Source organism: Miscanthus floridulus, chromosome 5 (genome assembly GCF_019320115.1).
Source record: "Miscanthus floridulus cultivar M001 chromosome 5, ASM1932011v1, whole genome shotgun sequence".
NCBI lineage: Eukaryota > Viridiplantae > Streptophyta > Magnoliopsida > Poales > Poaceae > Miscanthus > Miscanthus floridulus.
In genome coordinates, this window is record NC_089584.1 from 126,610,778 (window position 1) to 126,666,764 (window position 55,987).

Here is a 55,987-nt window from a genome sequence, read left to right on the forward strand (position 1 = left end):
CATCATTTGGTGTAAAGTACTCAAACTTCTTCTTATCTCTAATCAAGGTAACTACGGTCTCATTTCTTGGTGAGTAGGCTTCCAACATAACCTTCACCACTTTGTGATCATCAAGCTCATCACATCCATAGCCTCTAATCTTGCCCACCAAGGTCATTAATCTATCAAACATCTCTTGTAGCCCCTCTCCATCAACAATCATGAACCTATTGAGCTTAGCCATCAACAAATCAATCTTTGCTTTCCTCACTTTATCAACACATTCATGTGCTAGATGCAAAGTGTCCCAAATCTGTTTTGCAACATTGACATTCATCACTCGGTTGTACTCATTTCCATCCAAGGCACTAAGAAGAATGCTTATGGCTTGGCCATCGAGATGGACAGCAGCTAGCTCCTCATTTGTTGGCGCTTTAGGATCTTCTGGTGGCTGCAATCCATTCACCACAATCTCCCAAAGACCGGGGTGAAGACCTACAAAATAGGCACTCATCAAGTGCTTCCACTTGGCAAAGTTTGTCCCATCAAAATGAGGCAACTTGCCCATGGGTACATTGATAAAGGACCTTTTGTTATGGTTAGACAAATAAGAATAATTAAAGGATACGGAGGCATATTTGTTCTTGTTGTTGTTGCTGCCCTTGTCATCGCTATCCTTCTTCTTGTCCTTGCTCTTCACCTTCTTGCTATCTTTTGAAGAATGGTATGACACATCATCATCTCCATCATCTAAGCTACTAGAGAGCTCACTAGATGATGCATCATACTCATTCTTCTCTTGCTCTTGAGCTCTTGCTGCCCTTCTCTTGGCTCTTGCCTCTCTTGTAATTCTTCTAGCTTCTTTTCTATTCTTCATGTCTTTGAGCCGCTGCTCTTCCTTCTTCTTTTCTCTAGCTTCTCTTATTCTGATCTTGGCGGCTTTTCTTTCTTTTCTTACCTTTCTTCTTTCGGCATCGGTTGTAACACCTCTGGTGTTTTGACCTAGCACTAAAATTTGACATGTCATCATATGCATTGCAAAGCATTCATATAGTATAAAGTTTGGAATACATTCACTAAATAAGGTTTATTTCAGAATGTTGTTATTTCATGTGATGTGATTCAAAACCCTAAATAAAGATCATGGCTACAATGGTCAAAATTCATGTGATCATGTGAGGTCATGTGTCTTTTGACTCAAATAACCCTAATGGGCCATGTTACTGGTCAAAAATAAAAATTTAAGTAAAAGAAAGACAAATCAAATTTGAATTCAAATTCAAATCACAAAAGTCCTTTTTGCCCCTTTTGACTAATTCAAAATCCATGTGGAATTTGGGGCTGAGGCAAAAAGCAAAGTAAGAGATTATTTTATGTAGACCGACTTTGGTATTTAAAGTTTTTCAAGTTTACATATAAAATTTGGAGTAATTTTGAAATGATTCAAATGCTCAAATGCACCCCAAATTCAAATTTCAACATGGAGGCAGAATTTGAAAATGTTCCTAGAAGCAAAGTTGTAGAGTTTGAAAAATTGAACAACTTTCATTTTTGGAGATTTTCAACTTCTGTAGAAAGTTTGAGGGTAATTTGCAAAAGAAACTCAGTGGCAATTCTGTAAATACTTCAAAATTCAAAATCCAACCGGAACAGGACGCTACCGCCACCGAGCTACTTGCCGCCGACCTTCTTCGCCGCTTTCACGCGTGGTGACACGCTGCCATCTTCGTGGCAAGCTCATTCGTGTGCTGTCGACGCCAGACGCCTTCTTCCTTTCTATAAATAGGAGCACGCCGTCGTCATTCCTCAATTTTTCGTCGACTGCTCGCCGCCGGTGCCATTGCCGCGCTCGTAAAATTCATCCTCGTCGGACCACCTCAGGCCAATTGCGTTGGCCAGCAGCTCTGCCTCACCCTGCCGCTCATTCTCGACCTGCTCGCCTCGCTTCTAGCCGATCAGCGCCACCGCGCGATGTCGTCTTCTTCGGAGCCGGTCGAAGCTCCGCCGTGACCCACCTCACCGTGGCCAGGGCAATTCAGTATGTCTCCGCCTGCACCAAGTACACCCTCGTGATCACGGTGAGCTCCTGAGCAATATGCTCACTCTTCTTTTGACTCTACTGCACCGTAGCCATAGCTACATCGACCGCCGTCGAGTCTGAGTCGCCATGGCCGGCGTAGAGTTCCATCTGGTGTGCCTGTTGCTGTTCTGAGGGTTGGGTTAGATTCGCGACATGGTGTAGATCATGTTGGTGCAGTCCGTCTCACCGGAGCGTCACCGTCGGCGCATTTTGAGGTCGGCCAGTGAGGGCAGCGCCGCTGTGACTTCTTTGAGTCACTAACAGTGGGGCCTGGCTGTCAGTGTGAGTGAGGAAGAAGAACAGTGAAAATTTTTATTTTCTGAATTTGTGAATAGTGCTAAAACTTTAGGAATTTGTAGGAAATTCATGATAGCTCCAAAAATTCTAAAATTTTGTGTGTAGCTTCTGTACATGTTCTAGTATGATTTAAAAATTAGAAACTTGAAATTTGAATAAATTTTTAATGTTCAAATATTCAGTCCATTAATTGAAAAATGCAATTTCCATGATTTTTGTAGGTCACTGTATAATTCCAAAAATTATGAAATTTGTTTTGGTACACTAATTTGTCATGAGGAAGCGTACATAAAATTTTCAGGTCATTTGGAACAAGTTCATTTTTGGGCTTAATTCCAGATTAATTCAAAAAAAATAAAGACAAACCCTAAGTGTTTGATTAGGGTTGGATCTTGTTTTGGTCATGTTTTGTGACTAGTAGGGTTTCGAGATCCATTTGGTCAAGTCACATGTGTGGTTCTTGATGGTAGGATTGCAAGTTGGTTTTGTTGGCTTGCAACTGTACCGTGAAATAAAAACATTTGCGGGGTGTTTTTACATTTCATGTACCATGAAAGCATCATGTTTACATTATCATCATGTTAAGGCATATGTTATCGTTTTGTGTAGAACCCGAGAGTGAAACGATTCTAGTTGAGCAAGTTCTGGAAGAATCCCCGGTTGTCACGGGATTCGATAATCATGGTACTGATCCGAAACCTAAGGTCGTCAACGAAGGCAAGCCCCGGTTTATGCATTAAACCATTACCTTGTTTACTTTGAAAAGTTTATCACCTATGTTACCTATTGCATTAAGTTGATTCTTTCAAATGTTACCTACTTGATGCATTGCCTACCTTGTTAATTGTTTACCATCCTTGAAGATGTTTTCATTTACAAAGGCGTAGAATGCTTAGTATGCTTTATGGTAGGCTTTCAAAGTAAAAGTTTTGATACAATCAAAGATGGCATACTGGCCAAAGAAAGAAAGAAGATAGAATGAACTAGAGACTAGTCGGGTGACTTATCTTGAATTTTGGGTAATGTTGCCGACTATGTCGCTTAAAGGCCACTCATTGTGAATCTTCTGAACGAGACACTTTGTAGTACTGGTCACATACTCCGGTAAGCCTACTTTGGCTAATCCGATACTAAGACGAATGCCCATGCACTAGGAGTGGAGAGATGGCGGGAGTAGCGTGTACCCTCGTGGCTGGAATGTGGCCGGATTTGAGGTGTGCTGTGCTCTTGGGTGGCGTGGAGACGGCTTAGTATAGGAGGATCCGGTAGCGAGGTTGATATATGCAAGATTAAGTTCTACATATGTCGTGTGATAAGGAATCCCCAGCTGGAACTTGAATCAATTCGAATTGCCGGTGCTCTACAGATATGGAGACTCGATTCATTACAGAAGCAATGCAGGACTGGTGAATTACTAAAACATGAGAAAAGAATGAAATGAGAAGGAATGGAATATGGGAAAAGTACAATTAGTTTGAGATAATGAACTAAAGGTCTTAAGGGTAAAATTTGAAAATAGGATAAGAATAGTAAGCTTTTGGCAAAGGACTTTGAATTTTGCTACATCCGTACCTTGTCCCAGACCCCTGCATCTTTAAAAGTCTTACACCCCATTACATCGGGTTAGTCTTGTTGAGTACCTTTGTACTCAGGGTTTGTTAACCCTTGTTGCAGGTGAGTCCCATGCGCAGGCTTATTTTGGTCCCTGCTGCATGTCTGTGTTTGAAGTCAACGACGATGAGGAATAATGAATGGCCTTTGGACAATGCACTAGTTTGTATGATAAATAAAGTTAATGTAATATTATTCTGCTACTATAGTTGTATGACACTTATGGTATTGTAAGTTTGAAAACAACTGGTTTGTAACTATGTTATCTTAAGACTTCCGCTATCTTATGCTCTGGTATATATGTTTGAATAAAACTATTGTAATCTACAATGACTATGATTGGGATCCTATTTGAAAAGAGAATCGTGGATGATTCGGGTCTCCCGAGGACACCCGACAGACCTGTTGAGTTGTTGGGAACTCATATACGCTATCCGAGGTCTGTTAAGACAACGATAGGTGCACATGGGCCCGATTCCTTAGGAGGTTCTGCCACAGCTGGTATCAGAGCGTTCCCAACTAAGATCATTGTAGGTTACTTTGGAAAACCTTCAAAATGATTTGGATCAAGGAAAGTAAACATGATATTTCGAAAGTTCAATTTCTTTCTTCTTACCTTTGATCTAGACTCAATCCTGTCTTAATTGAAAGTTTGTGGCAGATAATATGATTAGGTTTGTCCTATGTATTAAAAATCTAGTACTTATGATTATATAAATCTTTTGTACTTAGATTCGTAAGATCGATTCATGCATCATGCTTAAGCACATTGCATAATAAATCCCCTTAATAGTGGTTGGGTAAGTAATGTCAATCCCATTCTTGCTAACCTCCATTATCCTCAAGCTATTCTTATAGTCCTACCTTAAATCCTTCAGGCTATGGCAAAGACCAAGAAAACCGCACGCAAGTCCACCGGACCTCATGGAATCCCTCGTCATCAGTTGGCACCAAGAAACCACGAGCTTGGTGAAGGTAGTGCTAAGACCCTAGGAGATGAAGGATCTTCAAGCAACCCCACCAACATCGAGAACCTTAACAAGGAGCTCAACACTCTTCATCGAGCTCATGCCAAAGATCAAGAGGAGTTGGCGGAAATGCAAAGGGGCATCACCATGACCATGGAGCTGCGGAATGAAGCCTGGACACGAGAGGATGCGGCCAATGAACGCGTCCATGAGTTGGAGTTCTACGTGGAAGACCTGGAGATGGACAATGCCATTCTTCATGAGAATGTCCACCTGTTGTACGCTCAACTTCATCCTCCTCATGGGGATGGTGAAGTTACCGATGAAGAAATGATTGTAGCTCCAGGAGAAGTCGAGAATGAAGAAGAGGAGGAGGATCCTGAGGAGTTAGTGTACTTCTCAGATGAAGATGAGGTTTCGTCCGATATGGGCACGGATGCCGAAGACTGAGAGCTTAGAGTAGAAATAGTTCCTTTACTACTTTCCTAGAAAACCAGGGTTGTCTTGTGGGATACAAGACATGTAATATAAATAAGGACCCTTTGTAGTATGAAACCTTTTAAATGCTTTCAATAAAGAATAATGTAAGTAAATGTGTTCTCTAACAGATGCCTCGTCCTATCACCCGAACTGGTGCTAGTGGCTCGCATGATGATAATGAGTGCCCAAATCCTCCACCAATGCCCTTGACTATGGCAGATGCCATAGCCGCACTCGTCAACGCAACGGCAGAGAATGCTAGGCTGTTAAGGGAATTGGCGCAGAACCAGCAGGCACCATACCCTAATTGTGGCCGTCGTAATGGAAATGACGAGTCAACCTATGTGGATTTTACTGACACACGTCCACCTGTGTTCTCTAAGGCAGATGAACCTTTAGAAGCTGATGATTGGCTTAGGACAATAGAGCAAAAGTTTGAGCTGATTCACTGTACTGAGGTTTAGAAACCAAGGTTTGCGGCACAGCAACTCCGAGGAGCTGCTGGTGCCTGGTGGGCAAATTTAGTGGCAGTGCAGCCTGCTAGTCACCAAATCAACTAGAGGGAGTTCAAGGATGCCTTCAGGGCACACTATATTCCAGACGGTGTGATGACCATGAAGTTAGAAGAGTTCTTGGCTCTTAAGCAAGGAGAGCACCTAGTGATGCATTATGTTGGGCGTTTCAATCACCTGTCGCAGTATGCTATTGAGTATGTGAATACGGACAGGAAGAAAAAGAATCATTTTCTTAGAGGCCTGAACACTAAACTTCAGACCATGATGGCAACTTGTGGTAACACAACTTACCATGAGACAATCAACATTGCTATCGCTTCGAAGGAGAATTACCGCTGACACAAGGAGGCGAAGAAAAAGAAAATATTTGCTTTCGGATCATCAAGTGGCAAGCGTCAGAAGATAGTATACCATCCTCAGAATCATGGCCGTGCACCATTCCGCCCACAACAAGGCCAAAGCAGGCAACAGATCTTGATTTGCCCTACAACTAATACGCCTTATACTCATCAAGCACCGCAGCAGCGCAAAACAATACAAATAATGCAAACCGCAATGCTACTCCCCAGAATCACAATTTTCCATGTTATAATTGTGGTAAACCCAAACACTTTTCCCAAGAATGTCCGTATCCTAGGAAGAACAATCCTAATGCACCCAAAGCCCCTGTTAATCAAGCTCAGAATTAGTACAAGGGAAATGCTCAGAACAATTAGAAGGGTCAGGCTGAGAAGAAAACTAGAAGGGTCTTCTATACTCAAGTGGAATCTATTTCAGAAGGAGAACCAGTAATGATGGTATGTTTCCCATTGCTAAGCATCCTGCAATTACCTTATTTGATTCTGGTGCATCCCATACATTCATCAATCATACATTTGTTGTGAAGCATGGAATAGCTATTGGGGAAACAAAAGAACCCTATCATATACAGTCGCCCAGGGGACGAATCTATACAAGGGAGGTAGTTCAGCATGTACCTATTGATTTGGGAGGTTATGAGTTCCCTACCAATATGCTGATATTAAAGGATCAAGATATAGATGTGATCCTTGGTATGAACTGGTTAACTCAACACAGGGCTATCATAGATGTCCTGCGTAGAACCATAAGGATAAATGCACCTAGCAGCAAAACCCAACTTCTCATCCAACTTTCCTTTCCTAAGAGTATAGTGGAAATAGTCTGTGAAACTATTATTGAAGGAGTCGAGAAAATTTCAGTGGTATGTGAGTTTACGGATGTCTTTCCCGATGATCTGCCTGGTCTGCCACTAGACCAAGATGTAGAGTTTAGAATTGATCTGAAACCAGGGACATCACCAGTGTCCAAAAGAGCATATAGTATGCCACCCAAAGAACTAGCAGAACTAAAAATGCAACTACAAGAGTTGTTAGACAATGGTTTTATTCAACCCAGTTTATCACCTTGGGGATGCCCTGCAATCTTCGTGAAGAAGAAGGACCAAACCTTAAGGTTATGTGTTGACTATCGGCCATTAAATGAAGTCACCATAAAAAACAAATACCCCTTACCCCGAATTGATTTGCTTTTTGATCAACTTGTAGGAGCTATGGTATTCTCGAAGATAGATTTGAGATCGGGCTATCACCAGATTAAGATAAGACGTGAAGATGTGCCGAAGACAGCATTTACTACCTGATATGGTCTATATGAGTATTTAGTCATGTCTTTTGGGCTGACCAATGCCCTGGCTCATTTCATATACCTGATGAACTCAGTTTTCATGCCTGAGTTGGATAAGTTTGTCGTGGTGTTTATTGATGACATTCTTATCTACTCTAAGAGCAAAGAGGAACATGCAGAACATCTCCGTATTATTCTACAAAGATTAAGAGATCACCAATTATATGCCAAATTCAGCAAATGTGCATTTTGGTTGGAGGAAGTACAATTTCTGGGTCATGTACTATCTGCTGAAGGTATAGCTGTTGATCCGAGCAAGGTAGAAGAAGTCCTTAATTGGAAAGCACCTACAACTGTTCATCAAGTTCGTAGTTTCCTGGGGTTGGCAGGGTATTACCATCGGTTTATCCCTGACTTCTCCAGAATTGCGAAGCCAATTACTGGACTATTGAAAAATCAAACTAAGTTTATATGGTCAATAGAATGTGAAGAGGCCTTTCAGACATTGAAGAAGTTGACAACTGCACCAGTTTTAGCACAACCTGATATCGAGAGGCCATTTGATATCTATTGTGATGCATATGGAATTGGTATTGGCTGTGTTCTAATGCAAGAAGGTAGAGTCATAGCATACGCTTCTAGACAACTCAAGAAGCATGAAGAACATTATCCCACCCATGATCTTGAATTAGCTGCTATTGTCCATTCACTCAAGATTTGGTGGCATTATTTATTGGGCAATATATGTCATATCTATATGGATCACAAAAGTTTGAAATACATCTTCACTCAGTCAGAGTTGAATATGAGGCAAAGAAGATGGTTGGAACTTATTAAAGATTATGATTTAGAAGTGCACTATCATCCGGGCAAGGCTAATGTGGTTGCCGATGCCCTGAGTCGCAAGAGTCATTGTCATTGCCTAATTGTAGAACCTATGCAGCAAACATTGTGTCAAGAGATGGAGCATCTAGATTTACAAATCATAGAACAAGGTTCCCTATCCAATATTGTAGTTGAGTCCACTATCAAAAATCAAATCATTGCTGCTCAATAGAAAAGTAAGGGCATAGCCCATATCAAGGACAAAGTCAGATCTAGAAAACCAACATGTTTCAAGATTGATGAATCGGGTGTCGTATGGTTCAAGGATAGATTGGTAATACCCAAAAATCTGGAGCTACAAAAGCAGATTCTTGATGAAGCTCATTCTACAAGATACTCCATTCATCCGGGTAGCAACAAAATGTATCATGATCTGAGAAAGAGATATTGGTGGACCAAAATGAAAATGGAAATAGCTCAATATATAGCCAAGTGTGATATTTGTCAGAGAGTCAAAGCAGTTCATATGAAGACTACAGGTCCATTACATTCGTTGCCAGTTCCATCTTGGAAGTGGGAAGATATTTGTATGGACTTCATCGTGGGATTGCCTAGGACATCTGTAGGCTACAATTCAATATGGGTTATTATTGATCGGCTAACCAAGATAGCTCATTTCTTACCCGTTAGAGATAAATATCGAGCGGAAGCAGTATGCAAAGCTTTATCTTGATAGAATCTTCAGTCTGCATGGGGCACCCAAGACCATTATCTTTGACAGAGGGTCATTGTTCATATCCAAGTTTTGGAAAAGTCTACATGAGTCTTTAGGAACTAAACTTATCCGTAGTTCTGCTTATCATCCACAAACAGATGGACAGACTGAAAGGGTAAATCAAATTCTTGAAGATATGTTGAGAGCATGTGTCCTTTCCTTTGGTGCTAAATGGGATGAATGCCTTCCCTTAGCTGAATTCTCATATAACAATAGCCATCAAAAGAGCATTAAAATGGCACCATTCGAAGCACTGTACGGCCGTAGATGCCAAACACCTTTAAATTGGTCAGAAGCTGGAGAACGTTGGTTCTTTGGACCGGATGTGGTCAAGGAAGCTGAAGAGAAAGTTAAACTCATACAAGCCAATATGAAGGTAGCTCAATCCCGACAGAAAAGCTATGCTGATAAGAGGAGACGACCGCTAGAATTCAAAGTGGGAGATTATGTCTACCTCAAGGTATCACCAATTAAAGGAGTTCATTGTTTTGAGATTCGGGGAAAGTTGGCGCCCCGTTATGTCAGTCCTTTTTAGATCCAACAACGATGTGGACCAGTCGCCTATCGCGTCAAGCTACCAGATCACATGTCAGCGGTGCATGATATCTTTCATGTATCTCAGTTAAAGAAGTGTCTTCAAGTACCTAACCAAGAGATCGACTTTGGTGATGTAGAACTAGAGCCTGATTTGACTTATGCCGAGTACCCCATTAGAGTCTTAGATCAGAAAGATCGAGTCACTCACAGACGTACAATCAAGTTCTACAAAGTACAATGGAATCAACACACGGAAGATGAAGCTACTTGGGAGTCCGAGGATTACTTAGAAGAGAATTTTCCTGACTTCTTCACTTCTATCTAGTTGCAATACCTTGTTTATATTGTAACTTGTCTTGTTGTTACCAGAATGGAAAACCCCCTCACTAGCCTTTTGAATAAAGTTATGATGTGTTAGCTTGACACATTTCCTTTTCCATTACTTAGCCTTAAGTTTTAAATCTCGGGACGAGATTTCTTTAAGGGAGAAGGGTTGTAACACCTCTGGTGTTTTGACCTAGCACTAAAATTTGACATGTCATCATATGCATTACAAAGCATTCATATAGTATAAAGTTTAGAATGCATTCACTAAATAAGGTTTATTTCAGAATGTTGTTATTTCATGTGATGTGATTCAAAACCCTAAATAAAGATCATGGCTACAATGGTCAAAATTCATGTGATCATGTGAGGTCATGTGTCTTTTGACTCAAATAACCCTAATGGGCCATGTTACTGGCCAAAATTCAAAATTTAAGTAAAAGGAAGATAAATCAAATTTGAATTCAAATTCAAATCACAAAAGTCCTTTTTGCCCCTTTTGACTAATTCAAAATCCATGTGGAATTTGGGGTTGAGGCAAAAAGCAAAGTTGGAGATTATTTTATGTAGACCAACTTTGGTATTTAAAGTTTTTCAAGTTTACATATAAAATTTGGAGTAATTTTGAAATGATTCAAATGCTCAAATGCACCCCAAATTCAAATTTCAACATGGAGGCAGAATTTGAAAATGTTCCTAGAAGCAAAGTTGTAGAGTTTGAAAAATTGAACAACTTTCATTTTTGGAGATTTTCAACTTCTGTAGAAAGTTTGAGAGTAATTTGCAAAAGAAACTCAGTGGCAATTCTGTAAATACTTCAAAATTTAAAATCCAATCGGAACAGGACGCCACCGCCACCGAGCTACTTGCCGCCGACCTTCTTCGTCGCTTTCACGCGTGGTGACATGCTGCCATCTCCGTGGCAAGCTCATTCGTGTGCTGTCGACGCTAGACGCCTTCTTCCTTTCTATAAATAGGAGCACGCCGTCGTCATTCCTCAATTTTCCGTCGACTGCTTGCCGCCGGTGCCATTGCCGCGCTCGTAAAATTCATCCTCGTCGGACCACCTCAGGCCAAATGCGTTGGCCAGCAGCTCCGCCTCACCCTGCCGCTCATTCCCAACCTGCTCGCCTCGCTTCTAGCCGATCAGTGCCACCGCGCGACGTCGTCTTCTTCAGAGCCGGCCAAAGCTCCGCCGCGACCCACCTCACCGTGGCTAGGGTGATTCAGTACGTCTCTACCTGCACCAAGTACACCCTCATGATCACGGTGAGCTCCTGAGCGTGATGCTCGCTCTTCTTTTGACTCTACTGCACCATAGCCATAGCTACGTCGACCGCCATCAAGTCCGAGTCGCCATGGCCGGCGTAGAGTTCCATCTGGTGTGCCTATTGCTGTTCTGAGGGTTGGGTTAGATTCGCGACATGGTGTAGATCATGTTGGTGCAGTCCGTCTCAACGAAGCGTCACCGTCGGCGCATTTTGAGGCCGGCCAGTGAGGGCAGCGCCGCCGTGACTTCTTTGAGTCACTGATAGTGGGGCCTGGCTGTCAGTGCGAGTGAGGAAGAAGAACAGTGAAAATTTTTATTTTCTGAATTTGTGAATAGTGCTGAAATTTTGGGAATTTGTAGGAAATTCATGATAGCTCCAAAAATTCTAAAATTTTGTGTGTAGCTTCTGTACATGTTCTAGTATGATTTAAAAATTAGAAACTTGAAATTTGAATAAATTTTTAATGTTCAAATATTCAGTCCATTAATTGAAAAATGCAATTTCCATGATTTTTGTAGGTCTCTGTATAATTCCAAAAATTATGAAATTTGTTTTGGTACACTAATTTGTCATGAGGAAGCGTACATAAAATTTTCAGGTCATTTGGAACAAGTTCATTTTTGGGCTTAATTCTAGATTAATTCAAAAAAAATAAAGACAAACCCTAAGTGTTTGATTAGGGTTGGATCTTGTTTTGGTCATGTTTTGTGACTAGTAGGGTTTCAAGATCCATTTGGTCAAGTCACATGTGTGGTTCTTGATGGTAGGATTGCAAGTTGGTTTTGTTGGCTTGCAACTGTACCGTGAAATAAAATCATTTGCGGGGTGTTTTTACATTTCATGTACCATGAAAGCATCATGTTTAAATTATCATCATGTTAAGGCATATGTTATCATTTCGTGTAGAACCTGAGAGTGAAACGATTCTAGTTGAGCAAGTTCTGGAAGAATCCCCGGTTGTCACGGGATTCGATAATCATGGTACTGATCCGGAATCTGAGGTCATCAACGAAGGCAAGCCCCGGTTTATGCATTAAACCATTACCTTGTTTACTTTGAAAAGTTTATCACCTATGTTACCTATTGCATTAAGTTGATTCTTTCAAATGTTACCTACTTGATGCATTGCCTACCTTGTTAATTGTTTACCATCCTTGAAGGTGTTTTCATTTACAAAGGCGTAGAATGCTTAGTATGCTTTATGGTAGGCTTTCAAAGTAAAAGTTTTGATACAATCAAAGATGGCATACTGGCCAAAGAAAGAAAGAAGATAGAATGAACTAGAGACTAGTCGGGTGACTTATCTTGAATTTTGGGTAATGTTGCCGACTATGTCGCTTAAAGGCCACTCATTGTGAATCTTCTGAACGAGACACTTTGTAGTACTGGTCACATACTCTAGTAAGCCTACTTCGGCTAATCTGATACTAAGATGAATGCCCATGCACTGGGAGTGGAGAGATGGCAGGAGTAGCGTGTACCCTCGTGGCTGGAATGTGGCCAGATTTGAGGTGTGCTATGCTCTCGGGTGGCGTGGAGATGGCTTAGTATAGGAGGATCCGGTAGCGAGGTTGATATATGCAAGATTAAGTTCTACATATGTCGTGTGATAAGGAATCCCTAGCTAGGACTTGAATCAATTCGAATTACCGATGCTCCGCGGATATGGAGACTCGATTCATTACAGAAGCAATGCAGGACTGGTGAATTACTAAAACATGAGAAAAGAATGAAATGAGAAGGAATGGAATATGGGAAAAGTACAATTAGTTTGAGATAATGAACTAAAGGTCTTAAGGGTAAAATTTGAAAATAGGATAAGAATAGTAAGCTTTTGGCAAAGGACTTTGAATTTTGCTACATCCGTACCTTGTCCCAGACCCCTGCATCTTTAAAAGTCTTACACCCCGTTATGTCGGGTTAGTCTTGTTGAGTACCTTTGTACTCAGGGTTTGTTAACCCTTGTTGCAGGTGAGTCCCATGCGCAGGCTTATTTTGGTCCCTGCTACATATCTGTGTTTGAAGTCAACGACGATGAGGAGTAATGAATGGCCTTTGGACAAGGCACTAGTTTATATGATAAATAAAGTTAATGTAATATTATTCCGCTACTATAGTTGTATGACACTTATGGTATTGTAAGTTTGAAAACAACTGGTTTGTAACTATGTTATCTTAAGACTTCCGCTATCTTATACTCTGGTATATATGTTTGAATAAAATTGTTGTAATCTACAATGACTGTGATTGGGATCCTGTTTGAAAAGAGAATCGTGGATGATTCGGGTCTCCCGAGGACACCCTACAGACCTGTTGAGTTGTTGGGAACTCGTGTACGCTATCCGAGGTCTGTTAAGACAACGATAGGTGCATGTGGGCCTAATTCCTTAGGAGGTTCTGCCACATCGGTGGTCTTAGGTTCTTTGATGGTGGCATCACTTGCTGTCGACATGGATAGCTCGCTGCTGTTGCCGACATCCTCAATGTGCACACCACTTGCATCCGCATCGCGAACGGTCCTCAAACCTCCTCCTTCTTCCATACTTCATGCGGTGAAGCGTATACGAAGCAACCTCGCTCTGATACCACTTGTAGGATCTCCAGGAAGATAAAGGAGGCCTAGAGGGGGGTGAATAGGCCTATAAAAATTCAACTCAAAACTCTGTCAGAACAGAGAGCGGTACTGCCGCTCTATGAAAATAAATCTAACACGACTGAGATTTTATAGAGATAAACTTGACCCTTTAGCTGCTTAATCCTACAATAGAAAGATAAGATCCAGTTCGAAGACTGAATATCACAGAACCTCCACACAAGAGTGGATCGAGCAACCAAACCCTAACACCAGCTAGTAATGAGCTAAACCAGCAAGTAAACAAGATGAGGCATACGAGACACAAGATTTATCTTGTGGTTTAGCTCACCACAAAGGTTTGCCTAAGTCCATGTTGTTGAGGAAGCCACAAAAGGCTTGGGCTTGCCACAAAGGCTTGCCTTACCCTCATTCTCAAATCAAGAGGATGAACTCTTGAAGTGAGGTGTGATTTCTTAGCTCTAAGAATGAGGTTACAAACCTTCCAAGGCTGCCACACGAGTTGTCAAGCTCAAGGGCAACGCCTAGCCAGCTAGGAGCAAGCTCCAAGAGTAACAAACCCTAGAACCATCGGCCAAACATGAACCAAATGCTCTTAGACTTTGGGAATCAGTGGATCTGCTCTCTAATCGAGTTTTGCTGCCTTTTCTCTCAAGTTTTGATGGTTGGAATAAAAGATTTGCTTGAGGGATGGAGGAGTAACAATGGAGGAGAGAGGGTGAGCTTTGGTTCTGTTCTATTTCGAGCAGAATGAGTGAGTTAAGAAGATGACCATTGTGGGCTGGGCCTGAAGGGTATAAATACCCCTTGGGTCCAACGGTCAGTTAAGGGCGGCACTGCCACTCTTAACAGGGCGGCACCGTCGTCCTAGCCAAAATAGGTAAGTTGAAGTGAAATTTGGCTGGCTATTTTGACTAGGTGAGAGGATGTAAATCTGAGAATTTGAGCATCTGGTTCAACAGTTGACCAACTGTCCTAAAATCCCTCTTAATAGTATGGCTTTCCCTAAACTCAATTTCAAAACATAAAAGAATTTAAACCTCCTTTGAGCTAGGTCTAGCCATCTTTTGTAATTAGGACACCTGCAACCTATACATCATCCTTATTTTTTGATTCCCTGCTTGTTATCTCGATAAATCTCATTAGTCCTCTAATTTGGTGGTCATCAATGCCAAAACCCACAATAGGGCTTGATTGCACTTACAAGAAGTGGGGACTAATCCCCAGGAACCCCTCACATAGGGCGATGAACGCCGCAATGTGCTGGACCCCATTGGGAGTAAGGTGCTGCAACTCCACCTGATAGTAATCCAATAGCCCCTGAAGGAACTTGTGAGCAGGTATGGTGAATCCCTGCTCATGGAAGTGAGCAAAGGACATGACATACCCTTTGAGCAGCGACGGCTCATCCTCATTACCGGGCAACCGCCACTCCTCGGCGGCGGTCTGCAGGCAAAGGAGGCCATGGTGAACGAGGCCCTCCAGGTACTAAGGGGTGATGTTGGATCTGCACCATGGCTTCATTAAAACGATTGGGAGGGGGGTGGATGCGAGTTTAACGGCGGCTACGACGTGGATGTGAGCTTGACGGCGGCTGCGATGCGAGTATGGGAGGCTCAGGCGATTGGCGGCGGAGGTTGTCGATGCAAAGGCGAGGAGGCAAAGTATGGAACCCTGGGGGCGAACCCCTCGGTTTTATAGGGGCGACGGATGCGAGAAGGGCAACTGTCTACCTAGGTCTCCGAGCCTACCACGATACGCCGCCGTGTCATGTCGCGGGATACGTGCCCACGATCCCTATCCTTTCCCACCAAAATCACACCGGATGTCTCACCTTTCCCAGGCAGACCAGGACTCTTTTCCCACAGAGGGGAGACGAGTCAAAAAGCATTTCTCTGACCCACCTGGGCCCAGGAGTTCGAGGGATGGCCCAACAGTTTCAACAGCCGTCCCAACGAGGGATGGGCCCGCGAGCGGCCAGAATTCAGGTGCACGAGCATCAGGGGAGCCTCGATCCATAATCGAGTCCCAACCGGGCTGACCCTGGATGAAATCCCTGTGAATGGGACACTAGGGTTCCCTTTAAACTGTCTAGTTGACAAAAATTAAATCTCACAACCTTACCCGTGAAGGGTCCAAAATTAGCCCTAGACGATTCTATCCGAATCACTCGGGGGCTACACCAGATGGGTGCGCTCTCGCGCACCCTCTTGCGAATCAAAATACCCCCCGGGCGATTCTGCCCGAATCACCCAGGGGCTCGGGGGCTACACCCGTCGAGTGTGCTCACGCACACCCTCTAGCAAGTCAAATCACACTCCAGGTGATTCTATCCGAATCACCTGGAGGCTCGGGAGCTACTGTTGGGGACCTAATACCAGGGTACCCAATGAGGTGGAACTAATAACCATCGAACGTTGATGTTTTCGGTCAGACAAGAACGCTACTACGCTTCTTGACCGAACGATAGAAGATTGGTTCCGCCTCGCCCGACCCCCGAGCACTGACTCTGCCTCGCCCAATGGCTAAGGCCAGGCCCCATCTCGCCCGATGGCTGAGGGCTAGCTCCGCCTCTCCCGATGGCTAAGGGCAGGCTCCGCCTTGCCCAGCGTCTGAGGACGGGCTTCGCCTCACCCGATGACTGCACCCTGCTCCTTCATGATGACGAGCACAGGGTACGATAGGACGTTCGAGTCAACCGTAGTACCGAGGACCATGCCCTATACTCCTACAGGAAGGTACCGTCAGGATACGATGGGACAGACACTTTATGCCCTTTCTGACCTCACAGAGCCCGAACAGTGTTGTAGGCGCCGACTTTTGTCCTACAGTGTTGTTGGCGCCGCCATCAGCCCTCGGGCGCGGATACTAACACAGGCATACGACAACCACTACAATCCAAGGAAGAACTCACATTATCTACTGTAATAGGTGTATAGTCGTTTCCCCATCTACTCCCCGCTGAGTCATGGCTCGGCGCCCTGACACACCGCACCGTCCGCCAGGGAGGATGGGACATGACCACTCGCTGAGACAAAGCCAGAGCCCGGCCTGATCAGAATCAACGAAGCATGCTATCCCTGGCGTGGTCTGCCATGTCAGCAGGGTAGGCTCAAGGGAAAAGGAAGACCCGACACCCTCGAAGGATCTTCTCTATCTTTGGGTTTTTTCCTCTTTCTCTCATCTGTAACCCCTGTTCCCCCCTTAGTCTATAAAAGGGAGAGCAGGGCACCCCACTAAAGGGGACTGACTTTTGACGGATCAATTCCACACACAACATACAGTCAAGCAGCAACCGAGCTCTTGGCGTTCTTTCGACCTTTCCATCAGAGACTTGGGACCTGTCCCTCTCTCGACCGTTTGTACCCCCTACTACGAACCTTTTTTGGTACTAATAACACGAGGAGCAACAAACTGGATGTAGGGACATTCTGCCTGAACCAGTATAAACCTTGTGTCCTTTAGTACACCATCTGAGCCTAACGCACAACAATTATAAATTTACTAGTTGGTGTTTGTTCAAAACACCGACAGGTATGCATGAGTGTGGCGAGGAAGTGGACATCGTGTTTCACCAAGAGTTGGATGACTCAAGCAATGAAGATGGACATGCACATCAAATGTTGGCACTAGGTCAAAGGATCTTAGTCCAACTCAAAGTTGAAAGCTTAAGAATTGTGATAGGAAAAAGGTTGAAGCTGACGTATCACAAGTTCAAACAATTCCATTGCATTATAAGGTCTCTAGCTCAAGCTCTAGGTTTAAACAAAAGCATATTGCATGGGTTGTTCAAAGATGAACTACTACGACAACACTGGTGGAGCCTCTCAGAGATGAAAGTGGGTCCTTTCCCCATGTATGCTTCATTTGTTCTCTAAACTAGGTTGTATTATATGGAGAAACTACTAGTATTCTTTGTACAAAGCTCAAAAGTAGATTGTTTTGTAGATATATTGTATAAATACAAGGCATTTGCATCAACGGCCTCTTGCAAAAATCATAAATTAATTTTATTGATCAATTTAGTCCCTACCCCCTTAAATAATCCCTACGCTCCACCACTATATCAAGGCACCCTAACTCATTAAAGACAAATCTAAAGGAAGCAACTAAAAAACGAAAAAATTATGGTGGTGTGTTTCAATGGTAGATCCACATATATTGCAAAATGAACCAAAATTTATTCAAAAGGACATCAACATCCACCTAGACGAGAAGTATTCTGATAGTCTTATGTTATGCACAACATTAGTTTATCATTAGATAAGCATAGGTAGTCCAGTTGTAGAGAATCGTGATTCATGGATTGCCCGAGCGGCTTCGCAGGTTTGCTTAATTCAGAAGATGGGAGTTTGAAGATGCGTTACAGGAGAGGTGAGCAGAAGAGAAGTGATAAAGCGAGCAAAACTTGGCATGAAAAGGCACCAAATTAAAGACAAAAAATAGAAACTCTTCAGTCTGCACAGTCTCTATATCAAGCGCCACAGGATAAAGGATGCATATCCTCAGTCTCAGATTTAGTCAGATAGCTGCTACTACAAGCATTATTCCTGCTCGCTTATATTTCTGAAGCCACAACACTTGTTTTTGTGGCGACCGGTGCCATGAGGATGGCCAATAGGATCCTGGCTATTTGAAGCTTGAGTTGGCCCCTCTTGAGCGGTGGCCTCTTCTTCTTGTTGCACCTCTTCTCCTTGTTGCAGCCGTGACCGTTGCAGGGGTACTCGCACTCCATTGCAATGCTTCTCCTCTTCCTTTCTCTCTACTAGCCCGTAGTCGCAGGCTTCTGCTATCTCCTGGTGGGGAAACTGGTGTTGATGGTGGAGAAGGTGAGAGCCGGATGGATGGATGGTTTGCGGAGGGGGCGTGCGTTTTTATAGCTGAGGTATGGCACTTGTTGTGTTCACATATGGCAATTGGGAACACGCGTTCTTCATTGCATCCGCGGGGTCCTAGAATAAAGTTGTACTCGCTTGATGAAAAAACTCAAAACTCTTAGTTTTTCCTGGAGTCGGGCGGTTTTGAGTTTGACCTAATTTATATAAAAAATATAGATTATATCTACTAGTAGCCATAAATATTAATAATGTTGTATCATTTTACTCACATAAAACTTTGGTACTCTCTTTCCTTATTAATACGGTGTTATTTCAGCATATCTATTGATTTGGTACTTATTTAATGCTCATGAAACTTTTACGGTGTTATAGCTACAATTATACCTTTTTTTTTCTTAAAATGAGGTAGTACTTATCTTTTCACCTAACTTGTGAGTCGTGAATTGTGATCCTACTAAGGCAAGTCTAAGTGTAGATTTCATATCCCAGTTTCTAAGACTCCCATGCAATTGAAACAGTATAGATAAGTTTAATTCTCATAAAATTCATTTCATGTCATAAAATTTTGATCATCTATATTATGCCACATTACACTATACTACGTTAGCTCATTTAATGTCTATGAAACCCCACTGGGGCTGCCCTAACGGAGCCAATGTTCCTAGTTTCCCAATGCCATAGTGTTCTCGTTGTAACTGGGGGTGTTCTTGTCTGTCAACGTGACACGAAATGATAGGTTCTAATGATTAATATGGCACAAAATTTGTCGCATTGCATCAAATATCCCATCACCTCATTTTAGCTTTTCTTACGAGCAGTGAATTGTTCGTAATATTTTTTTTTTCGCGTGCGACATTTTGTTGAGGTTCTAGCCTAGTACTATAATTGAATAAACACGGTCTGCTTTTATTGCAATTATCTTCGCACTGTTGAGATCTCTAATATTCAGCAGTGATATCAACAGTTTTTTATCCCAATAATAAAATTGTCAGATACGCTTTTATGTAACAAATGCGGGATAAAAATACATAAAAAAAACCTAGTGCACATCTATATACACTTGTGCGTATTTTTATATGTACAAAGTTGACTTTAGTTTGTAGAGACCCTAAATCAAAACACCTCCATCTTAGAACATAAAATTTAATTCAAGACTGCATTTCATACATATTCTTGGATTGCTTTTTTAATTTTTAGATCCATAAGATTCAAGATTTGTCCATTGCTCATTTGTTGAAGACGCCCTAAATATTATCTTTGTTCCAACAGTAATGGACAAATCTTGTTCTATATCTTCAACACCCGCTCATGGACACAAATTGCATTGTATTGTGCGTAAGACTGACTCCAACAGAGTAGGCATAGCATGACCCAAACCCAAAATGGGTTGTTCACGGTGTTTTATCTACACAAAACAATCTCCAACAGACTAGGCAAATGAGTGACCCATTTTGGGTGGGAGCCGACGCGGGACGCAAATAAGTGTCATCTCTTTGTCCTTCTGCATCTCCACACAGGCGCCAGGCCCACCACCACCGGAGCCTGGCCCAGCGAGAGCAGCGCCTCGGGGTCGCAGTACCGGAGCGGCTCAACGCGGATCGGAGCTGAGGAAGGGGGTCGTAGGTGCCGCTCCAGTGGACCGCAGGGCCACGCCGCTAGTGCCGCTCCGCCGGCGAGGGGAGGAGAGGGTGTCCGATCTTGTGTGGAGGAAGGTGCCGCTCGCGGTGGGGACAGAGGCGGCTCGCGCGCGGCGGCTCTCACCCGCGGCGGCGCTTGCGACGCGGCGGACGAAGGGGTCGCGTCGCGAAGGGGCGCCGCGCCTCGCCGGAGCTCGTAGCTCGGTGGCCGGCCGTGGGGAAGACGAAGACGGAGGAGCAGGCAGCACCGGGTGGAGGAGGAGGAGGTTGTCGTCGCGGCGAGGCGGGTCCGTGGTAGGGGAGCCGCCAGCGCACCGAGGCGGGTCCGCGGCGGCGCGCGGCTAGCACGGTGAGGCGGGTCTGCGGCAACGCTCGGCTGGGCGACGGGGAGCGGCCCGACGCGGCGAGGCGGGCGACGCTCGGCTGGGCGACGTTCCGGGCTTCTCGTTTACGTCGGCTGTTAGAAAAGGGAAGTTTTGGGTCCGTGATCCTTTCGCTGTGCGCTAACCAAACCATCGAATGTCTCTCGTTTTTAGGTCCGGGCTGTCGGAGACCGTCAAGAGGCATCATGTTCCTAGAGACCCAAACCATCGAGGTCTGTATACAAAATACAAAAAGTAAATACACATACAAACTTGTGTCCGCCCCCGTCACGAATGACCATTGTGACACTGGGCACGGTGGATCTAAAAACCTTTGTTAATCATAGTAACGCTTGTTTGCACAATACCTCCACAAAAACAGTACTAATGTACGATTGCCTAATAAGCACACACATCCTCGTATGCCGCAAGCCTGCAACATCGATGGCAAAAATTTGCAGAACTTAGCATTCTACTACTACTTAACTGGGTGGTACAAGAAAAGCAAAAGAGGAAACTACAAGCTGCGTGGAGAGCTGGCTCTGATTAGAGAAGCGTGATGACAGCACAGGTAACGACTGCCACGGACGGAAATCAGGTCGCCATGTCCGATTCAGGTTCGATGGCAGAGCGGAGTCCCTGACGGACCATCATCTGTGCGTAGAACTCGGCGTGCTCCTGTCCAGGCATCATCACAGAAGTAGGAGTAAGAATCTTGCAACTAATCCTTGTTGCCATAGCCTACGTGCTGCCTTCCTGCCAGCTCCAAGCTCCAACTGAAGTTCCAAATGAAAGGAAAACGTGCGCCGGTCAGGGCGGGCGCAAAAAGCGGGTGTGAATGCACGTACCTTGACGGCAACGATGACAGTCGCGACGCCCCTCATCCGAGACTCATGGAACAGCTGCCGTGCGGCTTCGTCGGTTATGGAGGGCACCACCTGCGGCAAGGCCTTCTCCACTGCAGGCGGGCACAGGGACGACGGCAGACGTGAGTCCAGCAAGCTCCAATGCTCAGAAAACTTGGGAGTTGGGAGATCCGGTGAGGATGCAGGACAGAAGAAAGGGCGAAGGAGCAGAGCACTTACCGTGCTTCTCGGTGTAGCGCACGTTGTCCACGAGCAAAACCTTGTAGCTGTCGCCGCTCCCGGAGCGCCTCCCATCCTTGAGCCTTCCGGGGTCCCGTCCTTCCTGCGTGACGGGGAGCGTGTCGAGCTGGGACTGATCGAATGCCGGCGGCCGCTCCAGCACCGCGCCGCCGCCGCCGCCACCGCTCGCGTGCGGCGCCGTAGCAACTTTCATCGTCGCCTTCTTCCGATTCCGAAGCCGGGCCGCTCTCTGGTTCACGGAGACGGTGGAGGGAAGCGGAGTAGTGGCCGCGGTGCTCGGGACGACGAGCGCGGCTGCTCGTCCGCTGATGGCCATTGCCATCCACCCGACCGACTCCAAGACTCGAACCCAGGAGAGGAGATGTTCTCGCGTTTGAGAAAGGGAAACTGACAGAGGCAATGCGGGCAGGATAGGCAGAGCTCTTGCTCGACAATAATGCCGAGATTTATTCAGGGTTTCAAGCAAAAGAGAGTGCCAAAAACTGCATGTAGAGCGTTTGAGAAAACTCTAGATCTAGATCCGTGGCTAGCATAGGCCAAGCTGGAGTTACTGCGAAATTTCATTATGCCGTGCTCTCCGTAGTGCAGCCGTGGCGCCGTGCCCTGCGTGTACAAGAGCGCACACAACCGAAACACGATAATGTCTGAACGGCCACCCGTTTGCCACCACCAGTTTTAGGGCCCTTTATAACAAAGGAATTTCGCAGGAATTCTATCAGAATTTTACAGGAATTAGTTTATTTTCGTAGAAAAAACGCAGAATTATTCCCGCAATCAAACATTGGCTAGGTAGGCCCTAATTTTTCTGGCTAGGGATGAACCACAGGCTGACTACTAGACCATTTGGGTCATGGAAAGTTCTAGAAACATGCAACCCAAACACCAATAAGCCACATTCGTTTCACTAAAATTTGGCTTATGCTGATTTGTTACGATAGGAAAACACTATTCGTTCGCTGAAAAGTACTACCAAAGTAATTCAAGCCTGCAACCATTCCCTCTATAGCAAGAAACACTTCAGATGCTTCATCAAAGTTCAAACGCATATGCAACATGTCATAAACAGTTAGTGATCAATACTTCTCTGTCTCAAAATAAACGCACATCGATCTTGTTTTCCGAGAAATCGATTGTTTTAAAGTTTATCCAAATTTGTGAAAAATATACTAATATTTATGATGTATAATAAATATTATTAGATTGAGCATGGAGTATAGTTTTATAACAAAATTATTTTAAAATACAAATATTGTTGTTATTTTTTATACTCATAGTCAAATTTTTAAAAAACTAGCTCATCAAAAAGCAAGATGTGCATTTGTTATAAGACGAGGAGTACTCCACAAGTTCCCAGGGTTCCAAATGAGAAGAACATAAACAGAAGCAAAACAGAGAATGGAAGGGGGCAAAATAAAAAAAAATCTCATATAAACAGAACTACAGAAGACAAAATTATGATATATCAGGTATATTTTCAGGTCTAAAAAGAATATCAGTGGCTGTGGCCCACAACTTCACCCGGCTGGAGTGCTGGTCTCCTCCGTCCAGTTCCCCCCCGGGCCCCGGCACACTCTCTCCGTCTCTCGGTTCTCCCATCCTATCGCGTGCGTTCTGTGGAGTGTGGACTGTGGTGCGACGACTGGGCGGCCGCCGCCGCCCTACACCAGGTGCCCAGGTCTCTATCTTCGGGGGACCTTTCGCCGGCGACGAGCACCCACCAGGTATGCCCACCCCTTCTGTGCGAAACCGAGCACCCAAACGGCCAAACCCAAGCTATATGTTATGCCTACAAACTTTAACCTTTTTTTTTGAAAAAAATACACGGTACATCTATGTCCTTTACCGGGTCTGCCCCTGCTACCAACTGCTCGTGGAAATGTTCATGTGAAGCAGAACCACCACAGCTATATACTAGGATTTTTCTTTTGTCCCCCCATCTGAACCAACTTAGCAGGACGGCATGCTGATTTACACGCTGGAAGCTGTTGGAATGAAGAGGGGCTGTTGTTGGCTCTGCCCCATATTGAGACCAAATGCTAGAATTATATGCCTTGAGCCCTTTATCACCTTTTACGGTGGTTCGGTTATGTAATCATGTTATGCTAGTGTGGAGTGGGGTGTGACTAGACTACAATGCTTAGTTACTCGTAGTGTAAAGATGGAATAAGATGATTGGGATATACCTTGATTTCATTTGGAGCTTGGTGTTTACTGGCACTCGTCTGATAAAGATGATTTCACATATTAGTATGGAGTGGTAATTTCGTTTGTAGTTCCATTTTTCATCAAACGTTTGACTTACATCTGGTAGGATGGAGTTTGGACGTGTGCTGCACGTATCTTTATTCAATTGTTTCACATGATATAATGCTTATACTAAGCAGTTTTCTTGTATCAGGATGACAATATTTATATTTTTCCAATTTATTACAAACCACCAAGTTGGAGTGTCCAGTTGGTGCCTTAGTTATTGATCTTAGCTTTCTATTTTCTGTCCACATGCAGTTGTAATGATTCGTGTAACGTATACGGGAAATCTGTCTCTCTTTTTTCAGGGAGGATGTCACCTTTGTTCAGACACTGCTGTGCCTTTGGAAGGCATCATCCTCATCCCTTAATTTGGAGGAGCATCTTCCAAACATTGGGAAGAGAACAAAAACAAATCAGGAGTTGGAGTGCACAGTGCTCAGCAAATCAGGATCAAACTTCTTTAGAGAAAGGGAATGCTCCAAAGAATTTAGCAATACCTGATAATTCACTTCTCGATGCTCGTATACTCTATTGTACCTCTCCTGCCCTGGGTCATAACAAAGTAAGCAATTCAGGTTCCTGCTTCATAGCAGAATACATTCGATTTCATGAATGTCGTGCTACTCATTTTCATGAGCTGCTTGTGGACTCAAACTTTAATATTTCATATAATCTATAGAAGTCACGATGTAATAAGTTGTCTCATCTGCGCTGTGCATTATATCATAATATTTTCCACTTCTTTTTGGTATTCAGGAAGCACATCCAGAATCTAACAAAAGAGTTCCTGCAATAGTTGATGCTCTTGAGAAATTGGAGCTTAGTCCCAAGGTATACTAGCAATACTAGTTCGAATGTTCACAACTATTTTTTGGAACTTTACCTTAAAGAAAGCACCTTTATTGTTTCAGTTTACCTTTATTTGAAATCATGCTAAAATTGAATCATATAGAAAGAAAAAAAGAAATAGGATGAACAATCAACTTGAGTACATTGTCTTATCTCACTATGTTTCAACAGTTCCCTTTGTCTTTAGTCAAACCTTCTGGGTTTTTGGCATGTTTCTTTCTTATACCATGTACAATTGCATTTCACTAGAAAAGGACGAGTATTAGTAAGTTAAATGTCATCTTATTTGTTTAGTTTTCAGCATCGTGGTTCACAGGTTCTGGAAATTCAAAATTTCAACCCTGCTTCTCTAGATGATGTTGCACGAGTTCATTCAAGATCTTACATCACTGGACTCGAAAAGGTACTTGTCATCAAGCTGTCCTTATTTATTCTTACTTTTTCTGATAAGAAGTTGTTTTTCTCTACTGGTGAAAACCTATCAGATAGGTTTGAAATAATGCTGCAATTTGCTTAATATGTGTCTAATGTGGCTGCAGGCTATGGGTAGAGCTTCAGATGAAGGTCTGATATTTATTGAAGGGACTGGACCAACATACGCTACAGAGACTGTAATCCTTTATGCATGTGCTCTTTTCATTTTTACATGCTTCTGATGCTAATTGTGCATGCTCTCTCCTATTCCGCTGCTGTACTATCACAGGCTTAACTTGAGTTCTGTTATCAAGTGTTCCTTTTGTGAGGACTCATATGTGGATGGATTCATGGACGTTTGCATTCCTCTAGGGCTTATTTTTCCATGTTTTTGAAAAGTGATAAAATCGTTACTCCTGTTGGTTTGTCAAGATGAAACAGTTACTTGGGCATTTTTTTCGACAGAGCATGTAAGATTTTTTTTTTAATGGAATGACAAAAGAAAAGAAACTGTTATGGACCTATATTGGGGACAACAGACAACTTCCATATTGTGGAGTGCTGATGGCATGGCTTGAGTGAACTTTGAGAGAAACAGGGGGGCATAGGCTGGGTTGATCTGTGATTCATTATTCTTACCTACTTGGAATAAGAACACTGACTTTATATAGATGTGCTAGATGTAAAAGCAATAAACGTTTTGAGAAGAACCCTAAGGTAGCAATTAATGTAAGGAAATACCAAAGCAGAAACAAATTGTATTTAATACTAATTTATTCTTGATTCTGTATCCAGTGATTTTGTGATTTGCTGCTGGATCATGGGCCCACATGTCCCTGGAAATACCTCCGTTATTGTTACAAGTACACCCATAAATGAGGATATAAGATATGATAGTAGGTGAAGAAGGTTGGGGTCAGGGGTGTCCTAAGAAAGTGAATAGGAGAAGTGTCAGTATTACTTTGGCCATAACTTGGAAATAGATAGAGTATTACTCAGCATGTTTACAACCTGATAGCATTATATGAGTTATTTCTTATTTCGAGGTTATCATGAGAAGTATGAACTAGTGATTCATTCAGTCACCTTATGATTTTGATGTTACTGATAACTGCAGAAATTCTGATCCATAAATTTGACACTGAAGAACAATTTAATCAAGTCTGAACTGGCACAAAGGCATCACCCAAATTTTCTAAAGAAAGCTATTAAAGTATATCAGACATTGTTGATTTCATCACTCAAATTTTCTGCGATATAATTTTAAGTTGCTACTCATTGATTGTTCCATAGTTTACTTCACCTATTGATGTGCATACTACTGGAATCAGCAAAATTTTAGATATCACCATTTTAAGCCGTTCCATTTTTTCTGTATAGACTTTTCAAGAATCACTTCTATCAGCTGGTGCTGGAATCACATTGGTTGATTCAGTGGTAATAATCTTCTCTCTGTTCACTATTATGGTGGTTTCAGCATGTTTTTTATTTTACTTTGCAGTGCTGTTTTCCTGAGAAATATTGCATATTTTCTTAGGTCGCAGCGTCAAAGTTAGGTCCTAATCCGCCCCTTGGCTTTGCGTTAGTAAGGCCACCAGGACATCATGCTGTTCCTCAAGGTCCCATGGGTTTTTGTGTCTTTGGGAACATCGCAGTGGCAGCTCGGTACGCTCAGCATCAACATGGACTAAAGCGTGTGATGATAATAGATTTTGACGTTCACCATGGCAATGGGACATCCGATGCATTTTATGATGATCCAGACATCTTCTTCCTCTCAACTCACCAGGTTTCATACCCCTGTTTTTCTGTGAGTCTGACATCTGTTTGTGCAACTAGGTGTTGAACTTTACCATGAAACAATCTTTGTTTTCCATGTGTGATGTAGCTTGGAAGCTACCCTGGTACTGGTAAGATCAATGAAGTCGGACAGGGTGATGGTGAAGGCACGACATTCAACCTTCCTCTGCCCGGTGGTGCAGGTGATTACGCAATGAGGTGTGCATTTGATGAGGTCATTGCTCCATCTGCTCATCGATTCAAGCCTGATATAATCCTTGTTTCAGCTGGGTGAGATTCTCCTATCTATCGACCATCCTTAAAACCAAGCTCTTCAGTTCATGAACTAGCTGAGAAATAACTCCCTTGGTTATATGAACCCGCATATCATCAGTGTTCTAGGCTAGCCGAACTGACTCTTCATGTACGTCTCAGATACGACGCACACGTGCTGGACCCTCTGGCTGGCCTGCAGTTCACAACAGGCACGTTCTACATGTTGGCATCCAGCATCAAGCAGCTGGCCAAGGAACTCTGTGGTGGCCGCTGTGTCTTCTTCCTGGAAGGCGGGTACAACCTGCAGTCGCTCTCCAGCTCTGTTGCCGACACGTTCTGTGCATTCCTTGATGAGCCCAGCCTCGCAGCACAGTTCGATGATCCAGCGATACTTTCTGAAGAGCCGACTCGGAAGATCAAAGACGCAATTGAGAAGGCCAAGGGCATCCACTCACTCTAGGCTGGCACTAATTTGGAAAAAGCGCTGTCAGCAGTGTGTACTGCAGAAGTGCAAGATCTTGTTGCATTTTGCAGGTAGTGCATAGTTTGAACTTGGAAGGCCTGGTTCACCAGAAAATGGAATTACCATTCTCTCAGTAGCAGCAGTGTATAGTATAATACTAGTTCTAGCTGTATATATTGACCAAAGGTTGTGTGCTACAATATTTAAGAAAAAATTATGCAAAAGACTCCAATAGCTAATAAGCAGATTAAAAAGCACAACTGGCTCGGATGCAGGCACGGGAAACTCTGGAGCTACAACAGAACTTCACATTTCGCACAAGTGAAGTTCTCAGGCCTGTCTCCGTGAGCACAAGTGAGGTTCTGACGTCTGTCTCTGGGAACACAGGCAGGCCAAGCGTGTTGGATCCGGGACTAAAGTATAAGAGTCACATCGGATGTTACATGGGATGTCATATCAAATATTCAATAATAAAATAAATTACAGAAGCCGTCAGTAATCTACGAGACGAATTTATTAATCCTAATTAATCCATCATTAGCATATGTTTACTGTAGCACCAAATTATCAAATCAGTGGCTAATTAGGCTTAATAGATTCGTCTTGTAAATTAGTCTCAATTTATGTCTTTAGTTTTATAATTAATCTATATTTAATACTATAAATTAGTGTCCAACGTCCGATATGATAAGGGACTGAAAATTAGGATAGGGAAAGCAAACACCTGGCACCGGCAAGAAACCTCTTAAACCTAGACCAGCTGACAACTGAGGCTGTCCCTGACCCTGAGTAGCAAGTTGGGGGCTGGAGTCCTGTCGCCTGGAAGAGCTGCCCAGTGGCCAATGCAGCCACTGATTAAACTTTAGGGCGCGCTTGGTTGCCCAGCTAGGCTCGCCTTACTTCACCGGCGCGAGCTACGAGAAGCTTGCCAGGCTAGGCGAGCCGATTTGGCTCTCTCGCCTGGCAAGGCAAGCGTAGCCGCACAGTCTCCGAAAAAACCTCGCTCAAGTTCCAAACGCACTGCTTGTCTGCTCTCCCAGTCCCAGCTGGACGAGGTTAAACAGAGCAAAGAACCCAATGGGCCCTAAAGTGAACATCTGGGCCATTTGGATCTGCTGCTGAACAAGGGCCTGTGCGTGGGCCTCTGGCTGCTGCCTAAGCTGCTCCTGGAACTCCTGGAGTGCCGTCTAGCGAGTGTCTCCTCCATCCTCCTGGAGTCAGCTGTCTGTCTTTCCTTGACCTCTATTAGCCATTTAGCCGTGAAAGTATCTGAACAAGCTCTGTAGGCTGTTCCACTGAGGCCTCGGTCACTAGTGGTGGAGCATTGGTAACAGGTATATCGTCGTTGTCGTCTCTGCCTACACTCAAACCTCCCCCCTCGTGATCGTGTCAACTGTGACCTCTCATAGGCGAGGAAGTGTAGTCAGAGCAATCCCAATACAGAAATCAGCATGATTTTTATCCCTATTAATTACCTTGTCACATAGACATTGCGCTAATGTGGCAAATAATTTATTGAGAAGAGAGTAAAAATTGAAAAAATGGTTTGTAAACAAGAAAGTGTGTCTTCATGTGAATCAATGTGGAAGAAATTAAAGGTGTTGGGCTACTGGTTCATTCGAGTAGTTGGACAAGGAGAGCAGATGGGATGTAGGTATGAAAGGATCTAAACAATGCCTAAAGAGAGGGTGAATAAACGCATCTAAAAATTTCTACGTAATCTCAAAGTCAAATGTCAGTAACAGTTGGAAGTCCCGATAATTTGGGCCGGAACTTCCCCGGAAGTTCCAGCGCAAACATCCGGGAGTTCTGGCACCTATGAGAAATGCACTACAAGTGCTAAAATAAACTTTGAGTGCGAGATATCTTACAACCCCACTTTCAAGTGGTTAGGTAGACATGTAGGATCACTCCCTTGACCCCGAAACGCTCCCACTTCGTAGATCGAGTCCAAACACTAAGAAGAGATTTGAGGAGGAAGAGAAACCAACAAGAACAAATATGATAGCACAAATCTCAACAACAACAAGTACACGGAACACAAGGATTTATCCTGAGGTTCGGCAACCCCACAAAGGAGCTCCTACGTCCTCGTTGTTGAGGTGACCACAAAGGTTGGAGTCTCTTCCACCTCCTTGCCTCTCTCAAAGCAACCACAAAGATCACTCTAGCTTTCCACTAAGAAATCGAGGGTAATACAAACTTCCCAAGGCTCTTCCACAAGATGAAAGCTCTTGGGCGATGCCTAGCTGGCTAGGAGCAAAGCTCCAAGAGTAATAGATGCAAATCGAACCGTCTTGACGAAGAAATCAAGTGCTCAAGCTTGCCAAAGTGATTCTCTCACTCAATCCACTCTCCTTTCACTCAAAACCCTAGGGGAATCGAAGATTGGAGCAAAGGGGAGAGGAGAGGGGCGCCTTGAATGCTTGAGAGTTGTTTTGGACGAACGTTGGTGAACAATAAATGAGTGGGTAATGGTTAGAAGAGAGAAGAGCGCTATTTATACTCATAGGTAAAATCTACCCATTCAGATCTGCGTCAGAAATTCCGACACAGATCATCGAAACTTCGGCTCTACTGCGAAACACTGTTTACGGCGTACTCAACTAGGCTAGCTCGGTTATCGTCGAAACTCCCAGCGACTACCAGGACTTCCGGCAGCCGGGACTTCCAGCTTCCGTTGGGACTTCCGACAGACAAGCGAGTCAGGCGGCTAAGTCCTAAGGCGCCGAGACTTTCGACAGAAGTCGAGACTTTCAACAGCCGAGAGTTTCGGCTATCGCCGGGACTTTCGACTAATAAAAGTCTGCAAACTATATCTAAGTGTTCGTGAGGTGATTTTGTATCTCTCTTTTGATTTTATTTTTATGCTTGAGCACTCTATCTTTCTCAGACCATCTAAATTCTCAGACCATCTAAACTTGCATCCCTCTTTGTATTATTATAGAGCCTAAACTCAAAACAAAAGATAAAAACTTTGGAGAGCGCTTTAAGTTCATCCGCCTTTTCAACTTCAAGAATTGAGGGATACCATTTCATCTTAGATGAACTCTTTAAAACTTTCATGGGACTAAATCTATAATATATCTCATTAAGATCTCATTAGTCCCTAATTTGTATGTCATCAATACACCAAAACCCACATAAGGGGCAAATGCACTTTCAATCTCTCCCTTTTTGGTAATTGATGACAACCAACTTAGGCTTTTATAAGAATAAAAGAATTTAAAGCTTTTGAACCCTAAAATTTATGGAGAGCTCCCCCTTAATATATGCAATGAACTTGAATTCCAATGATGATCATTTATGCATCGTTTGCATATATCAAGACAAAAGCTCCCCCTGAATCTTGCAATCCGTGGGGTGCAACAAGTGTGTGTGAGCAAGTATATATTCGTGAAAAAGAGATACAATATGACATGTTATATTCACACAACAAGTAAAAGAGAAAGTGATGGCCAAGATCTGAAAGTAAAAACTTGAAGCAACACATGGCCATCCAAAATAACATCCACCATTCACAAGTAAAGACAAGGAAGATAACTAATAGATAGGTAGATAAGCAATATTTGTCCTACAATCATCCATCACAAGCAAATATATAGTTGTCCATCACATAGTTGCCACCACACGATATAGTTCATACAAGCTAAAAGTTTTAAAGTCTCACAAGCCAACTAACTTATTACATAGATAGATCAAAGCCTAACACTCCCCCATTGTCAACAAATGCCAAAAGGGGTAGGCCACGTGATAGAAACGACTACTCATCCTCGTAGTCCTCGTCATCATCATGGTCACCATCATCATCCTTGATGTACTCCTCGTCCTCGGCGCCAGCTTGTTGCTTGCCATGGTGATGGGGCTGATCAGATGACTCACCATAGTATTCCTTACAAGCCTCATCATAGAGCTCAAAGGGATCACGAAGAGGCTCCAAGTCATGAGGCGGTGCAGAGTGAATATCAAGCTTCTGCTCAATCCGATGCATCCTCACAAGCAACTCTTGCTCACGCTCCGTGCTAGCACAACAAGCTCCAAACATATACTTCATGAAGAACTTGAACTTGCTGGGGGGCTTACTGTGGCAGAACCGCCTAATCTAATGCCTCCTAGGAGTACTTGTCTTCTATTAGATACTAAGTTCCCAAGAGAGGACACTAAACTACATAGTTCCGTTGAGCACACCCCAAGGAAGAACTTGAAAACACACATTTTTTTTATCAGGATCATAAATGAGAGAATAAATCTTATAACATTCTTAAGTCATTTCTTACATCACTTTATTACAATACCAGAATATTACCTCAATTTATTATAACAACAGAATATAACAATGTTATTAGAGTTACAGAGGAAGCAGGATTAATTTAAGGACATGGTGGAGCATTAACATAGTGAACATTTTTATACAAGAGATGCTAGCAGATTTTACATCTTTTCTTATAAAAACCTTTCGTGAGGGTTATAAATAAACACTATGGTCGTAGCATGAAAGGAATCATCTCTAAGTCCACCAGGAGGTTTCCACACACAAGAGTCAGCTCTAAGTATCCTCCGATCACCTGCAATAGGGGAATAAAACCCTGAGTACTTGATTGTACTTAGCAAGACTTACCCGATAGGAGGAAAATAAAAGACTCCGAGGATATGCACGGCTATCTAGCTTGTGGGTTATTGCATCTACAGAAGCATTACTAAACATGAGTCCTTATATTCAACTTCATTAGCAGTCATCATTAGTTCATTAACTAACCATTCTATGTAAGCATCTATGCTACTTTCAAGTAGGGGGATATGAAACGACTTAAAGCCGCCATGCATCCCATTAGCTTCTGGACATCCTTCACGCAGGTCGTTGGTTTCATCTTGGTAACCACTTCTATCTTCTCTAGGTTTGCTTCGATGCCATGGCGTCTAACGATGTTGCCTAGGAGTATACCAGAAGGAACATTGAATATGCACTTAGTGGGATTCAGCTTCCATTGGAATTTATTTAGGTTTTGGAAAGTTTTTTTGAGGTCAGCGATGAGGTTGTCGGTAGTCTTAGACTTAACTACCACATCATCGACGTAGGCCTCGACATTCTTCCCAATTTGGTCTTGGAGGCATCGCTGGATAACCCTCTGGTAGGTGGCGCCATCGTTTTTTAGCCCAAAGGACATGGTGGTGTAGCAAAAGGCACCAAAGGGTGTGATGAATGAAGTTTTGATTTGATCTTCCATCTTTAAGGAGATCTAGTGATAACCATAATAGCAATCGAGAAAGCACAAGAGCTCACAACCGGCTGTTGAATCTATGACATCATTAATGCGAGGTAAACCGAAGGGGTCTTTAGGGTAGTGTTTATTGAGATCAGTGTAATCAACGCACATTCTCCATTAATTATTATTTTTTCATACAAGGACCGGATTGGCGAGCCACTCTGGGTGATACACCTCTTTAATAAAGTCGGCTGCTAATAGCCAGGTTATTTTTGCCCTAATAGCCTCCTTTTTGTCTTGCGCGAATCGTGGGAGCTTTTGCTTGATCAGTTTGGTGGTCGGCGAGACATTTAAGGAGTGCTCGATTAGCTCCCGAGGAACGCCAGGCATGTCAGTGGGTTTCCATGCAAACACATCGATGTTTTTGCGAAGGAAGCTAATGAGCGTGTCTTCCTATTTGGGGTTGAGATGGGCCCCAATCTGGGCTGTCTTGCTTCTGTCGCCGATCACGAGCTCAACCTCCTTTGTGTCTTTGGATTTAGTTGTAGACCGAGGTGGCTCCTGAGTCGGGATCGCCTGCTCCTCCGCTAGGACCTTCTTGGAGTCAGTGATGCAAGCCTCCATTCTGGCCGAGAGATCCATCGCATCAGCGATGGCAAGTCCTTCTCTTTCATAGTAGTAGGCGGTGGAGACGTTGGCATGCAGGGTGAGAACACCTTGTTCCATCAGGATCTTTAACACCAGGTAGACATAAGGGGCATGACCATGAACTTGGCGAGAGTTGGACAGCCAAGGATGGCATGGTAGGCGGTGTCGAAGTCTGCCATGAAGAAGTTCACGTACTCAGTACGAAAGTGGTCGGCGATGCCAAACTGGACTAGCAAGGTGATCTACCCCAAAGGTTGGGACGCTCTACCAGGTACAACCCCCCAGAATGGAGAATCAATAGGGACGAGATCATCCTTTGTGTGGCCTAATTTAGTTAGGGATCCAGCGAAGAGGAGATTAAGGGCACTCCCACCGTCGATGAGGACCTTCTTGAACCACATGTTGCGGATGGTGGGATCCAGCACAAGTGGGAAACACCATGGGTATGGGATATCCTCCCACTAGTTGGCCCTACTGAAGGTGATAGGGTACTCTGACCAGTCTAGATATTTAGGATCAATGATCGTGTCATACTTGGTGATCGACATGACCTGCCGAGCGGTGAGTTTCTGCCGTCGTTTGCTCTCAGAGGTGGCATACCCTCCGAAGATTGTGGCAATGGTCTTGTTGGCATCTTGGAAAGCGGGTCATGCATCCTTAGGATGCTCCTCCCCCTTGCCGTCATCCTACTCATCGTCCTTGAGCCACTACCATTTCTGCTCCTCATCGTAGAAAGCTTTGGCCATGCCATAGCATTGACGCATGGTGTGCTTGCTGTCCTTGTGAATTAGGTATGGACCATCAAGGAGCTTTTCATAGGCAGCATTGAAATTACTCTTAGCATGTGGCTACTCTATGTTGTTGATGAAGTTTTCTAGTCGGCGGCGACGTGGCTGTGCAGCCCTTGATCCCTCTGGCCGATCATTATGATGGCGTTCGTGATCGTCGTAGCACCTACCGCGATCTTCATAACGCCATTCTTCGCGGTGATCATCATCACGATGTGGGTGGCAATCCGAGCAGGAAGCATGAGCAATGTTGTCCTTGAACTACTGGTCAGCTTCTTTGGAGTCTGTGTATGAGCTTGCAACCTTAAGGAGTTCACCGATGGTCTATTGCCTCTTGTGGCAAAGTTTGGAGCATAGCTCCTGATGGTGATGGAGTCCTCTGGTGAAAGCGGAGATGGCCTTGCTGTCCTCGATGTTGGGGATGGTTTTCCTCATTTTTGAGAAATGCCTGATGTAGCTTTGTAAAGGTTCCCCAGATGTCTAATGGAGTTTCTCTAGATCATACTTTGTGCCAGGCTGCTGGCATGTTGCCATGTAATTCTTGACAAAGACTTTTTTGAGATCATCCCAAGATTTGATGGAGTCCTCCCTTAGGCCCATAAGCTAATTGTTGGCTGTCTAGGAGAGCATGATAGGCAAATAATTTGCCATTACATCGTTGTTTCCCCCGGCGGCACGCACGGCGATTTCATAGAGCTGCATCCACTGCTCAGGATTAGCCTTGCCATCATAGGGATCAACCCCGAAGATCTTGAAGCCTATGGGCCATTGTATAGCTTGTAGCCTTGCTATGAAGGGGTAGGGTCCCATCGGCTTGATAGCAGGGAGTGGTCGAAGGCCGACGGGGTTGTCGTGTTGGTCATCATACTCCTATCGGTGTTGGAGTTCTGCCTGATGTCACTGGGCATGACTGTTCTCGATGCAATTACAGGCATCGAGATTGCCTTGATGTGATCACGGGCATCACTACGTAGGGGTTGATTAACCTCAAGGTTGGCGTTACAAGCTGGTCAGCCACACTGATTTTGTGGTCCTTGTGATCCAAGATTGATGGCAACATTACCCCTAGACCCCCTTGGATGATTTGGCCACTATGGTAGCGACTCCCCCCATCACGGCGAGAGCCATAGGGGTTTTATGGCTATGTGCGAACGCTGTAAAAAAAGACAAAGCTAGGTTTCGGATGTCGTTGACCTAGACCTGAGCTGCTTTAAGCAGTGCTTGAATCTTGAGTACCTCCAGCATTGGTGGGAGTCTAGCCAACTCATGGGTGGCCATAGCCAGATTGGCGCTCGGCGTCTGCTCCACTTGCTAGTTGTCCACCCTGAGGAACTCTTGTTGGAGATTACGAGCGAGAGGTGGTGGGCACCTCTGGTAGCTTGGGTGGTGTTTTCTGCTTCTTCATTGCAACGTTGTTGGCAATTAGCGTTCCTAGCTTCGCTCTCACGGTGCTAGACACTAGTTTCTCCATCAATAGCAATGCTGTCGTGGATAAGCATAAAAAGCTCTCTTCCAAAGCCTAGAGGGAAAGGTGGGCAGTTGTTGGTATAGCCCTTGGAGTATGGCTCGAGGCTTTTGTCCAGGATTGTATAGAGCGTGTCATCCGAAAGATCTATTTAGATTTGCACCATGTTTATCGTTGGTGCAGGCTGGTCAGCCTCAGGGAGGTTGATCTGATAGAGGTTGTTGACGTGGCTATGCTTGGCATGGTCGATGAAAAGATGGTGCACCACGTCCTGACAGATCAGACCCGCACCCACCAGCCCAAAAGAATAGGGCTCCGGCATGCTCTCCGTTGGGGCGAGGAGTGGTCGGCGTTGAATGGTATGCCCTTCCGGAGTTGCCGTGATCACCAAATCTTCATCTTGCCACCTCGGATGATGTGCATGAGTAGGGTGCTCGACATTAGTGGCATGGTGACCTTGGAGTGCAAGAATTTTGTCACTCACTCTAGACTAATCTAAGACTTAATCCATGAGGAGCTGGCATTCCGCTAAGCGGTCTGTGACCCGATCGATGTATGCGATCAGATCATCATTGCTGATGGATCTCCTAACCCAGTGGCGAAACGACGAGACTAGCGATGTCATTGTAGATGTTGGCATGATTGGCATAGGGTGATTCTGCACCACCTCCATGATTTCCTTGATGTCGTCGATGCCGATGACCTAGGTCATAGATCCGACTATGAAGGTCTAACCAGGCTCAGGAAGGATCATGGAGCTTGGGAAGCGAACCATCTGGCTTGCCATGGAATTAGCACGCACACCCCCTACCTAGCGCACCACTGTTGATGAAATATGGTTGGCAGTCTACCAAGAGGTATGCCCATAGTAGTAGATGAATCGGTGGAGGTGCGCATAATAGGAGCCGGATGGTGACACAAGCGTAGAGACAAGCGATTTAGACAGGTTTAGGCAGTCTGATCGACGTAATACCATACGTCATGTGTCTTTGGTGGATTGTATTAAATATGAGATGCATTCAAGGGTGTCCCTACCCATCTTATATAGTCTAGAGGGTAGGGTTACAGGTTAGTTTAGGTCTAGATCTATTTGGCTATATGGTAAGTATTTATAAGGAATGCGATATCTATCATATCCGAAGATATCTTACTTCATCGCCAAGATGTCTTCTGATTGTCGTGCGGTGCATGCCGATCAAAGCCGAGCACCATAGGCCTTGAACTTATGGGCTGGACCTCCCCTGGTGGTGCAGCCCATGTCCATTGCCATGGGTACCTAGGGTTATACCCCCCACAGGTGTGCCTTGGGAAGTTTGTAACGGTTCGATTCCACCGCCGCAAGGGAAGGGATTATCTAGTGGAAAGAGGAAAAGAAGTTGGAAAAGACTCTAGTTAGAGTGACCTTCATGTGTCCTCTAGAGATGACCTTCGTTGGGTCGCTCATAGCCCCTTCAATGGAGAGTAGGACTCGACAGATTCTGAACTTTGGTAAAACAAATATTATTTCTCGATCTCTCTCTATATTTGGTATTTGTGATCTTGTTGTGTTGTTTGAGCTTGTGAGTAGGTGATCAGTGAGTTCCTACAGCTTGTGAGCAAGGAGGAATCAAATAGAGCCAGTTGGGTCGCTGTCTGCAGAACCCATGTATACCGGACGTGTCCGGTATTTATACCAGACACGTCTAGTATTTGGGGCCAGTGCCCAATTCATTTGTTCTTTACTCTAATCTTCGTGTTGCAGGCTTGTGGCTCCTTGTCCTTTTTTTATACTTGTTATATTCTCTGTGTTTGACTCATGAGGGTTTATTTCTTTGATTTGAAATTTCTGAATCATCGAAAATTCCTATACTAATCGTTTTCGCATTTTAAAGGGTTGAATTTTTAGAAACACCTATTCACCCCCTCTAGGCGACATCCTTGGTCCTTTCACCAAGGCTAGGGATAAACTCCGAAGCTGTGACACCAACCAAAGGGGGTGGACCTTAGGCTTGAGCGCCACGAGCATGAGCTGAACGGTCACGGCCACGACCATCAACAACATCACAAGGACATGATGCCTTGGCACGTCCAGTCGGCCGAGAGGTTTCGGTGGGGTCTTGGTTATGCTTCAAGCACTTCTTGCGACAATGAGGTGGGGTCACATCACTACCGAAGGACATGGCTATGAGAAAACAAAAAAGAGACTAAGAAACAAGACAAAAGAGAGTGAATGAACATATAGAAGTGAAGAAACATGAATGGAGTGGTAACCATGGGGTCAGGAGTTCTAGCCAGAGCTAGGAGTTCTAGCAAGAGCTAGGACTTCTGGTTGTCGGTACCTTTGATGGTCATCGAGACTTCTGACACACATGGTGATGAGTCCATTCATGGGGCTTCAAATCAAGGCACATCCACACAAGGAAGGTAGAAGAGTAGAGAGGGAAGAAGAACAGAAGCAAATCACAAGGTGCATTTGATATTAGGGTTAGTCAAGGAGGTTGTACCTTGAGAGAGGGGAATAAGGGAGAAAAACGATGCTATTCACAGTGAGGATGGCCTCCATGAATGGATCCATGAGCAAGAATACCACCACTGGACAAACGCCACCACTTGACCTTTAGCCATCGATGGGGAGAGGAGGAGGGTGACTCTAGGAAGATGGAGGAATGGAGAGGGTGGAGCTAGAGCTGCATGTGGTGCGACAAGTAGGCCGAGGCTCCAAGGGAGGCCGGAACCCCTAGCAGGCGTGAGGGCGGCATTGGGCGGCGCGGGGAACAACATGGGTGCGGCTGCGGTGGGGTGAGGGAGGAGCGGGTGTGATGGAGGGGCGGGTGGGTGAATGATAGTGAAAGGCTAGGCCAGGCCATGGTAAAGACAAAGTAACCCTTGGTCAAATGAGCGCGGTAAAAAAATGGTCAAAGTACGCTGACTCAGATCTGCGTCGGGACTTCTAGCGCTGAGTCGGGAGTTCTGGTGGGAGCCAAGACTTTTGACAGTTGGGACTTCTGGCTTGAACCAGGACTTCTGACGTAGGAAGACTGAAAAACTCGCTAGCTTAAACTCATAATGCCATGTGGGGCAAAAATATCATGGACCCTAACATTTTCATATGTGACTAGATTTCAATCAAACAACACAAAGCAATAGTCACATATGAAAATTATAAAATTGATTTTGAAAGTGTCACACAATGTTTTAGCAAATCTTTTCTCCTTTCTAGATCAAACAATTTATGTGCAAGACATCAAGCCACGATACAAGAATCAATGATATTTAGCTCACTCTTCAAAGCACAAAATCTTGACTTATCTAGGGGCTTTGTGAAGATATCGGCTAGTTGCTTTTTAGTGCTCACATGATGAATTGCGATATCTGCTTTGGCTTCATGGTCTCTCAAGATGTCTATGTGCTTTGTTCAAGAGTGGTTTAGAGGGTTGTTTGCCAACTTAATGGCACTCTCGTTGTCACACAAAAGGGGAATCTTGGTTAGCTCACAACCGAAGTCTTTGAGGGTTTTCTTCATCCAAAGTAGTTGGGCACAGCATGCATCGGCCGCCACATACTCAGCTTCAGTGGTGGACAAAGCAACAGAATTCTACTTCTTAGAGCTCCAAGACACCAAAGACCTTCCAATAAATTAGCAAGTCCCAGTAGTACTCTTTTGATTTACTTTGCAACAGGCATAATATGAATCGGAATAGCCAAGTAACTCAAAAGTGGAGCCCTTAGGATAACACAAGCCAAGATTAGGAGTGTGCACTAAATACCAAAAAATTCTCTTAACAGCCATCAAATGATATTCTTTTGGATTAGCTTGAAATCTTGCACATATGCACACACTAAGCATAATATCAGGCCTAGGTGCACAAAGGTAAAGGAGGGATCCAATTATAGAGCGATATACCTTTTGATCGGCAGCCTTTCCACCTTCATCAAGGTCAAGATGTCCATTGGTTGGTATGGGTGTCTTGATGGGCTTGGCTTTGTCCGTGTCAAACTTGTTCAACATGTCATTGGTGTACTTGGTTTGACTTATGAGCGTGCCATCCTTGAGTTGCTTGATTTGAAATCCAAGAAAGAACTTCAACTCTCCCATCATGGACATCTCGAACCTATTTATCATAATCCTACTAAATTCCTCACAAAAAGCCACATTAGTACTACCAAATATTATGTCATCAACATATATTTGGCAAACAAAGATATTATTATTAATTTTGTGAGTAAATAAAGTGGCATCGGCCTTTTCTATCTTAAACACTTGTTTGAGTAGGAAATTCTTTAAGCAATCATACCAAGCTCTAGGGGCTTGTTTGAGCCCATAGAGCGCCTTGTTGATCTTGTAGACATGGTTGGGATACTTAGGGTCTTCAAAGCCTGGTGGTTGCTCCACATACAACAACTTAGATAGGGGGCTATTGAGAAATGCACTTTTCACATCTATTTGATATAGCTTGAAATCATGATGTACATCATAAGCAAGTAGAATACGAATTAATTCTAGCCTTGCCACCGGTGCATAGGTCTCCCCAAAATTCAATCCTTCAATTTGAGTGAATCCTTGAGCCATCAATCTTGCCTTGTTCCTTGTCATCACACCATGCTCATCTTGCTTGTTGCGGAAGACCCACTTGGTTCTGATCACATTTTGCTTGGGCCTTTCCACCAAGGACCAAACTTCATTCTGAGTGAAGTTGTTCAACTCCTCATGCATAGCTATCATCCAATCTAGATCATCAAGTGCATACTCCATCCTACGAGGTTCCAAAGGAGAAACAATTGAGTAATGTTTACAAAAACTTGCTAAACGGGAACATGTAGTTACCCCTCGTCGAATGCTTCCCAATATGTTATCAATGAGATGATCCCATTGAATGGATTGATGCACTCTAGGATATGGCACTTGAGTTGATCTTTGGATGGGGGCCATCATCTTCATCATCATGACCATGATCGATTGGAGGATCAACACCATGATCTTGTGGAGGGTCGTCTTCACTTCTTTCTTGATTGTTGAGTTGAGTTTGGACTAGCTCATTATTAGCACCATCTTCATGAGAATGGCCTTGTGCACCATTTGATCTTCCATTTTGATTATTTCTTGTTGTGTAAGCTTCACCATGTTCATTGGATGGAACATGATGAGTGGTTGGATCATGATCAATATGCACAATAGTGTCTTCATCTTCATCTTGAACTTCGATGGGCTTTACTTCACCAATATCAAGTTTCTTGATAGCTTGATGTGGAGCTTCTTATTTACCTACAATCTCAACATTGACTTGCTCCTTTTGAGAGCCGTCGGTTTCATCAAAAGTCACATCTACCATGATTTCAATTAAACTAGTGGTTTTATTGAAAACACAATATCCATGTTCGTTAGTACCATAACCAAACATGAAACCTTCATCAACCTTTGGTGCAAACTTCAAGCTTTTGGATTTCTTGTTAAGTATGAAACACTTGGATCCAAAAACTCTAAAGTAGTGCACCTTAGGCTTTTTACCAGTTAGAAGTTCGTAGATGGTCTTTTCTCTTTTTTTTGTGAAGATATAAGCGGTTGATGGCATGACATGCCGTGTTGACCGCTTCCACCCAATAGTTTGTTGGAGTCTTGTACTCATCAAACATTGCTCTAGCGGCTTCTATGAGCATTCGGTTCTTCCTCTCCACAACACCATTTTATTGTGGAGTGTATGGAACTGAAAACTCATGCTTGATTTCTTCTTCATCAAGGAACTCCTCAATGTTGGTGTTCTTGAACTCCGTCCCATTGTCACTTCTAACTCTCTTGATCTTGGTATCAAACTCATTTTGGGCTCTCCTTGCAAACTTCTTGAAGATGCCTTGCACTTCACTCTTTTCACACAAAAAAGAATACTGAAGTGCAATCAAGCTCTAATTGTGGGTTTTGATGATAATGACCACGTAATTAGAGGACTAATGAGATTTATCGAGATGACAAGCAGGGAACTAAGAATCGAGGATGTTCTACAAAATGGAGGAGCCCCCAATTACAAATATTGATGGCTTCAAACTCAAAGGAGATTTATATTCCTTTATATTTTGAATTTGAGTATAGGAAAAGCCATACTATAAAGGGGGACATAATGCTTAAGCTAACTTGTGCTACCAAGTGCTCAATCTTATACACAAGCATCCTCAAAAGTTCAGCCATGACAACTTGCTCAACACTCTTTTATCTCTGTTGTCAGGCTTTACAATGGTCAAGTGGTTGCAAAATATGTTGGAAAAGAAACCAACATATATAGGAATACTTCTATTTAGGTTCCAAAGTTTCTTGTGACTAACATACAAGGCCCCAAGTCAAGTTGGGGACCTAAATCTAGCAACTAAACTTGTTTTGCAGGCATACTCCTTCGGTGGATCAAGTTGGGTGCTTGATAGCGGATGTATAAATCATATGACCAGAGAAAGGAGTATGTTCTCATCATATTCCCCGATGATGCACTCATATGAAAATATTATCTTTGGAGACAATTCAAAGGGGATGTGATTGGTCTTGGTAAAGTTGCTATAACCCTTGAGCATTCAATTATAAATGTTTTATATGTTGATTCATTGAGTAACAATTTGTTGTTCATTTTTCAATTATGTGAGATGGGCTATAATTGTCTCTTTACAGATAAGTGTGTGGAAGTCTTTAGAAGGGAGGATTCCTCTATTATCTTTATGGGTCGATTAAAGAATAAGCTTTACCTAGTTGATTTCAATAAAAGTAAAGCTAAGCTTGAGACTTGTTTAGTGGCAAAATCTAGCATGGGTTGGCTTTGGCATCGCTAACTAGCCCAAGTTGGGATGAGGAACTTGGCTAAATTTCTAAAAGATGAACATGTCTTTGGACTAACAAATGTTCATTTTGAGAAAGATAGAATTTGTATCGCTTGTCAAACTAGAAAGCAAGTTGGCGTACCTCACCCACCGAAGAGCATCATGACTACCGAGCAACCATTGGAGTTAATTCACATGAATCTCTTTGGACTAGTTGCCTACCTAAGTCTTAGGAGTAACAAATATGGTCTTGTTATTGTTGATGATTATTCCCGTTTCACTTGGGTATTCTTTTTGTATGACAAGTGTTAAGTTCAAGAGAAAGTGAAGATATTTGTTAGAAGAGCACACAAGGAGTTCGGTCTCCCAATCAAGAAAGTGAGAAGTGACAATGGGACCGAATTCAAGAATACTCTTGTTGAAGAGTTTCTTGATGAAGAGGGTATCAAGCATGAGTTTTCAACTTCATACACCCTCAACAAAATGGTGTAGTAGAGAGAAAGAACCGAACACTCATTGACATGGCAAGGACAATGCTAGATGAATCAAGATGCTGGACCTATTTTGGTGTGATGTTGTCAACATTGCTTGCCATGCCATCAACCGCCTCTACCTACACAAGAAGTTAAGGAAAACTTCATATGAGCTTCTACCGGTAACAAACCTAAGGTGTCTTACTTTAGAGTATTTGGGTGTAAGTGTTTCATACTTAACATGAAACCCAAAACCTATAAGTTTGCACCTAAAGTTGATGAAAGTTTTCTTCTTGGTTATGGATCAAATGAGCATGCCTACCGTGTCTTCAACAAAACCTCCGGGAGAGTTGAGATAGCGGTAGATGTGCCATTTGATGAATCTAATGGCTCTCAAGTGGAGCAAGTGGATTCAAGTGTTGTAGGAAAGGAGGATCCACCATGTGAGGTAATCAAGCAATTGGCTATTGGTGATATTAGACCACAAGAAGATGAAGCCATTGAGGTGGAGGTTTCTCAAGTTGCTACTGCACCAATTTCCATTGACGTACTTGATGCTGAGCAGCAGCTGCCCCCTAGTGCAACTCCTACATGTGGTAGTGCCACGCCTAAGGGTGGCAGTGCTACGCCTACCTAGTCAACAATAGCTAATTCAACTATAGCTCATGGACAGAACCTAAAACCAATCTTCAAACAAGAAGAAGATGAAGACCCAAAAGATGAGCAAGAGGCCATTGATCACCCAAGGCTAAGGCAAACGATATAATGGGATCATCTCATTGACAATATTTTTGGGAGTCTTCAAAAGGGGGTAATAACTCAATCACATTTAACATTTTTTTGTCAATTTTACTCGTTTGTTTCCTCTATGGAGCCTCTTAAGGTAGAACAAGCCCTTGGAGACCCAGATTGGATCATGGCCATGCAAGAAGAGCTCAACAACTTCGAAAGAAATCAAGTATGGACCTTAGTGGAAAGATCCAATACCAATGTCATTGGCACCAAATGGGTATTCCGTAACAAGCAAGACGAGAATGTCATGGTGATAAGGAACAAGGCAAGATTGGTTACTCAAGGCATCACTCAAGTAGAGGGCTTAGACTTTGAAGGAACATATACACCGGTGGCAAGGCTTGAAGCAATCCAAATGCTTCTAGCTTATGCCGCTAATCACAACTTCAAGCTATATCAAATGGATGTGAAGAATTCCTCAACGACCCCATTTAAGAACTTGGTTATGTTGAGCAACCACCAGGCTTTGAAGATCATAAGTTCCCCAACCATGTCTACAAGCTCCAAAAGGCGCTCTATGGGCTTAAGCAAGCACCAATAGCATGGTATGAATGCCTTAAGGAATTCTTGCTTAAACAAGGCTTTGAAATAGGCAAAGCCGATCCTATCCTTTTCACTCGCAAAGTTGGTAAAGATATCTTTGTGATATATCGATGACATAATATTTGGTAGTACTAATCATACTTTTTGTGAGAAATTTAGTAGGATCATGACCAAGAGATTTGAGATGTCCATGTTGGGTGAATTGAAGTTCTTCCTTGGATTTCAAATCAAGCAAGTGAAGGATGGAACTTTTATTAGCCAAACAAAGTACACCCACGATATGCTCAAGAAGTTTGACATGGTGAATGCCAATCCTATCAGAACTCCCATGCCAACAAATGGACATCTAGATCTCAACGATGAAGGGAAAGTTGTGGATACCAAGGTATATCACTTCATGATCGGCTCTCTATTTTATTTGTGCGCATCTAGGCCTGATATTATGCTTAGTGTGTGCATGTGTGCTAGATTTCAAGCTAACCCGAAAGAGTGTCACTTAGTGGCCATTAAAAGAATCTTGAGATATTTAATACACACTCCTAACTTTGGCTTATGGTATCCGAAGGGCTCTAAGTTTGATCTACTTAGGTATTCAGATTCTAATTATGCCATTGCAAAGTAGATCGAAAAAGCATTTTAGGGACATGTTAATTCCTTGGACGGTCCCTAGTGTCTTGGAGTTCTAAGAAGTAAAATTGTGGAGCCCTTTCCACTACCGAGACTGAGTATGTTGCAGCCGGTGCATGTTGTGCTCAACTACTTTGGATGAGGCAAACCCTTCAAAATTTTGGATGTCGCTTTACCAAAATCCCATTATTGTGTGATAATGAAAGTGCCATAAAGCTTGCAAACAATCCTATAAGTTACTCAAGAACTAAGCACATAGACATCCAACATCATTTCTTGAGAGACAACGAAACCGCAGGAGATATCGAAATTTGTCATGTGAGCACCGAAAGGCAACTAGCCGATATCTTCACTAAGCCTCTCGATGAGTCAAGATTTTGTGCTTTGCGTAGTGAGCTAAATATACTTGATTCTTGTAACATGGTTTGAAGTATAGCACACATTTGATTGACCAACTAGCATGCATAGGTAAAAGGAATTGCAAAAGTTTAATTCTTGTGCTTCAAAATGTTTTATCAAAAGCAACAAGTACATTATGATCATGGTGTGTATTGATTATCTGTTGTTGATCATAATATGCTTGAGATATGTGTCCATATCCTTTATATGTAGAGCTATTTGGTTAGTAGCTATTTCCTGCTGTTCTGGGGTGTGTGGCTATGCCATGCTCACCTTGCGGCAATGTCATTCTGCGACAGTGCAGCGTGTGGCATGCGGCAGTGCCACACTTTGAATTCTAGGTGGAATTCAACCCACAACGGCTAGTTACCATGGGGCCCATTTTCCTTTCTTATCCTAACCGGCCCTAGGTAACTCTCTCTCTCTCCCCCCTTTCACCCGACGTGCCGCTCTCTCTCTCAACCGCATGTTCGTGTCGCCCTACTGTTGTTGTGCCTTCTCAGTCGCGCTCTGGGGGTGCCGCACCGACTGCTGGCCTTCTTCTATGATGCCAGCGATTGCTGAGACTCTTGAGCAGAGTCACTTCTTCCCTTTCCTCCCCAAATCCATGAGAACCAAGGTATAACCCTAGAACCATCCCGATCTATGTAATGGAGATGCTTTGGTTATGGATTTTGACTTCTGGTGGTAGTGTGGATGGATTGGAAATAGATTTGATGGTTAAGTTGAATCAATATAGAGACACATTGATTGAGTGAAATCTGTCCTCGCGGTAGTGCCGCATGTTGGGCATGGCAGTGTGTAGGCTACAGCTGAAGTGTTCAAAAATTGCAGTATCATTTCCAATGTTTTCCTAAATGGTAAACGGTCTTTACACGGTCACCCTTCGTTTAGCGTTTAGGCTGTTTACATGGTGTTTAAACGAAGTTAAACGGTCTAAATGGTTTTGTACTTTAAAAAAATACATATAATTATATATGTGCATGTAAAAATCAAGTATTCTAGCATTTATACATATTTATCCGTGTAAAAATCAATTATTTTGGTATGTATATATATTTATGCATGTGAAAAGAACCAAATATAGATATTTATGCATGTAACATATCAAGTGTACACATTTCTAAATATAATAAACTTAAGTATACAAATTTATCCATATAAAACAGAACTAGATTTACCTCGTGGTCGCCTAAACGGCCATTTAAACAACTGTTTAGCCCATTTAATGTTGTTTATCTCTATTCCGTTTATACCGTTTAGGCCGTTTTTCCTGTTTTTTGACCGTTTAAACGTTCTACCATTTAATTTCCGTTTACCCCTTAAACAAAATAGTTTACCACTATTTACCGTTTACTGGCCGTTTAATCCGTTTAGGCAAACACTGACCATTTCATCCATGATTCTCTACATTGATTAGATTTAGTCACCACCTATCTTTCAAATCCTTAGCCTAACTCCATGTTTTTGATAGAACTGTGGTGTTTGAAAATGTGACATGGGCTAGGAGTTAGATTATGAAATGGGTTAAGTAGACAAGAGAAGCAGAATGTAGCCTTGGTGAAACAACTGGTGCGGCAGTGCCGCACGCCTGGTGATAGTGCCATACTAGCTGCTTCCCTCGCTTGCATTTTGATTCTTCTTGATTACTTAATGTGTTTTATAGGCTAACTTCTACCTCCCATTGAAGCAGTTTCTTATTTCATTCTATTGTTGTGCATAGATGGCTTCCAGTGAAGACGTTGACCGAAGGGAGAAGAGGAAGATGATTGAACCTCATGACAAGCCAAATCCTCACCGTGGTCGTGGACGTACAGTAGCTGGCAGCAGTAGTGTAGCAACGAGAGGTGATGCCAGAGATAGGGGGAGGAGGGATCACTTGATCCAGGCGGAGGAGAACTTGGAGAGGGCTGGCCACACTATTCCTCCTAGTGCTTGCACAACTACTCCTCATCTAGAGGAATTTGATAGAACATATATCATCGAGTACCCTAAAGAGGTGATCATGAGGCATCCTATTGATACCCATGCACATTTAGTGATCAACTATGCGGGCAAGCAGAGAATGGTGGAAGAAGCTTGTGAGAACAATCCATATGAGCAGCCAAAAGATCTAGGGGTTGACTACAGATTTTGGAATGAGTTTCATTCTAGCTTTTATGCCTTAGTAATCTTTAACTCTAGAAAGTCCAATATTGTCAAGATGTAGTATGTTGACTAGGATGAGATGAAGGAAAAGAATGAGCCTGAATTCAACAAGGTAATCAAGGTTTGTGAGCACTCTGGTCTCACTAACATCATGAGCTTCCAACACAATTGGAATGAGAAAGTGTTAGCCCAGTTCTATGCGAGCTTCTACTATGACATGTATGCAGATGGGATACATTGGATGACTGAGGGGCGACACTATCGCATTGACTTTGTGACCTTCAACAGGATTTTTGGTTTTAGTGAGGAGGACCGGGGCTTCACATACATTCATGATGAGCCTAGAGTTAAGATCAGAGACATTGCTTACATGTGGATTGACAGGAGAAGTATAGATGGCAAGGTTAGTGGCTTGCAAAGCTATTACTACATTCTAAACAACCTGATTAGGCACACAATAAATCTCAAGGATGGAGCAGCTTTAGAGAAATGTGCTTGCCAGGTTTGCTCCTAGAGCTGACAGATTCAATATCCCTCGTTTCATGTAGCGTGAGCTGAGGATTGCCATGGATGATGGAAGAAAGGGGCTACTCTATGCTCCTTATCTCATGTTCATGATTGAGAGGGTCACCGGTTACACGTTTAACAAAGATGGTCTCCACACCATCCATAAGATAGAGAAGACCCAAGCCTTAGGTGCTACCAAGGCAATGAGACGCTCACCTTTAGTTGAGGACGTACCTAAGTCCTCCTGCTCTAGGTCTCGCAAGGGCAAGAAGATGGAGAAGTTTGGAAAATGGATCAAGGCCATTTTTACCACTTGTACCTATACAGCAAGGACCTCCTATGAGGACCAGTTGGAGAACCATGAGGCCAATCGGGAGGCTAGAGAGCGAGCAGGGCTATCACCCCTTCCTCCAGCTGAGTCACCACTGAGGTTTGATGATCTTCCTAGCCTTTCTGACACAGATTCAGAGGAAGAGGAGGAGCAGCAGGAGCAGCAAGAGTTTGACTATCAATCAACTTTGGGATCAACCTTGGAGTCTTTGAGGACCACCAGATGCATTCGCCACACTTCGACCACCCACCACCAAGGGAGGGTGGTGGTGTCCTCCTCCGACGATGATAATGATGGTGGTGCTGGTGTTGCTGCACGTGGTGGTAGGGCTGCTGGTGGAGATGATGTTGATTGGGAGGACATCCAAGAAGATGAGGAGTGAGCTAGTTCATCTTTCTTCTTTTTGTCTCTTTTTGGTGCTTTATTCCAAAGGGGGAGAAAATTAGAGGGGTCAACTTCTTTTTGACGCCATGGTGGTAGTTGCTATAGCTAGAGCTTCATGTCTATTCGATGAGAGTAGTTGTTAGGTGTGACTTTGAGAGCCGATCAAAACTTTATTTGTGTAATAATCGCTACCTAAGTACTCTATATGTATCGGATGTGGACATGTATCGTTTCTGTGTTGTAGCTTGTCATATATCTATGCTAGATTATTTTTTTCATTTCTTATATAATCTGTTGTGTGGTGCTTGATTTGATCTATGTTGTTGCAGCAAGTGCTGCAGTGCCACACCTCTGACCCGGCTGTCCCTCTCTGCAGTAGTGCCACAGCTAAGGAGCCGTAGTGCCACACCTAGCTATCTTAGCATACCTTTTTGTACATGAACTGGCATTTGCATCATGATTATATACTTGACACAGTGTGTAGCACCCCACAGGAGCATGGATATAGGGGGAGCCCATCACTTTCACTAAAAATATGAATCTTGGCCTATTATGCCAAATTGAGAATTCAATTCTCCATTTACATATTTAAAGGGACCTCTACACCCATGGCTCAAAAAATCTTAATTGTTTTTTATATCTTTTATAAGATCTAATTGGGTTGTCATCAATCACCAAAAAGGAGGAGATTGAAAGTGCAATCATGCTCTAATTGTGGGTTTTGGTAATAATGACCATGCAATTAGAGGACTAATGAGATTTATCGAGATGACAAGTAGGAAACTAAGAATTGAGGATGTTATACAAAACGGAGGAGCCCCCAATTACAAATGTTGATGGCTTCAAACTCAAAGGAGATTTATATTCCTTTATATTTTAAATTTGAGTATATGAAAAGCTGTACTATAAAGAGGGACACAATGCTTAAGCCAACTTGTGCTACCAAGTGCTCAATCTTATACACAAGCATCCTCAAAAGTTCAGCCATGACAGCTTGCTTAACACTCTTTTATCTCTATTGTCAGGCTTTGTGCAGCAGTGCCGAGCTTGAGGCGCAGCTATGCCATAGAGCGACACTACTGCGGGTAAGACGCAGCACTACCATGACTTATTTGACCGTTGGGATCTAGGGAGGTATTTATACCTCTTTTCTTCCCTCACAACGGTCTTCTTCCTCGCCCAGCTCTTTAGACCGATGCTTTTTGGCTCAGCTCTTGTTCTCTCTCTCCTCCATTGGTGCCCAAAAGCTCTCAAGCTTTTCTTTGTGATTCCCCATCAATCCTTGAGAGAAAAAGGTGCCAAACTCAATTAGAGAGCAGATCCACTATTTCCCCAACTCAAAAGAGCACTTGGAGCTTGCTCCTAGCCAGCTGGAGCATCACCCGTGGAGCTTGCCAACATGTGTGGCAGCCCTAGCAGGTTTGTAACCATCTCTTGAAGCTAGTAAACTCACCCCTCATCTCAAGAGTTAACCCTCTTCACTTGAGAACAAGGAAGGGTTGCAAAGCCCTAAGCCTTAGTGGCTAACCTCAACAACGTAGACTTAGGCAAGCCTTGGTGGTGAGCTGAACCACGGGATAAATCCTTGTGTCATCTTGTGCTTGATTTACTTTACTTGCATTTCATATTGTCGTTGATGTGATTTCTAGGATTTGAGGTCAATATACTTGTATACACTTGTGCTACTACTTCTAGCTACCGATCTATGGACTACATACCTGCAGGAACCTCAGTAATTTCTTCGATCTAAGTTTCCATACTTAGATTTTGAATTGTGCCTCGAAGTTGTCTATAGGTGCGGCAGTGCCACTGTTCTGGCCCCGCAGTGCCACAGAGCAATAGGGCCATGGGCTCAGAGCAGCAGTGCCATGGGGTGGAATTTAACATTTGCTTAAGTTTGTTTTAACAAACCTATTCACCCCCTCCCTTCTAGGCTAACCAGAGATCCTACAAATACCTAAGTGAAACGAGAATAATCATCAACAATTACGAAACCATATTTGTTACCACCAATGCTTATGTAAGCGATGGGTCCAAATATGTCCATATGAAGCAATTCCAATGGCCTTTCGGTTATCACAACATTCTTGATGGGGTGTTTAGCTCCAACTTGCTTTCTCGCTTGGCATCCACTACAAATTCTATCTTTCTCAAAAGAAACATTTGTTAGTCCAAGGATGTGTTCGCCTTTTTAAAGTTTGGCCAAGTTTCTCATCCCAACATGGCCAAGTCAGTGATGCCATAACCAACCCATGCTAGATTTTACCATTAAACAAGTCTCAGGATTTACTCTGTTTTATGTGAAATCAACTAGATAGAGTTTCCCTTTTAAATGACCCGTGAATACAATAGAGGAATTCTCCCTTCTATAGACTTCCACACCCTTATCCATAAAGAGACAATTGTAGCCCATCTCACAAAGTTGTAAAATGGACAATAAATTATATCTCAATGAATTCACAAGTAAAACATTAGGAATTGAATTGCTATTTGAGATAGCAATTTTATCCAAACCGATAACTTCTTATTTTCCATTGTCACCAAATACAATGTTTCCACTTTGGTCATGACTAGGTTGGAATGATGTTGTGGTAGAACCGCCCAAAATAGCATACTCATAGAGGTGCTCGTCTACCACCAGACACTAAGCACCCTGAAAGCAGGCTACAGCGAGCGGTGTCCGTCGGGCACACCCCGAGGGAGAAATCGAAAGATCCAAATTTTTCCCAAGGATCCAATAATAAGAACAAGTTACAACACAAGTCCATTTCATACATTAGAGTTTCTTAAAAGTACATTATTACAATACCAAATATTAGAGTGTGAAATGATAAACAGTGGAATTTAAAATAAACATCTAGCGATAAGAATGAGGATCCGTCTGAGCCCACCAGAAGAATCCTCCACACAAAGGTACTCTTCAAGCATTACCTACAACAGGGGTAAATAAACCCTGAGTACACAATGTACTCGCAAGACTTATCCGACTAGTGGGAATACTTTCCCGACTCCAAGGGATATGATAGGCTTTATGGTTTGCTAGTTTTCTTTAGCAGAAAGCAATACTAGTAGTGAGTCCTTATTGATGCATTATTATTATCAGCCGTATTAAGTTTTCAGCTAGTCAATCTATATAAGCACCTGTTCTACTTTCAAGCAAGGGTTGAGCAATCGATACTGTTTCTTCTCCTTTTCCACTTTCAGTTCTTACTACGGTGCTAAACCATAGACAAGCCATACCGGATCGCCTGGCGATTCACGAATCAATGTGCCTAGCTAGGTGCCCCAAAAACACATGCCCCGCTTGTACCCCAGGCACAAATAGGACTAACCCACCACTCTCCTGTCCTGGGTGTCTAGGTCCCCGTCCAAACTTGGACTCCAAGCCCCCACTCCTGAGTCCCGGACTCAGTGTGGTGCAAGGACCTCCACCACCTCCTCTTCCCATCAGTCGGTCCGGAAAGAGCCAGATCCACAACAAGAGAGCAGCAAGCCTTCCCTGCGCCCATACCCAAGTATGCGCTCGGGACAATAATCTGTGACTTGCCTAGAGTTATATGCAACGACCGGTCCTTAATCGACATAGACAGGGAAAAAGTGTAACCAAGCTATGCCCTGTTGGCCGCAGGACACAACCCCTCACACCCACCAGTACCCAATCCATATCCCTGCCCGATCACCGTTTTCCTTTCCAGCATTTTATCATGAGTGATCATATTTAATCACCTATTTGCGAGTAACGACAGGTTACTCACGCTATCGATATCCTGAGCATAGCAGCTACTCGACCTGTACTAGTAGGACTCATGGGTAGATATATTTATGCATGTAGTTTCCATAAAATGCCTGTAATGTAAATGCACATCATATATATATTCAGTGATCATTTAAAAATAGGGGTTATGCATCGGGGCTTGCCTTGGGCAGGCGGGGTGTCAGCAAAGTCAGTGAAGGATGGCTCCGGAACGTCCTCCTGCATGAGAATCTCCTCCTCGTACTCTTCGGTGACTTCATCATACTCCCGCTCGCCGAAGGTCACGATCTCCACTGGCTCGTTCTCTATATGCATGTAGAGATGATGATGCAATAATTAGCGATTCGGCAACAGCAACTTTTAAAATAAGAATACATCTACCAAGCTACTAAGCTAACTCTAATGACTAATACGCTAAGTTACGTATTATTCCCACTAAATAGGTATGAAACATTTCATGTATTATCTTAGCAACTAAAGGCATCCTTATTGTTAATATCAATTTACTATATATATGATAAAACAAGGAGCACTAGCTACCAAAGCATCACAAAAATTCATTCTCTAAATAACCATAATAATAAAAAGCATATTGCAACAATTAAAGTAACCCTAAAGATACCACAGAACTGTATGAACTAAATACACTAGCAGGTAGATCATGAATTTAGGAATCTAACAAAATTTATTTCACAATAAATAAATAAATTCAATTGAGCTCTAGAGATGAAGAAAATGATATTATTGGAGGAGGCTAATTAGCTTGATTAACCAACTGATCTATTCGCACCTTTGCATGCTCTTGGAAATGGTAGAACACGAAGCAGTAAATTGGATGTGAGATGCTGGTTACTTGATTTGAGAGAAGTGAGTGATCAGCGGAGCGGAATAGCTCAGCGGCTCGACGTGTCCTTTTAAAGGCAGGAGACATGGGGATGGAGAAGCAAACGGTTCAGTATTGAGTCTAGGTTGGCTGGAAGCACGGAACAAGTCGGTAGGGTTGTCCTCTGACCATGCCTTGTGCGGTGGTGTGAACAGTGTTTTTCTACGGGCTACAGCCCCATAACCAGGGATCAACTACAGTGATGTATGGTGCACTGTTTTAGACTGTCGCTTAGAAATTCTTAAGGCTAGATGTGTGTGTGCGTGCTGTGAGCCTGCGACTGTGAGCTTAGACTTAAAGGAGGGGGGTTCATGTGTTGCTGGGTATTTATAGATGCGTGAGGTGAGCCGGTGAGTCAGCTTGGTGTGGCTGCGTGTGGAGAATTCCGAGCAAATCCCACAAGATCGATCATGCGTTCGTGTTTGGCATATGCTGTGGACGAGGATGACAACCAGGCCTGCTGCCAGTGACTTAGATATACATGCATGTTTAAAGTCCATGGCAGATAGCAGAGAAGCAGCAGAAACTTGGAACGAGTCTTGTCTCCCACTTTATTTCCTTGTATGTGTCTAGTTGCAACAGCTCGGAGAGATTCCTAGGGAGCTGTACGTACGTGGAAATTACAATAATGATAGAGGTGCGAGGTGGAGTCATTGACGGTTGGATCCAAGTGCAGTGCACAAGATGTTGTGAGGCTGATCGTCGTCCCTAAAAACGACCAAAGCTCCCGCTATAGCTGAAGACGTGCTTGACGAGCTTGACTATTTTTGCATCCAGGACGAGCTTGATGGCACCTACCATGCCGCCGATGTGCACGATGGGGGCTACGTGCACGGCCTCATCCTAAACACACGCCACACTGCTAGAGCTGCATCAAGGAAGCTGAAGCTCTCCTCGGGCTTGCGTCAAGCAAGCTGTGGCCATTGAGAGATAAGGAGACGAGGAGAGGTCTTGTACAAAGGTGAATGAGTATAAATTAATTAATGGCTCAGCGTGTTTCTGCGGTAATAATAAGCAGAGCAGAGCGGACTGGCACTCATGCGCTTGTCGCGGTTGCAGTGCGGGTACGATGGCGGCTCGGTGGGCAAACGCGTGTGGCCCTAGTGGCACCGGTAGTGGCTCCAGCGGTAGCACGCAGCGCGCATGGGGATTAGGAAGAAGATGAATAGCAAGAGATGGAGTTGGATCAGGATGACAATAGTGAGTTGAGCTATGCTAGAGAGTATTTGGACAAGGAATAAATTAGAGCTCAAATTGAGAATTAGTGCAATAAAATTTAATTTCTTATTTTACCACATGCAATAATACATAAACATGATGCTCATGACATGGTTTAGTGTTTTGATTAAGGCGTAACACCGAGGGTGTTATAAATCTACCCCCCTAAAATAAAATCTCGACCCGAGATTTCATTTGCCTAGTGTGAGAAGAAGGTAGGAAATACATTTTGACGCAGCAACTAACTATCAGAACCATAGAGGAGGTTGGGGTAATGCTTCAATAGGTAACTCTCTTGTTCCCACGTAGCTTCGTCCTCTGAATTGTTTGCCACTGCACCTTGTTAGAACTTTACTACTCTATTCCTGATCACTCTCTCCTTCTCATCCAAGATTTTGATAGGGTGCTCCACATAAGTCAAATCTGGCTAGAGGGGAAGCTCTTCAATTTCCATAACTTCATCAGGAACCCACAAACATTTCTTCAACTGTGATACGTGAAACACATTGTGTACCGCAGATAAAATATCAGGCAGCTAAAGACGATAAGCAACTGGACCACACTGCTCTAGAACCTTGTAAGGACCCACATACCGAGGGGCTAGCTTGCCATGGACACCAAATCAATGCACCCCTCTCATAGGAGATACTTTGAGATACACATAATCCCCAGCTGCAAACTCCAAAGGCCTTCTTCGCTTGTCAGTATAAGCCTTTTGTTGGCTCTGAGCTGCCTTCAAGTGGCTTCGAATAATGCTTACTTTCTCTCGAGCCTCTTTTATGAATTCAGGCCCAAAGTACCATGGTCTCCCACTTCAACCCAGTCAGTGGTGGTTCTAAACTTTTGCCCATATAGAGCCTCAAATGGTGCCATGCGGATGCTCTCATTGGTAGCTATTATTATATAAAAATTCAGCTAACTTCAAGCACTTATCCCACTTCTCAAGAAAAGAAATGGTACAAGCCCTCAACATATCCTCGAGCACTTGGTTCACCCTTTCAGTTTGACCATTAGTTTGTGGGTGGTATGCTGAGCTTCTAAGAAGATGAGTACCCAGACAGTGCTGCAATTGCTCCCAGAAATGAGAGACAAAGACTGACCCTCTATCAGAGACGATTTTAAGGGGAACTCCGTGTAGGGTCACAATTCGATCGAAATATATCTCAGCATACTTCTTGA

General features: G+C 43.5%; 2 protein-coding genes across 2 annotated transcripts; one reads left to right on the plus strand and one right to left on the minus strand.

The window, feature by feature from the left end:
• Window positions 1-21,058: 21,058 nt before the first annotated feature.
• Window positions 21,059-22,389, minus strand: LOC136453495 (ATP-dependent Clp protease adapter protein CLPS2, chloroplastic-like). Its single transcript, XM_066454055.1, has 3 exons — window positions 21,822-22,389; window positions 21,585-21,694; window positions 21,059-21,414 (listed from the first exon to the last, which is right to left on the minus strand). The coding sequence occupies exons 1-3, from the start codon at window positions 22,162-22,164 to the stop codon at window positions 21,331-21,333; spliced, it is 537 nt and encodes a 178-aa protein (XP_066310152.1). The 5' UTR covers window positions 22,165-22,389; the 3' UTR covers window positions 21,059-21,330.
• Window positions 22,390-23,430: 1,041 nt separating this feature from the next.
• On the plus strand, window positions 23,431-28,097 carry LOC136453496 (histone deacetylase 10, chloroplastic-like). The gene is made up of 9 exons (XM_066454056.1): window positions 23,431-23,563; window positions 24,398-24,654; window positions 24,849-24,923; window positions 25,243-25,344; window positions 25,481-25,552; window positions 26,736-26,792; window positions 26,893-27,144; window positions 27,244-27,425; window positions 27,570-28,097. Exons 2-9 carry the CDS (start codon window positions 24,403-24,405, stop codon window positions 27,868-27,870), a joined length of 1,293 nt encoding a protein of 430 aa, XP_066310153.1. The 5' UTR covers window positions 23,431-23,563; window positions 24,398-24,402; the 3' UTR covers window positions 27,871-28,097.
• The last annotated feature ends 27,890 nt before the right edge of the window (window positions 28,098-55,987 follow it).

What these genes read in the sequence shown, in the direction of transcription:
- LOC136453495 (XM_066454055.1), bottom strand. Translation starts at nt 22,164, where the DNA reads ATGGCAATGGCCATCAGCGGACGAGCAGCCGCGCTCGTCGTCCCGAGC. An exon ending in GCGCTACACCGAGAAGCACG is followed by an intron (nt 21,695 to 21,821) that starts GTAAGTGCTCTG and finishes GCCCGCCTGCAG; the next exon opens with TGGAGAAGGCCTTGCCGCAG. An exon ending in CTGTCATCGTTGCCGTCAAG is followed by an intron (nt 21,415 to 21,584) that starts GTACGTGCATTC and finishes ATGCCTGGACAG; the next exon opens with GAGCACGCCGAGTTCTACGC.
- LOC136453496 (XM_066454056.1), top strand. Translation starts at nt 24,403, where the DNA reads ATGTCACCTTTGTTCAGACACTGCTGTGCCTTTGGAAGGCATCATCCT. An exon ending in AATTGGAGCTTAGTCCCAAG is followed by an intron (nt 24,924 to 25,242) that starts GTATACTAGCAA and finishes TTTAGTTTTCAG; the next exon opens with CATCGTGGTTCACAGGTTCT. An exon ending in TCACATTGGTTGATTCAGTG is followed by an intron (nt 26,793 to 26,892) that starts GTAATAATCTTC and finishes ATATTTTCTTAG; the next exon opens with GTCGCAGCGTCAAAGTTAGG.